Raw genomic sequence first — 71817 nt, 5'->3', positions numbered from 1 at the left:
AACCGCTTTTAAAACCTAATACGGCCACTTTAAGTATCTAGTAATGCCTTTTGGGCTAGCTAATACGCCTACAATATTCTAATCATACATTTATAAAGCCTTAGGGGGACTAGTTAACCGCATATATATCGTCTATTTAGATAACATCTTAATCTACTTAGAAGATAAAGATTAACACGAGTAATACGTCCGTGAAGTACTGGAACGTTTAAATAATTAGGGCCTCTATATTAAAGCGTTAAAGTATATCTTTAATACTAAGTAGGTTAAGTTCCTAGGTTATATTATAACGCCTATAGGTGTAGTTATAAACTTAGTATAAGTATAGATAATCTAGAAGTGGCCAGAGCCAAAGAGCTACTAGAATATTTAAGTATTTCTAGGCTTTACCAATTTCTATAGGCGCTTTATCTATAACTACTCAGACGTCGCCTAATATTTATTTAACTATATTATAAAAGCTTCCTAAGACCTAACCTAAGAAGCAAAAAGCTTAAAGGCGGCAAGAAAGAAAACTAAAAAGGGACTAACTAAATAGTATAAGCTATGGTTATAGCCTAGAAAGGTTTAGGAGGCCTTCTAGGAACTTCGCGCAAAGTTTATAAAAGCTCTATTACTGCGGCATTTTAACCTAGATTAGCCATTAATAATAATCACTAATATATTAAATTTTGCCCTTACTGGTATTTTACTATAACCTAATAGGTATCCGGACGCTACCCAGCTCTATTAAAAACCAGTAGCATTTTATAATAGAAAATTCTAGGGACCTAAAGTTAGGTATTATACCCATAATAAGGAACTGCTAGCTATAGTTAACTACTTTAAATAGTAGCGATATTACCTTAAGCACGCGAGCCATACCACTTATATACTCTTAGATTACTATAATCTACGCTACTTTATAACTATAAAGGAGCTTATACCTTAATAAGCTAGATAGGCAGAGGAGCTTACGCGATTTAATTTTAAGATTAAATACAAGCTAGGGGAAAATAAAAATAACCCTGCTAATAAACCGTTATAACGGCCAAACTATGCCAAAGGCTTTAAAACGGGAGAAGGAAAACAGATAATAGATATCTTACTCCCTATATTATAGAACAAGCTCCGGGTATAGGATGCTTAAGTACCTATAGCTTTATATACTAAGTCTTAGGCGGTATAAGCCCTATTAGTTTCTATTAACGTTCTAGCTAGTACTCGGTCCATTGCCGATAAGGGTCTAAATATACCTAGACAGGACGTCCCTAATACATTCTCAGAACCTAGTAATATACTATCCCTAATTACTAAGCTATCCCCTTAAACTAATAGTAAAGCTATAGAGCAATTGAAACTCGGAGCCCTATAATAACTAAAGGACTTTAACCTTATAGCGGCCTTCCTAATATATACGCATTAAAGAGTTACAAAATCTATGGTACTATCTAGTCTTATACTTAGAGCAGTATAGAACAAAATAGCTTTTACTTAGGAACTATCTAAAGGGTTAATGGATCTTATCCGTAAGGTACAACGGAGGGACACTTTCTATACTATTCTTAATACAAAAGTAGACCGGAAACGTAACAGAAAGGAAGCTGCTAGACGCTACCATTAGGAACTAGACCCGATGGGCCTACTACGTAAAGGTAGTAAGGTTTAGGTGCTATAAAAAGTAAATCTATAATAGAAGATTCTTATAAAGAATTACGATAATCCTCTAGGCGGCCACTATAGTTAAGCAAAGACAGTAGAATTACTTTAGTGTAAATACTATTAGCTAAGGCTTAATTAGAAAGTAAAGGAGTATATTAGCTATTATAAGAAGTATTAAGTATATAAGATCCGCAGGCATAAGCTATAGGGTCTACTTAAATTAGTTCCCCCTGCTAGTAAGCTATAGCAATATTACGCTATAGACTTTATTACGGATCTCCTGCTATCTAAAAATGGCTAAAGACAAACATACGATTTGGTCCTCGTACTTATTAATAGGTTTTTAAAGTACGTCTAATACTTTCCTATTAACAAGACGATTAATATATAAGAGCTCACTAACCTAATTAAGGAGAAATGCTTTCTTAAAGTAGATTAGCCGCACTCTATTATTATAAATAGGGGCAGCGTCTTTATAAGCCAGTACTAGTCAGATCTATGCTTCTATTTAAAGATAGACTATTATTATAGTACAGCTTTCTATTTGCAGACGGATAGGCAAACAAAACGCTAGAACTAAGAACTGGAGTCTTACCTGCGGATATATTTAAACTACTAGCAAGACAACTAATATAAGCTACTTCTATACGCGGAGTACGCTTACAATTTAAAGTAATATACATTGTATAAGTATACACTAATCTAGATTGCCTATGGCGTCCAACTATTTAGGTTTAATAGTATACCTAATAATTACTAGCTAAGGCCGTATAATTAGTTATAGGATCCTACCGGGAAGTCTAAGGACATCCACTAAAGAGTATAAGGATACCTCTAGAAATAGAAGGGGTAATAAAAGTATATAAAGCAGAGCCTATAAGATGCCTAAGAGTAGTAGAGACTTTAGTATAACCGTAAGTACTAAAACAAGCATTTTGGAGTAGGCGATAAGGTTCTATTACGTTTAATAAATATTAAAACCCGTTAACTATTAAAGAAGCTTAATATAAGATACCTAGGTCCCTTCTAAGTTAAGAAACGAATTAGTAAGCTAGCCTATTATCTCTAGCTACCCCTATTTATAGCCTATATATATTTAGTGTTTTATATAAACCTACTAAAGCTATAGTATAGACTACTATTAGAAAAGAACTTCCGTCTAGGCCTAATTAAACACCCTAAGGTNGTGGGCGAGCGGTATAAGGTTAAAGCTATACTACGCTATAAGTCTATTAAGAACAAGCTTTAATTTAAAGTTAAATAGCTAGGCTAGCCTACTAAGGACTCTATATAGGAACCAGAGAATTACCTTAATTATTATAAAGATATTTTAAAAGAATATTAGAACCAAAGTCCATAATTTATAAATTATAAAAAGCGCTCTAATACTATGGTGTTATCGCGACCTATAAAGAAAGCTTGCGAAAAGAGTAAATAGGTTAAATTAGATATAGAATGGATAAGCCCCAGAAACTATAAGGATTAGGGCTATATAGCCTAAGGTAGGATAGGTCCTTAGCCTTTTTATATATATAGCATAGAGTTAATAGGGCATTTTACTAGAATTGCATTCCCATTCATTAATTTATACTAGGAATATTGTTTCTAAGGCTCCTAAGCCCTTCCTAAAAGCCTTCTAAGGCCTTCCTAAGCACCTAATTGAGGTCCTTAATTGCTACTATATATAAGAATAAATCCTAAAAGTCTAAACTATAAATGCCCAATCTAAAAAGCCACTACGCCCTATTATTATTAGGAGTAGGATTAGTATCTATTAGGCTACTAAATAATGGCTAATAAAAATAGGATCTAGATGCCTTAGTAGGCGTATAAGTAGGCATAAAAATAGGGGTAAAATAATAAGGTGTAGCTAGAGCAGAGACTCTTAAACACTTAATACTAATATTAGGTCCAAACTAATACCAATAAAGCTCTTATAGCGTAAGCTTATAGTTAATAAAGACACGCTTAAGCCTAGAATAAACAGAGACGTTAGCTGGCTAGCACAGTTTAAAACCACCAAGACCTTACTACGGCAACCGTTAGTTACCTATCCGCTAGGTACCTAAAGGGTAACCTACTTAATACCGCATTATATTATACTCTTTTAAAACTTAACGCGTATACGCGAACTCCTTCCTATAGTAGATGGTAACCTTCTTCTTATTACCCTTATCCCTTACCCTATCCTTAGTATACTAATCTTGCTTTTATATTAGGCGTTACTAGCTAGCTTACTAGGAATTATAGGCAGTATAAATAGCCGTAGTATAGTCTTAAATTCGGCTAAGTTATTTAGTATTTATACTAGAATAAGAGAGAGCCTAGGCGATATAGTAGTTAAGGACATTAAAGAAACATCGCCACTTAGGCCTAGGCTATTATTAAAGCTTAAAGTTAGTAATGGAAATCTATTAAGGATAGAAAAACTTACCTTAATATAACTGCCGCTCTTAGTACGCATGTATTAATTATAAGGACTAAAGGTATTAGATCTAACGTAGTGCGTCTTATTATAAGCCTCTAGAATCCTATTATTAGATTTTAGGTCTTTTAAAGACGTATAGGCAAAATTATTTAGGTAGGACTAGCACTAGTTACGGGTTAGCGGGGGTTAGAGTTCTATATATAAAGGTAGGGCTAGGATACGCTATAGAATTTGCTTAAAAGAGCAGTTAGTAGGAGAATAAAGAGGTATATTAAATTATTAATAAAAAAGAAGAAAATCTTAATAATATATCGAAGATACGTCCAAAATTGGACGACGGTTAATAGTGAGAAGTAAGGTATTTAAGAAAAGGAGCAGCTTAATAAGCAAGGTGTCTTTATACTTTACCTTCCAATACCCTTCCAGTAAATAACCGCAACCTTACTAATATAACTCCGTTATAATAGCGCTATTTAAAAGAAAGGAAACACGCGTATAAGTTATTTAACTATTACTTTCTTATAAAAACTAACTATGCGGCCAGGGGAAGGCAATTAAAACGTTAAATTAAAGACGTATATAGGTTAAATTAGACCTAAAATAATACTATAATATTAAAGAACAACGTTATAGACGTTCTTAATAATCGTATAATAGCTATAATTGCTATTACGAAATATCCCTGTTTACTAGGCAGTAGAGCTACGCCAAATATATAGTATAGGACTACTAAATTTAAAACCACATGCACCAAATCTTAAAAGATAAGTCTTTTTAACTAACTAATTAATACCTTAACCGTATCTAATAACCTAAGGGCAAATATAGAAGTAATGCGTTAGTGATATAGGGGATTATAAGAAAAGGATTATAAGAAAAGATTATAAACTATATCTTAGTAATTAAAGATAACAGTAAGCTAAGGCTCCGTATGTTAAATCCTATACTAAAGGTTTTACGGAACTATACTAGAATACTAAATTACCTATAATACTTGTAATTAATTATAGACTAGCATAAAGGCTTAGAAGCAGAGTTGCATAAAAATCCCTATATCGGGAAAATATTCGCAGGATGAGATTTAAGTAGACTTTGGTTTTCGCGTTTCGCGTAATTGACATGCAATTTAACCAACTCNACACGCAATTAACTAACTTAACACGCAGTTGACCTACTTAACATGCAATTTAACTAACTTAATACGCAGTTGACCTACTTAATATGTAATTTAACTAACTCAACACGCAGTTGACCTACTTAATATGCAATTTAACTAACTTAATACGCAGTTGACCTACTTAATATGCAATTTAACTAACTTAACACGCACGCAGTTGACCTACTTAATATGCAATTTAACTAACTTAACACGCAGTTAACCTACTTAATATACAATTTAACTAACTTAACACGCAGTTAACCTACTTAACATATAATTTAACTAACTTAACACGCAGTTAACCTACTTAATATGCAATTTAACTAACTTAACACGCAGTTAACCTACTTAATATGTAATTTAATTAACTTAACACGCAGTTAACCTACTTAACATATAATTTAACTAACTCGATATGCAGTTAACCTACTTAACAACTTTAAAAGCTAACTGTATATTTCTTAACGTACGATTAAGGTAAAGTTATATACTATATATTTAACTATTATATATAATCTTATATAATCTTATATAATCTTATACAATCTTATATAATCTTATATAATCTTATACAATCTTATAGTCTTATTACTTAGAGGCTCTGTATAAGGCTCTATACAAAGCTCTACACAAAGCTCTGCGTATAGAGGCTCTGCATAAAGCTCTACGCATAGAGGCTCTGTATAAAGCTCTACACGAAGCTTCGCATAAGGCTCTATATAAGGCTCTATATAAAGCTCTACGTACAGAGGCTCTATATAAAGCTCTACACGAAGCTCTATACAAGGGTCTGCGCGAAGCTCTACGTATAGAGGCTCTGCACGAGGCTCTACGAGAAGCTCTACGTATAGAGGCTCTGTACAAGGCTCTGCGCGAAGCTTTACGTATAGAGGCTCTACATAAAGCTCTGTATCGGGTCCCCGCTATATTCCCAATAGCCTCTATACGTGCCTCTACCCTATATAGCCACCTTATTTTTTACCCTTTCTTCCTTCTTTATATCCTCCCTACCTAGGGAGGCACTAGAACGGCAGCCAGCAGAGGACCGTTACTAGAACTAGACGACTATCGCTAGCTAGACGACCGTCGCCAGAACTAGACGACCGTCGCCAGAACCAGACGACCGTTGCTAAAGCTAGACGATTGTCGCCAGAACCAGACGACCGTCGCTAGCTAGACGACCGTTACTAGAACCAGACGACCGTCGCCAGCTAGACGACCGTTACTAGAACCAGACGACCGTCGCCAGCCAGACGACCGTTACTAGAACTAGACGACCGTCGCCAGAACTAGACAACTGTCGCTAGTTAGACGACTGTTACTAGAACCAGACGACCGTTGCTAGAGCTAGACAACCGTCGCTAGAACTAGACGACTATTACTAGAACTAGACGACCGTCGCTAAAACTAGATAACTATTACTAGCTAGACGACCGTTACCAGAACTAGACAACCGTTGCTAGAGCTAGACGATCGTTGCTAGAACTAGATAACCGTTACTAGCTAGATAACTATTACTAGAACCAGACGACTGTCGCTAGCTAGACGACCGTTACTAGAACTAGACAACTATCGCCAGAATTAGACAACTATTGCTAGCTAAACAACCGTTACTAGAACTAGATAACCGTCGCCAGAACTAGATAACTATTACTAGAACTAGATAACCGTTGCCAGAGCCAGACAACTATTACTAGAACTAGATAACTGTTGCTAGAACTAGATAACCGTTGCTAAAGCTAGATAATAACGACTAGCCAGCCAACACTATAAACGATTTAATTAATTAATTAAATTAAGGTAGTATAAATAGGTAGGTATAAACAGGTAGATGCTAATAGGTAAGTAGATATAAATAGGTAGGTAGATATAGATAGGTAAGTAGATATAAATAGGTAGGTAGATATAGATAGGTAAGTAAATATAGATAGGCAAGCAGATATAGATAGGTAGGTAGATACTAATAGGTAGGTAGATATAGATAGGTAAGTAGATGCAGACAAGTAGATATAAATAGGTAGGTAGATGCAGATAGGTAAGTAGATATAGATAGGTAGGTAAATACTAATAGGTAGGTAAATATAGATAGGTAAGTAGATATAGATAGGTAGGTAAATATAGACAGGTAGATATAGATAGGTAGGCGATATAAATAGGTAGGCGATGCAGGCAGGTAGGTAAGTTAATAGGTAGATAGGTAGAAGAGAACCATCGCTATATTATATTAAATTATCTAAAATAATAATATTTATTTTGCTAGCCTTATAAATAGCTTTAAAATAGCTTTTATTTATTTAAAATATATTATTAGTATAAAAGAGGTAAATATAATTATGGTTACTAAATGCGCAAATTACTGGCAGGTTGCGCGCAGGCTGTGTATTAAAAAAACACAATATAGGCTAGTTGGTCAAGTTGCCAAATGCCCTTAACTGCGCGCCAATTGCGTTAACTACTAACCATTGAGGCCATTAAAAGGGTACCATATTTTGCCAATATATATTAGCCTAGGTAGTTACCAGTATACTTCTAGTAGGCTTTTAATAGGTCTTTTAGTAATCCTTACATCTTTTCTCTAGTTATATTTTTTCCTTATTAAGGTTTTTTAGGAGTTTAAAGCAAGGGTTAGATAGATAGATAATATACAGCGGTATACCAATACCTCTTTAATATCTCTCTAAACCTCTTCTAGGATAAGCCCTTATAATCTCCCTACCGTAAAGTAATAGCGATCGGGGGCCGACCGTAAGAAGGGGGGGGCAATATAAGGGATATTATTGCGGACACCTTAGGTTGCCCTTAGGATAACCCCCGGATGCCCCTTAGATAATTACCAGTTACGTGCCGGAGGCACGTGCCCGTAGTATATAGTCTCCACAATCCTAGAGGCCTTACCTCCTTAAGGATTTGTCTCTCTTACTAATCTATTCTGTTCCAATTGTGTCCTTATAGCCCCCTATCTACAAGATCCCCTTATAGATACCTAGACGCACCTACGTCCGTAATACGCTGCAGACTTAGCAGACCCTTTCGTCTTAGAAGAAGAAATAATTAATTACCTATCTTCTATTTATAAGGACCCCTTTAAGATATAAAATACCCGCCTTAATTATAAAAGCCTAAATATAAAAATAACGGAGACCTTTTTAGCCTTTTAGACCCGCTTTTTATACCTAGCCAGCTAAGCCTAAATCCCCTATAAAGACCTACTGCCAGACCTCTTTAATAAGCTTACCCTAGACCTACAGCGTGCTGTACTGCTAGTTTATACTACTATATAGACGCTAAAGGTACTTATAAACTACTATCTAGCTATTAACTAAGGCCTTTGTTAAATTAAGGCATAAGCTAAGCGGTATAAAGCCAGAAACTCTTTTAATTAGACTATAAGCACTATAAGAACGGCCCGTAGTGCCCTAGTATAATCTATAACTTCTATAGCACCAGCTATATAGCCCGCCGTTAATCTAGTAGCTAGTTATATAGCTAGCCCTACTATAGGCCTAGTATATACTCGGCCTACCTATAGCGACCCCTATAGATAGGCCCTTAGTAACTAAGGAGCTTACTTCTTATACGGCTAGAAAAACCATTTTATAAAAGACTGCCCGATAAAGGCAAGAGTAGATAAGGTTCTGTTAATTTAGGAGGATAATACGGAGTTGGAAAAAGAGGAACCCTAGAGAAAGACTCCTCTCTAGGGTTAAAAGGGATTAATATGTTACATATTAATCTAGGTCGGCTAATTAGTGGAAAAAGCTGCACTATCCCTTATACTTTATTTTATAATGGATATTAAGTTTTAACTTCTACTTTAGCTAACTCTAGAGCGAATGCCTTTACCTTAATAGACACCTAGTATACTATAAAGCTGGCTAACTTTTTAAACGCACCCCTTAAAGAACTACCTAAACTAATTTCTATTCGCGGGTATAATGGATGGATAGGGCTACCTATTACAACTATCTTACGGATTTACCTTCGTGTTAACAGATAAAGGTAGTATAATATCCCCTTTTTTATTATGGACCTAGGAAGCTATAATATAATCTTAAGGAGAAAATAGCTAGCCTATTTAGGCTTACAGCTTAATATACGGGGTAGATAGCTACTCTAGCCCAAAACCCTATCCCTAACCCCTTCCTTTATAAAAGAAATTAGTATTATAATAGAAAACCTTATACGGCCCTAGATTAATACTATTTACTAGGCCAATGCTATGCGTAGGGACTAGGCCTTTAAGAAAGATATATAGCTTAATCTGCAACGGATCCGTATACTACGCCGACCCTAGACTACTAATATTACGCCACCCGCACTAGAGACCTAGGAAGTTAATAGTAATCTACCTAAGTTCCCTATAGAGAACTTAAGCCCTATATAGCTATAAAGGAAGGCTAAGAATACTAGACGCTATACTAAACTAATAGACCGGAAGGATAACTTGTGGAAAATAGAACGTAAGCTGAGGAAGATTATAAACCTTATACCGCAAAATACGGCCTAATAAAAGTCCGTAAAGAAACCTGCGGACCTCCCACCAGTTAATATCTGCTATATTAGTGCTGTAGGATTCTACCAGAACTTAGTCTAACCTAATACCGTTGCTTTTATAACTAGCTTATATAAAATTGATTAAATAATTAAGGAAAAGGAAAGTAAGCTTAGTAGCTAGGAAAACGAGCTTATAGACAAAGAGCTAGTAGAATAAAAACTACCCTATTAACACTGGAAATTTAAGGACGTATTCTTTAAGGTAGCGTCCGATATACTCCCGCCTTACCAACCATATAACTATAAGATTGAGATTAAGCCAGACAAAGAAAATATGCTTAGCTTTAGCCCCCTTTACTAGTAGTCTACTGCCGAATTATAGGCTATAAAGTAGTACTTTATTAATAACCTAGATAAGGGCTTTATTAAGCCTAGCTAAGCCCCTTTTAACTTACCTATTCTCTTTACAAAGAAGCTAAATAGAGAACTCCGTTTCTATATCGACTACTATAAACTAAATAATATAACCCGCAAGGACCGCTATTTACTACCCCTACTTAATAAGACTCTAGCCCGAATAAATAGAGCTAAGGTCTTTATAAAGCTTAATATCCGTTAGGGCTTTTACTAAATTAGGATAAACCCTAGATCTAAGGATCTTACTATATTTTAGACTTATTATAAAACGTATAAATATAAGGTACTTCCTTTTAGACTAACTAACGGACCGGCTACGTACTAGCGGTATATAAACGATGTACTCTTTAACTACCTTAACGACTTCTATACGGCCTACCTAGACAATATTATAATCTACTTTAAGAATAAGCTAGAATATAAGGAGCACGTCTATAAAGTCCTATAACGGCTCCGTAAGACTAGCCTCTAGGCTAATATTAAGAAGTTAGAGTTTAGTATTAAGCGTATAAAGTACCTAGGGTTTATTATTAGTATAGATAGAATTAAGACCGACCTAGAGAAAACAGCTATAATTACCTAGTGGGCACCCCTACGGACTATAAAGGGAGTATAATTATTCCTAGGTTTCTATAACTTCTACTAACGCTTTATTAAGGACTATAGCAAGATTACTAGGCCTCTTAACCGCCTTACCTAAAAAAACTAGCCCTTTTACTTTAACACCGTATATAGGCAGGCCTTTAATAAGCTTAAGGAACGACTGGTCTCTACTCCTTTACTCGCCCACTTTAACCTAGAACGGCCCTTAATGCTAGAGACTAATGCCTTAAATAGCGTAATAGCTAGTGTTTTCTCCTAGAAGTAACCGGACGGAGAATAGCACCCTATTATCTATTCACTTGCTCGCAGAGGTAGAGATATATTCTGAATAATGTATTGATTGGGGGTGTAGGCCCGAGGAGAGGGTAATCATCTCAGCCTGCTGTATCGCATAGTAGGTTCCCTACTATCTCAAGCAGTGGTAGATAATTACACACTTATTGCCCCCCTCGGGCCTACCGCAAGCCTAAGAGGCTGCAAAATCTATCTATAGGGTGGAGGGTGGGAAAGCGAAAAGCCAAAAGGCTGATTATGATAGATATTGATGTTGCTGTTCGGAGGGAAGGCGTGACTTCGCTTTAAATAGACATTTTTATCTATTCACTTACTTATAGAGGTAGAGATATATTCTGAATAATGTATTAATTGGGGGTGTAGGCCCGAGGAGAGGGTAATTATCTCAGCCTACTGTATCGCATAGTAGGTTCCCTACTATCTTAAGCAGTGGTAGATAATTACACTTATTGCCCTAAACAACGTATACCGTTAGAAGCTAGCAGTACGAGGCCTGCCCTACAACCAATATAGAAGTAGGAATATATCTCATCTTTTTTTTTGCGCCCGTAGGGTATCGTTAAAAGACCATTCGGTAACCTAGAACCTAGGTAATATTAAAGGCTGTTAATAACGACGAACCTAGCGGTATAAGGCCTGCGCCTAATAACTAATATAGGAGTAGGAATATATGTCGTCTCTTTGCGCCCATAGAGTATTATTAAAAACCGTTCGGTAGGTAATATTGAAGGCTATTAACAACGACGATAACGTAGTAAGGAGGAAGCTGAAAAGCGTCAATTTAAAACCTGTTGAAAAAACCCTATGGGAAAAATTGTTAGGAAAGACTACTTATTAACAGCTGTGGAAAAACGCGACGCGTAACTCGTTCGCGATCCTCTAAGGGGTAAGACGTTTTATCGCGACAACAACACAACGCCGTACGGCACAGCATTATCAAGGCTATAAGACGAATAAATAACAAAATCTCTATTAAATAAGCCTTATTTTAAAGCGAAAAGCCAAAAGGCTGATTGTGATAGATATTGATGTTGCTGTTCGGAGGGAAGGCGTGACTTCGCTTTAAATAGACATTTTTATATACTATTTAAAAACTATAGTAGACGCTAAGCTAAACTACCCTATCTATGATAAAGAAATGCTAGCTATTATCTTTAGCTTTTAGTACTGGCGTGTATACCTAGAAGGGACCCCCAAACCTATTTAGGTAGTTTTAGATTACTAGGCCTTAGAATATTTTATAATAATAAAGGCCCTTACGGCCTAGCAGGCGCGATAGGCGGATATCCTATCCTAGTTTAACTTCTTAATTATATATAGGCTAGGCGCTATAAACCGTGCGGACGCCCTTATAAGGCGTAGATAGGACCTAGACGACTAAATAGCCGCGAAGATCTTATTATAGACCCAGACACTACTACGACCATAGCACCTTAACCCCTAGATATAGGCAGAACTAAATATAGACTCTTTAGACGTTAAGATATGCCCTATTAACTCTATGGAACTTAACCTTATTAATAAACTGCTGTAGGTAAACCGTATAGCCTCTTCTCTATAGGAGTACCGTGAAAAGACAAAGGACGCTATAAGCCTATAGTCCCTTAAAAATGGACTACTTAAGTACTATAAACAGCTAATAGTAGCTAAGGAATAGAACTTACGGACTTAACTTATTGCCAAAGCATATACCTAGGTCTCTACGGCCCACCCTAAAAAAAACAAGACCTGTAAGATTATTGGCGGCCGCTATTACTAGCCCGGAATAGTTATAGATATTAACTGCTATATACAGAACTATAACAACTGCTATAGGTCTATAATTCTACGAGATAAGACCCTAGGACTATTAAAACCACTCCTAATACTAGAACGCCCCTAGTAGTATATTTTAATAAACTTTTACGAGCTACCTCTAGACCATAACGGATATAATAGGGTTATAATTCTAGTTAACTGCTTTAGCAAGCGCCTATTCTTAATTCCCTGTTACAAGAATATTAATGCTAAAGAGGCGGCCCGATTATATATCTACTATGTCTACTAAATTTATAGACTACCAGATACTATCGTATTTAATTAAGGGCTATAGTTTGTATTAGCCTTCTAGAATGAGTTTACCTAGATCTTAGGCATTAGGTTAAGGCTTTTTATAGTATACTACCCCCAGATAGATAGTTAGATAGAGATTATAAATTAATACTTAGACCAGAGACTTTAGCCCTTTATTAACTACTTTTAAGATAACTAGGGTAAACTGCTACCCCTAATAGACTACGCCTAGGTAACTCTACCCCATAACTTTACGGGATTTGCACCTATCTAACTAGAAATGGGGTATTTACCCTAAATAAGCTTTAATTGGAATAGGCTAAAAGAACTACGGACTATACGCGAGAAACTATCTTATAAGGAAGCCTAGTAGTATGCTAAGCGCTTAGAGGGAGCCTAGATAGTAGCCCGTATAAATCTAAAAAAGGCCTAAAAATTAATAGAATAGTAGGTAAATAAGTATAGGCGCGAGCCTAACTTTACCGTAGGTAATATAGTTTAGGTTATAATAAAGAACTAGAAGATGGAATGGCCTAGCCGTAAGCTAGACTATTAGATAGCGGGACTATATAAGGTCCTTAAGAAGATAGGTAACTTGTATAAAGTAAAGCTCCTAGATTTAATTAAGGTTTACCCTATTTTCTTACTAAATAAGCTATAAAAAGCTGTAAATAACCTATTACCTAAATAAAAGAACGAACCTCCCCTGCCGATTTAAGTTAATGGCGATAACAAATAGGAAATTAAAGAAGTACTGGCCTGTAAACTAGTAAGGAAAACGCTAAAGTACTACGTTAGTTAGAAAGGCTATAACCTAGACCCTACCTAGTACCCTATATAGAACTTTATTAGCAGTCCCCATAAGCTTTAAAAATTCTATAGCCGTTACCCTAATAAACCAAGACCCCTAAAGTACCTAGATAAGTAGATAAAGTGCTAGTATAGTAAAGATGACAAGCTACTGGAAGAATATAAAGATAAAAACGCCTTATAGGTATAATACGGATATATAAAGCCTAAGGGCAGGCTTTTACGGGGGGGGGGTAATGTTACAGCACTAGCAGAACTTAGTTATAGAACTTGGTAGAACTTCGCAGTCACGTAACTAGAGGACCGTATAAAAAGAACCCTACTTCGACTGGCGCTACTCTTCTTCTCCTTTCCTTTCTCTAGCTTTAGATCCTCGTTTATAGATAATCCAATTATATAGGCTTACATGCATCCTTCTTACTATGCTCGTGCCTTGATTGACTAAGTCGCTAACACCGTGTAGCTTACTACATCGGCAAAATATTGTCCCTTGTAAATGACCTCAGCTGCTAAAAGTTGGCGTCGTTAGTAGGCCATTAAGGGCATTAACTAACTTAATAAACTAGCCTATGTTAAGTTCATTTAACACGCAGCCTGCGCGCAGCCTACGCATAGCCTATGTAACCTACGCAACCTACGCAACCTACGCAACCTATATAACTTATAATTTTAAATAATAAAGGCTACTTTAAAGCCGTTTATAAAGCTAGTAAGATAAATTATATATACTTCTTTATATAATCTATTATATCTATATCTACTACCTATCTGCATCGTCTACCTATCTATATTACTTACCTATCTGCATTACCTACCTATCTACATTACCTACCTGTCTATATCGCCTACCTATTTATATTATCTACCTCATCAGGAAAATGTTTATACCTCCTAACAGTACTGACAGGTTCCTGACAGCTCCTGTCAGGGCTGTCAGGAGCTCCAGGAGACACTCACACTCGGCTTCCTGTCAGGAGGTCGCTCGGACCGCCCGGACCACTAGGACCTCCAGGACCTCCAGGACCTCCAGGACCTCCAGGACCATCAGGACCTCCAGGACCTCCAGGACCATCAGGACTGTCAGGACCATCAGGACAATTAGGACAATTAGGACAATAATTAAATTTTAAATTTTAAAAATAAGGTATATTAATGCTCTAGTATTCACAGCCAGCTAATAAGTATAAAAACCAGTTTAATTTTAGGCGTTATTCTATATACAAGGAATCTAAATAGTCCAAATNAATCCTTCCTGCCTACTACCTGTGTCTGTGTCTGTGTCTGTCATAGGAGCCCTACGTCGTTCTAAGGGGACGATCGCTCGGGCGTCGAGCGATCGATCGAGGGGGAAGCCTTCGCAGAGGCTCCAAATCGTCGATTGGCGGTATTCCCGATGATCCGCCGGTCGTGTACTGATTTCCTAACTAGGCCTAGTGCCTGCCTGCCTACCTGCCTGCCTGCCTGCTTGCCTGCCTGCCTGCCTGCCTGCCTGCCTGCCTGCCTGCCTACCTGCCTGTCTACCTACCTACCTGCCTACCTGCCTGCCTACCTGCCTGTACCTGTCTATGCCTACCTATCTATGCCTACCTGTCTGTGCCTACCTGTCTGTGCCTACCTGTCTATGCCTGCCTGTCGTGCCTACTTGTCTATGCCTACCTGTCTGTATCTATTATTTAGGGGAGAAGTCGGCCCAATCAAAGGCTCTGCTTGATTTGATTGTGATTAATTATATTAATTCAAATCGTTCTCTATGGGCGTTTGCTGGCTGTACGTTTAAATAATGGTTATCTGGGGTGCCTCTCCAAGAGGCCCTGATTCGATTTAATTCGGTAATAGGGTAATATCGAGGCTCTGGTTCGATTCGATCGATCGATTAAATTAATCGTGGTGTTCGCTGGCTGGTCGTTCAAACGATTATCGTCTGGCGACGGCGACGGTCGTATGGTTCTGGCGACGGTCCTCTCCTACCTACCTACCTACCTACCTATCTGCCTACCTGCCTGCCTGCCTATATCAGTATCTAATTCAATTTGGGGGAGGGGTCGGCCCGATCGAAGGCTCTAATTGATTCAGATCGTTCTCTACGGCCATTCGCTAGCTGTACATTCAAACGGTGGTCGTCTAGGGTGCCTCCCTAGGAGGCCTTGGTTCGATTCGGTGATGGGCCAATATTGAAGCTCTGGTTTAATTCGATCGATCAATCAATTAAATCGTTCGTGGTATTCGCTGGCTGGTTGTTTCGAAAGGTCGTCGTCTAGTTCTGGTAACGGTCGTATGGTTCTGGTAACGGTCGTCTGGTTCTGGTAACGGTCGTCTGGTTCTAGTAACGGTCGTCTGGTTCTAGTAACGGTCGTCTGGTTCTGGTAACGGTCGTCTGGCTCTAGGACGGTCATCTAGTTCTAGCAACGGTCGTCTAGTTCTGGCGACGGTTATATAGTTCTGGCGACGGACGTCTAGTTCTAGCAACGGTCCTCTGCTGGCTGCCGTTCTAGTGCCTCCTAAGGTAGGGAGGATGCAAGGAAGGGTAAAAAATAAGGTAGCTACAAAGGGGGTAGCTTGGCAGAGGCACGTGTAGGGCTATCGGGAATATAGCGGGGACCCGATAGTAATGTGTGTCATGCGGAGCTTCGTGTAGAGCCTCCGTACGCAGAGCTTCGCGCAGAGCCTCGTGCAGAGCTTCGTGTAGAGCCTCCGTNCGCAGAGCTTCGCGCAGAGCCTCGTGCAGAGCCTCGTGCAGAGCCTTTATACGTAGAGCTTCGTATAGAGCTTCGTATAGAGCCTCGTGCAAAGCTTCGTGCAGAGCCTCGTGCAGAGCTTCGTGCAAGCTTCGTGTAGAGCTTCGTGCAAGTTTCGTGTAGAGCTTCGTATAGAGTTTCGTGTAGAGCTTCGTGCAGAGCTTCGTGCAGAGCTTCGTGTATGTAGAGCCTCGTGCAGAGCCCCAGTAGTGTTGCTTAAGGGGTGTGCATAGGGTGTTGCTTTGGGGGGTATCCTGCCAGGAACCTGACAGGACGATCAGGAAATACTAGTTTCCTGTCAGGAGCCTGTCAGGACAATCAGGAAATATTAGTTTCCTATCAGGAGCGCATCAGGATGGTAGGGTCCTGTCAGGAGCCTATCAGGACGACCAGGACGTTCAGGACATCAGGACATTCAGGACGTCCAGGACGTCCAGGACGATCAGGAAAATCAAAATCCTGCCAGGAGCCTGTCAGGAGCCTATCAGGACGATCAGGACCTCCAGGAAAATCAAAATCCTGTCAGGAGGCCTCCAGGATCTTGGCACCCCAACAAAATGCTGATGCTGTCTATATTACCTACCTATCTATATTACCTACCTATCTACATCGCCTACCTATCTGCATTGTCTACCTATTTATATTACCTACCTATCTATATTACCTACCTATCTATATTACCTACCTATCTATATTACCTACCTATCTATATTACCTACCTATCTATATTATCTACTGGTCTATATTATCTACCTATTTATATTACCTACCTATCTACATTACCTACCTGTCTACATCACCTACCTATCTACATCGCCTACCTGTCTATATTGTCTACCTATTTGCATTGTTTACCTATCTATATTGCCTACCTATTTGCATCTACCTATAGTGTCTAATTTAATTTAGGGGAGAGGTCGGCCCAATTAAAGGCTCTAATTAATTTAAATCGTTCTCTATAGCCGTTCGCTAGCTATATATTTAAACAGTAGTTATCTAGGGTGCCTCCCTAGGAGGCCTTAATTTAATTTAATTCGGTAATAGGCTCTAGATTAATTTAATTAATTAATTAAATTGTTTATAGTGTTCGCTGGCTGGTTATTTAAACGGTCGTCGTTTAGTTCTAGTAACGGTCGTCTACTAGTTCTAGTAACGGTTGTCTGGTTCTAGCAACAGTTATCTAGTTCTGGCGACGTTCGTCTAGTTCTAGTAACAGTCGTAGTTCTGGTGACGGTCGTCTAGTTCTAGCAACGGTCGTCTGGTTTTAGCAACGGTCGTCTAGTTCTGGCAACGGTCGTCTAGTTCTGGTAACGGTCATCTAGTTCTGGCGACGGTTATCTGGTTCTAGCGACGTTCGTCTAGTTCTAGCGACGGTCGTGGTTCTAACGACGGTCGTCTAGTTTTAGCAACGGTCGTGGTTCTAGCGACGGTTATCTAGTTCTAGCGACGGTCGTCTAGTTCTAGTAATAGTCGTCTAGTTCTGGTAATAGTCCTCTCCTACCTACCTACCTACCTGCCTACCTACTTATCTGCCTACCTACTTATTTATCTACCTACCTACTTACCTACCTACCTACTTACCTACCTACCTACCTACCTACCTACCTGCCTGCCTGCTTACCTACCTACATTAGTATCTAGTTTAATTTAGGGGAGGAGTTGGCCTAATTAAAGGCTCTTATTAATTCAAATCATTCTCTATAGCCGTTCGCTGGCTATATATTTAAACAGTAGTCGTCTAAGGTGCCTCCCTAAGAAGTTTTAATTTAATTCGGTAACGGGCCAATATTAAAGCTCTAGTTCAATTCAATCGATCAATTAATTAAATCGTTCGTGGTGTTTACTAGCTGGTTGTTTAAACGGTCGTCGTCTGGTTCTAGCGACGGTCATCTAGTCCTGGCGACGGTCGTCTAGTTCTAGCGACAGTTATCTGGTTCTAGCGACGGTCGTCTAGTTCTGGCGATGGTCATCTAGTTCTAGCGACGGTCGTTTAGTTCTGGCGATAGTTATCTAGTTCTAGCGACGGTCCTCTACTAGCTGCCGTTCCAGTACCTCCTAAGGTAGGGAGGATATAAGGAAGGGTAAAAAATAAGGTGGCTGCAAAGGGGGTAACTTGGCAGAGGTACGTGCGGGGACCCGATGTAGAGCTTCGTGTAGAGCCTCCGTACGCAGAGCTTCGTGTAAAGCCTCCATACGCAGAGCTTTGCGCAAAGCCTCGTACAAAGCCTCTATATATAGAGCTTCGTATAGAGCTTCGTATAGAGCTTCATACAGAGCCTCATGTAGAGTATCTGTACGCAGAGCTTCGTGCAGAGCCTCTGTCGCAGAGCTTCGTGCAAAGCTTCGTACAGAGCTTCATGCAGAGCCTTATACAGAGCCTCGTGCAGAGCCTTATACAGAGCCTCGTGCAAAGCCTCGTGCAGAGCCTCTTAAGCATATAACTTAAAAATAATATATTATATTACCTTAATTGTATATTAAGGAATATATAAGTTAGTTAACTGCGTGTTATTTAACTTTTAAATATATTAAGTTAGTTAATTGCAGGTTAATTGCAGGTTAATTACGTGTTATTTAACTTTTAAATATGTTAAGTTGGTTAACTACGTGTCATTTAACTTTTAAATGTGTTAAGTTGGTCAACTGCATATCAATTACGCGAAACGCGCTTAATAAAGTCGACTTAAAACCCAGCCTACGAATATTTTCCCAATGTAGGTAAGCTCTTTTACTTTATATTCTCTACATTCTCTAGCTTCTTATTAAATAAGGCTTAGCTCCTTAATTGGTTAATTAAGGCCTTAAATTTAGATAAAGCCTTAGTAAGCTTCTGCTCTACTAACTATATTTTTAAGTTATTTAGTTTTTAACCTAATGGTTAAATTAACTTAATAAGGTAGAAGCATTTCCTTTATAGGTATAGCAATCCGCATAGGTATGGCTTTATCCATTCCTTATCTAACCTTCTTAAAGATTTAGCTTCCGGTTTAGTTTCTAATTTAGGTTTATTAATTAGCTCTCCTTTAAAGCTTACTATATAGGAGCCCTATTAGCTCCTTACCTTCTAAGCTAAGTCTAATTAACAATAATTTTAATAGACCTTAATAATAACTTAAAGGGTAAGTAGTTTTTCCTTCTTCCTCTTAAGGTTCTGTAATTCGTTTTTCTAGTATTTTAACTATTCTAATAAGATAGATTTAATGGTATACATAAAGTCCTTAACTAGTCAATCGCCATCTACCTTAGGTAGTTTAATCTTCTTGTAATTATTATATACCTTCTTCCACTTATAGAGCTACTTCTTAATATTTTAACTCTTTAGGGCTTTCTTTATTTTTAAATATTAGGTAGCTAGGTTAACCTTCTAAGCATTATTAGTTAGGGCGATAGCCTACTTAAGTAATATAAGGATATTATAGACGGTATTCCCTTTAAAGGTATAGTTAATATAGTTATAAGAGATCGTGCTAATAATATAGGTACGTAAAGATCTAAGGGCTGCTTCCTCCTTCTTATACCGCTTATAAGTACGGTTATACTGTTTTTATAAAGCTTAAAGCCCTTCCTTTTTACCTTTATTAAGGGCTAAGAACGTAGTCTTTTAAGAATTAATAACTGATAGTAATGGCTCTAACGGTGCTCTATGTCTAGATAGATTATTTTTTTTAATATCCGGATCGATGTACTCCCATACACTCTTACCATCAGCTCTATACTTAATAACACTAATCTATTAGTCCTAATTATTTAGGCCTGCTAGGATTACAGTATACGTTATAATAAGGGTTTTGGATTATTAAGAGGACATTTTAAGGCTTCTACTATTTAGTTAATAATAGGGTAATCAGGGTTTCAAATCAAAGATAATGCAGTAAATGGCCCGGGCTTATAACTGTTAGACGGACAAGTCACTTATAAAAACTCTGTCGATTAAAGCTGGCTCTAAAAGCTCTCTATATACATAAGGTAGGGGCAAAGGACTGACGACGACACTAACGACGACACTGACGACGATTTGGAACTATTACTCAATCGCCACTAGGTCGACATTGCCACTCAGTCGGTGATAGGTAATGAATAGGTAATAGAAAATAGATAGTAAGACATACGATGGCAAGAAACAGGGTGTGAGTCATAAGGTGGTACTTGACAGTGACCTCAATGTTCGACAGCAGCAGCTTAACCACGGCCTCGTGCCCTCTCTCCACCGCCCACGATAGCGGCGTCCGACCGTACTTGTCCTTCGACTTGACGTCAACCTTGCCCGTCTCAAGCAGCAGCTTGACCACGGCCTCGCGCCCTTCCCTCGCCGCCCGCGATAGCGGCGTCCAACCGTACGTGTCCCTCGACTCGACGTCGACCTTGCCCGTCTCGAGCAGCAGCTTGACCACAGCCTCGTGCCCTCCCATCGCCGCCCACGATAGCGGCGTCCGACCGTACGTCTTGTCCTTCGACTCAACGTCCACCTTGCCCGTTTCGAGCAGCAGCTTAACCACGGCCTCGTGCCCTTCCCTCGCCGCCCACGATAGCAGCGTCCGACCGTACTCGTCCTTCGACTCGACGTCGGCCTTGCCCGTTTTAAGCAGCAGCTTGACCACGGCCTCGCGCCCTTCCCTCGCCGCCCACGATAGCGGCGTCCGACCGTACGTGTCCCACGACTCGACGTCGACCTTGCCCGTCTCGAGCAGCAGCTTGACCACAGCCTCGTGCCCTCCCATCGCCGCCCACGATAGCGGCGTCCGACCGTACTCCTTGTCCTTCGACTCAACGTCCACCTTGCCCGTTTCGAGCAGCAACTTAACCACGGCCTCGCACCTTCCCCTCGCCGCCCACGAGAGCGGCGTCCGACCGCCCGTGTCCTTTGACTCGACGTTGGCCTTGCCCGTCTCGAGCAGCAGCTTAACCACGGCCTCGCGCCCTCCCCTCGCCGCCCACGATAGCGGCGTCCGACCGTCCGTGTCCTTTGACTCGACGTTGACCTTGCCCGTCTCGAGCAGCAGCTTGACCACGGCCTCGCCCCTTCCCTCCGTCGCCCACGATAGCGGCGTCCGACCGTACTCCTTGTCCTTTGACTCGACATCGACCTTGCCCGTCTCGAGTAGTAGCTTAACCACGACCTCGCGCCCTCCCCTCGCCGCCCACGATAGCGGCGTCTGACCGTACTTGTCATCCTTCGACTCGACGTTGACCTTGCCCGTCTTAAGCAGCAGCTTAACCACGGCCTCGTGCCCTCCCCTCGCCGCCCACGATAGCGGCGTCCGACCGTACTTGTCCCTCGACTCGACGTCGATCTTGCCCGTTTCAAGCAGCAGCTTAACCACGGCCTCGCGCCCTCCCTCGGCCGCCCACGATAGCGGCGTCTGGCCGTACTTCGTGTCCTTCGACTCGACGTCAACCTTGCCCGTCTTAAGCAGCAGCTTGACTACGGCCTCGCGCCCTCCCTCGGCCGCCCACGATAGCGGCGTCCGACCGTACTTGTCCTTCGACTCGACGTCGACCTTGCCCGTCTCGAGCAGCAGCTTAACCACGGCCTCGCGCCCTTCCCTCGCCGCCCACGATAGCGGCGTCTGACCGTACCCCGTGTCCTTCGACTCGACGTTGACCTTGCCCGTCTTGAGCAGCAGCTTAACCACGGCCTCGCGCCCTCCCCTCGCCGCCCACGATAGCGGCGTCTGACCGTACTTGTCCCTCGACTCGACGTCGACCTTGCCCGTCTCAAGCAGTAGCTTAACCACGGCCTCGCGCCCTCCCTCGGCCGCCCACGATAGTGGCGTCCGACCGTACTTGTCCTTCGACTCGACGTCAACCTTGCCCGTCTCAAGCAGCAGCTTGACCACGGCCTCGTGCCCTCCCCTCGCCGCCCACGATAGCGGCGTCTGACCGTACTTCGTGTCCTTCGACTCGACGTTGACCTTGCCCGTCTCGAGCAGCAGCTTGGCCACGGCTTCGTGCCCAAAATATGACACTACTATTATACTACTCATGAACCCAGGAGTTGACTCGTAGCGATGAACCAGAGTCCAGTATACGTAGAACCAATTTCGGAATCGCTGACTTTGGGTGTCGCAAATATCGAGAATCGATTGCTGCATTCCGTGCTCTGCTCTTGCCTGCGCCTTTTGGTAGTGGATAGCCCATTGACTTGCGGCATAGCCTAGGTAATGATGTTTATCTGTGTGATTTTTAACTTTAGATTCTTTTTCGGCCTGTGATTTCCCTCCTATATCTAAACTACTGCTGAATTCAGCAAAGAGGAGATACGTAATGCATGTCTTGGCGACGATAAGCTCTGACACAGCCGGCTCAATGGAATATTTCCATACTCCGCTATACGCTTCGGTTTTTGCGAGGAGAAACTCTTTCGCTGTCTGGTGAATTAAATAGACCTTTTGATCTATAACGCTGATAAAGAGCCCGCAGAGATGTCGGACGGTGCCTTCGAATCGTATCTCGTCTTCGAGGTCGAGGTCTTTGGAGGATCTGTGGTGATCTTCGATAGCAAGTGCAATATTCATTTCATTTAACGTAAGTGGCCTGACTGCTGCAACGACAATGCAGAGAAGTTTCCGCGCAAGCATTTTGTCCGAGCTTTTCTCAAGTATCGCCTCGTACGCGGTTTCCACCGTGGTAGGTAAGTTGGAGACGATCTGTTGTATTCCCTTCTGGGTAACACTCGTTCGGCTGCGGATCACTTCAAGAATAAGTTTTAGCCACAGGTAGGTTCGGTGAGGCATGCTCGAAAGCTTGCGTTCTAGAAAGGATCTTTCCGAGTCGTTAAGCTTTAGCTCTAATCCAATTTTCTTGTGTGCTTCAAAGTGAATAACAAGGTTAATCTCCTCGCTGATCGCTCTAGATTCTTTTTCGCCTTGCAGATGCACAGAAGGCATGTCGTGCGTCAGCTCTGTAAATCGCCGTTCAATGTCAAGGTAAGGGCGGCTAGTGGCTAGGAATTTGAACTTGGATGGATTTCCTTCAGTGTTGTTGGCTTTCTTGTAGAAAGCACTGAGGGCTTTAATAATATCGTATCGACCAGATTCTTCGCATTCGTCGAGAGCATCTAAAATACAAACGACTTCGCCAGCTTTGGGATTGGTCGCGGCCTTGGTGAGGATCGTCCATAGTTTGTGAAATAACGTAGGTAGTAGGTTTCCTTCACTTTCGTAATCCGGGATAGCGTACTGGATGAGGAACCTCCTCTGCGAGAATAACTGATGTAATAGAGCGGAGAGCGCGTGGGTTACGCTTTTCTGTTTAACGTCGTCATCTTTAAAGAAGAAGTAACAAGTAGCGCGTGACTCGGTGCTTTTTAGCTCCTTCTCCACAAGGGATTTAGACAGAACTGATTTACCACAGCCGGGATCCGCCGATACCCAAAGTAGACTCGATGTATTGCTCTGATGCCATGTTTGGAAATTAGGGTGCTTTAGAAACCACTGACAAGTCCCTTTAACTCGATCGGGGTTTCTGTCTTTGTAGCTTTCATAGTCCGAAGTTCGGAGTAGTTGTTGGCATTTGCAATCCTCTTCACTCCATTCTACTTCCTGCTCTTTCGGTTGATCTTTTAATAATTAGATAATTAGCGGCTTTAAGAGCACTAAACTACGTACCAGATATAAGGTTGTGCACCGCTTTATCCGCCCTAGTAACTAGTTCCTTAATATCCTCCTTCACCATCTCATACGCTTTGTCATTTTCCCCATTGAATTTGACCATTCCTATATGGTCCGCCTCTATCGTTCGAGCGCGCTGGCCGGGATGGTCCAGGGTAGAGGAGTCGGAAGGCACAATCTATTAGACTGTTAGCTGCAAAACTTAAGGTAAGACACTATAGTACCAGCTGATTAAACCCTCCCCATTGTGTGCCCGTAACGCCCTTTGACTCCTGAAAAGTCCTTACGGTAAGATCATCCCCACGTTTTACCCATTGGGCTGTGAATGATTCCCGACAGATCTCAAGTTCAGGGCCAGAAGGCAACAGAGCATGGATGACCTGAGTATTTACGTCTACGCCCAATATACGGCTTGCAACGGCGGCGACACCTTCTCCAAATGAGGCCCAGTCCCTGCTGCCTCTATGGGGAGTGCCGAAGAAGAATACTCCAGTAGTTGACCCGAAGATTTTGGCGATCTTTTGGTCCGGATCGACTTCAGAGCGCCGAAGGACTTCCTTAACCAATATCCCGCCAAGCGAATGCGCAATAAAGACGAGGTCTCGGGTCGGCGTTTGCCTCCTCTTTACCTCTAATCCATACAGCAGATCCCTTGCATGGGAGAATATATTACCTTGATTCGCTGCTTTGTAACCTTGCGTGATATTGGTATTATATCCGAAAGTCATTATTCTGGCCGTGGGAAAGTCGTCCTTAAGCAGGTCTCTCGGCCAAAAGACGTCTTTCGCCTCCGCTTCCTGGTTTCTCTCTTCATCGACATGGTCTAAGGTTTCTTTAATAGGCCTTCCAGGCTCCGTCCGCGTGTGCTTCGAGAATAAGCGAAAAGGACTAAGCGCTCGAGTCTTGTCTCTTTTAGGGACTTTTAGTGGAGCTAGAGCCTGAGCTGATTTTGGGTTTGAGGTCCAAGTCCTGTGTGGATGCCCTTGAAGACCGTGGACGAACACTACGCTAATTTAGGTCAGTTTCCCATCAAGCAAATTTAACGTACTGGCGAGCTTTGGGATTTTTAGACTTACTCAACCACCGCGTCCTTGGGCTGACTTAATAGGGTCAGTCCGACCGGCGCGATTGGCGTATCCATCCACACTCGCCGTTGAAGTACCTCCGCAAAGGATTTTGAAGGAGAGAGCTGGGACCGCAATGTGAGGCTGAAGTGAGATTGCGGTGCAAGCTGTCGACCGAGCCCGTGCGAACTAGTCCTATACAGGCTTAGAATATTACCGGCGAGCAGGGAGGTGCCGAACCGCTCAGCCACATCCTTGTGCTCCCTGTTATGCCCGCTTGGCTTTTTGCGAGTTAGCGTGAATAATATAGTATAGTAAGCGCCTGATGAGATTTTAGCAGGGTCCCTGCCTAAAGCGATAGATCTGGGGTATTTTAGGTTTTAACCATACTAAGACTAAAGCGCTTGGCAAGAGGTGGGGTAAAATTTCTGTGACTACTTTGGGCGGAAGCCGATTTTACTAGCGACTGTAAGACTGCAATCTCTAGTGCAAACGAGGGGACACGCGATACGAGAGCAACAGCCAATGACCGACCCAGCGGAGGGGCAGCCGGGGGTCTCCCTGGTGGATCCCAATAGAACGGGACGGAGGCCACGCAACAGGGAACACCACCACTATCGGAGTTCAGAAGACAGTCATATTCACAGGAACCAACAAAACCCCTAGCTTCGAGTTCTCAAGCGGGGGCGAAGGAAGAGCACAAACCCCGATGAGGTTGCGTGGCTCATTGCGAACCTAAAGGAGACCATAACACAACAAAACGACGTCATCAAGAATGCCAGAACCGACATCGCCGAGATCAAGTCAGAAGAGCAAAACCTGAAGAACCAGAACTCCGAACTCCGAGAAGAAACTCAATCCCTGCGAACAGAGCTAAGTGCCTATTCAGCATCGCTCCTACCAACGCGATCATGGGCGTCAGTGGCAGAGTCAGGCGCGAGCCGCCCCCCCAAACAACGAGCAACCAATTTCCAAACAGAGAACCCAGACACCTTCGAATTAGCACGCAAGCGAGACCCGACGATGCAAATACCACAGACACCACCTTTACTAGTTATCTTCCAACGGCCGCAGCCAACACCTACATCTGAAACGCCCTCCTGAACACGAGCGAAACTAATGACACATAGATAATGGGAGTTGGAACAACCAAGACTAGATACATGATACGATTTGGGGATGAATAATTTACAAAACAAGCGCAGATCAACACAGGATGGCTTGAAAAACTGGGTAATGGCACGAGGCTAGTAAAAGCTAGGTTCAGGGTGGTGGTGATTATGATTCTGTAGTTATTGCCCTCACTAAGCAGGACCTGGTAGAGCTGGACGACGCGGACGATTCTAAGGACAAGAAAGCCACCAAGGCCCTGCCAGCCACAGAACTAGAGATCGACCAGCCATGTTTTCGACTACATGGGATACGGTCCGGCAGCGTGCTAGACGCCAGGCAAAGACAACCCAGTACCGAGTCGTACGGGGTGAACATCCAAACAGGTCTAATCCTTGGGCCAACGAAGACGATATACAGACATCAACGCTACTACCTGGTAAAAAGTCCTGATAAGACTTGGTCCTACAAGCACAAAGGGACATTTTCCGAGTTCGCCAAATACGCTCTAGCTGGCGCAAGGGCAGGAAAGTTTTCGAGTACCTGGTCGATATGTTCGATCTCTATGAGCCCTCTACCTGGATCACTGAGGATCAATTGAGAATTTCACGCAGCCCTACGCTCTCTGAGCTTGGAGGTAAGTAGCTAATTAAAGAGAATCTTAGTTTGGAAGAACTTAAGGAACATGTTGCTAACGGAATCTGTCTCAAGTAGCCTCTTCTCCTCCTTCCTTGAGCTAAGCACAGTCTTAAGTCTATCTCAAGCATCTGACGACTTCAATCAACGAGAAGCATCGCTATACTTCACGAACCTCCCGAAGTTCCAGTCCTCTGCTCTATCCGGCCCGGCACCGGGCGGCGAGCCTGGGCCGGGGCAACGGGCGGAGAAACGGGCAGAGAAGCAGGGGCGCCATGGCGTGAATCGAGAGACCAGCAGCGACATACACCACTCCGAAGACAGCGATCGTAGCCATGAAACGAATGAGGAGGTCGAGGACGACGGGACCCACAGCCAGAAAAGCAGCGGAAGCTGGCCTCGAATTTCGGCCACTGTTACCCATCGTTTGCTTCTTATAGCCCAAAACACCATCTCAAACAACCTCACAGCCTCTCGCCATCCTCGACCACACGACCTGAAATGGACGAGGCGCGGTCCCAAGCCGACTACGGGCATCTACCAACTCCGCAAACCTCTCGAAGTCCTTCGGCTAGAGCAGAGCCGGCATCAATCGCGGAGTATCAAGAATGGCCTTTCCAGGGTCTCCTTAAACGCACCAAGATTGGGAAGGAGACGGTTTATAATCTCGAGTTCCAGCTGTCACATATCCCGGAGCACCTCCATCTTCCGGTCCCTTCCGAAGCGTTGGGTATACATACTAATGAGACATCTGCAGAGGCTGCAAAGAGAAAACGCGTCCCATGGAAACCAAAAGAGAACAAGACGGTACTCAAGATGAAGGAGAGGGGTTGCTCATGGAACGAGATCCATAATGCTCTCCCGCACCGGGCTCTAGGAGCCATCCAGATGCAGTACTCTACGAAACTCAAAAAGTAGCCAGTGGAAGTGATACGCCAACCTGGCAGTTCCCATCGACTAGCCAACGCCTTGAGCGAGGTCTCTGCTACACTCGACGGTAGTGTCGGCCTGGCGTCGACCACTACACCATATCAAGCTTAGATCAGGGGTACCTTTGACCCACCCAATTCGTGTATTTAATGAGGGCGAGGCGCCTGCTAGAAAACGGGCGTTGTTGATCATGCCCTCGGACGGGTCGAAGCCGATGGCGTAGGCGAAGTGCGGTGCGAGCGCGCGGGCAGCCGTGCCCGGACCGCAACCAACGTCGAGGAGGGTGTTGAGCTGGCCGCCGGTGGAAGTATGCTGTCGATGATGGTTTTATACAGGTTAGGGTGGTAGTCGGTGCGATTCTGGGCGTAATTCGCGCCTTGGTCCTGGGTGTAGGAGCTAAACGTCTTTTCGGCCGAGACGAGGACAAAAGCTGGAGTAGGATTCGACATGGCGATGGCAGCTTGATCACCAGGAACTGTGGCCTTCTCTGCGATGTGGTTTGGACGTTGACTTTGAGGAAAGAAGATTGACGAGGGCAAAGCTGGCGATTGTCCGTTTCTACTTCCTCAACCTACCTTATCTTCCAGTTGCTTTGAGAATGGTGGAGTAGCTTAAAACATGAAGGAGGACTAGATGCTTGGTAGCAATACGGCGATGTATTTATCTGCCTTTGTAGCTGGCCGGATAGAACCATTAGATTAGCTGCTTAAAATACTATTACTTAGTACTTGGTAATATTAGTGTCTGTACGAGTAGAGGATATAAATAGTGTTATTAGATGAATGACGCAGAGCGTATGCGGTAGGGCCGCATGGTGTATGCGGTAGGGGCTGTATGGCGTAGCGTAGGTCACCTGACTGCCTACGGCCCGATAGATAGCCCGACCTTTACTACCCCTTTCTTTCTCTTTTAGTAGACAGAAGAGAGACACGTATGAATTAAGAACCAGTTACCTTATATTGCAATTGCAGTACCCCCGGGTGATACCGACAATTAGTAATCGCCAGAGCCTTTCGAGAAGTTATTTGATGTTTTTAATACATCTTCGAACGTAAACCATAACACTAGTACCCCATATAAAATAATTTGGGTAATGAGAGAAAGGTGCACTCATTGATAGTTCGCATACTCTCTACACTTCGGCCGCCTTGGCACAAATCCTTGGAATTTTCCAAAGTCTAGCTTAGCGGAATCTGTTGTCGAGTCCAATAATTGTATCAACTGTAGCGTAAAGGCTTTCGTGGAATTTAATAATCCAAATCCGTGCAGCTTTTCTATCGCCGTGATGGTGCTAGGAAAGGCGGCTCTCTTCAACAACAATCACACATTCAACAATCTTTGCAGCGACGGTCGAGTCCCATTGACCTTATCTACGATGGCAGGGTGGGGTAGGCGTGGTTAATGGGTCGATGGGGTCGACGGGGATAAGGTCAATAGTGTCTATAGGTGAGATGGGCGAGATAGATGTAACCGACAGGGTGGAGTTAGTGCTTAAAAGGGATTAGAGCGGGACGCAGATTAAGTCAGGAATTGGCTGGCAAACCCCCCCCCCCCAAAATTATGGTCATTACCGCCAGATTTGGCATACATTTTGCCACCAGGTCGTTTTATTTTATAAAAAGCTTGATTTACTATTTGATAAATTATATTTGAAATTTTATATAAATAGCTATTATAATTATTAAGTTATAAGAATTTTAAAAAGGTATGTTGATACTAAGACCGTGGACGACATAGCCCAAACCTCTATAGTGGGGGTTTGTGACACATAGTAGATTGATATGCATGTTACGAGATGCGCAAGTATATTGTAGCGCGAACACATCGCCAACGGAGTTTGGTCGACTTTACTGAACGGCGCGTAGATAGGAAGCTAACCGGAATAAGCCCTTAGGAAAACGAACAAATCTATGGTTTCATCAGTGCACTTTTCGAGTATGCTCATTATGAGGCCACAACTGAGTAGAAGGACGTGCTGCTTGAGCGACATTTGAAGCGCTAACCTGATTACTTTACTTGAGTGTAGCGGCTGCGAAGGTTTCTAGGCCAGGCCACTGCGGAAGAGATTGGACTTTTGACATCTAAAGCTCAAAAAGCATACTCTCCCTAGACATATTGTAATGATTTCGTTTATTCGTATATTATTAACAGGGAACATCAGTCTCCAGCAGCGCCGTCCATACCAGCATCGTGAAAGTCTAGTGCCAGAGTAAGCCGAAGAGACAAAAATAAATCCGAGTCCATAGACCAGCAAAGGAACGTAAGAAAATGCAAGACTACACGCTCGTTGGGAGAGCCTTAAGAAATGCGCAGCTCTCGACCCAAAACAAGTAAACAAATCTATAAATAACTCTAGCTTCCTTTAAATGATCAACAGAAAATGCTCGCGCGAGTCCTCTCGTTCTCCTGTGTGCTATTGTGCAAATGCTGCGTCACGTCCAGCACAGTCATAACATGGTCGTAGCTCAATTTCGCTTCTTTCCTGCTAGCAAGCAATTGAGCTGTCTTCAGGACATTCTTGATCTGTCGGCCGTTCATGTTCATAAGTGCTAGCTGGTCGAGCTGGCGGCTGGAGATGGTGTTCGGCTGCTGCGAGCCGGCGAGGAAGTTCTTCCAGACGAGGCGACGGGAGTCAATGGAGAGCTCCGGGTAGTCGAGAGAGATGTGGATACGAGACTGGAAGGCAGGATCGAAGGTGTTTACGCGATTTGTGGTCAAGAACATGATACCCTCGTAGTATTCTAGGATTCGTAGGAAGATGGAAACAAGCTTGTTACGCTCCAACTCGTGAAGTGACCGCTGCTCAAGGAAAACATCCGCCTCATCCAGGAGGAGAATGGCGTTCCATTTTGTACACATTTCTAGGATGTTTTGCAGTTTAGTTTCGACGTTCCGCGGATCGAGACCCAGGTCTCCGGCACTCATCATGTACAAGGGGACACGCATCTCCTCTGCGACCGACTCGGCAGTCAGCGTTTTGCCAACGCCTGGAGGTCCACATAGCAGAAGGATAATACCCTTGCCCTTGCCTTCAATGACGTCATCGAATGACTCCTTGTACTTGCGCTGAGACTCAGTGAAGCCTAGAATCAGATCCTTCTGATTGGAAGGCAGTACAAGGCTATCGAAGGCACCCGTCTGCCACTCAATTTCTTTCACACAGTTTACGAAGAAATTGAGCCACAGCTTGTTCTTGAGAGAGTAGCCGCGGAGAAGTGGAGTGCAGATGAGCTTCTGGTCAGTGGTCAACGGAATGCGTCGAGACTCGTCATCTTCGTCCGCAAATTGGCCGTCGATAGGCATTCCGCCATCGTTGTCTTCGCCATCATCATAGTTGTCTTCATCCTCGCCATCATCTCCATCCCCCCCACTAGTACCTCCAACAACTGGGTCTCTTTGATTGAGAGGGGTGACGAAAATGGCGAAGCTAGGATTGAACCGGTTCCATCCGTAAGTGTCAATAACAATGCGGCTCTTAATGTTGTACTTGTCTTTCGTCCCGAAAGTACCCCGTTTCCAGCCGATCCCGTGATATGACTTGTAGTGTGAGCCAGCAAGCGATTCCGCCTTGGCTCCCCGCTCAATCAAACGCGTCCGGAGAGCATCCTTATCGTGATGATAGTTGATAGGATAGACAGCAAGTTGAGTGATAGAGCGAGTACCTGAGTAAATAGGGATGGATAAATTCAGCTTGTTAGTGCCAAATTTAGCACCATCCCAGTCTATGTATTTGCAAGTGAGCCAGAAGCAAGGGTTGCCGTTTCGGTCCTGGCCGTACTTGGTCTCGTGAAGCTTCATAGCAGTTTCCTGACCGTCTTGCCGAGCATAGACCGTTGCACCAGGCTGGAATAAAGTCCAGAGATACTCGTATGTCATGACGCCCTTCGACATCATATCTTGCGAGGCATCGATTAGGTTTTTGAATTCTGATTTGAGAAGATTATGGAAGAGCTCGGCATGTTCCTTAGTCTTTCGCTGATCTTCTGTCTCATCACCAATTTGCGAAATAGCTTCCTTCAGTTGAGACCATCGGTGGATGATGGGTTCGAACTTGCCGGAAAACTCAAGTCGCTGAAGTCCAACAGTCACACCTGGATAATCTTTGAGGACGCTTTCGAGAAGCTTCTTCAGTAGAGGGCTCTGGACAACGATTGAATGAATGGCAAGAACTTTCCGAGGATCATTGTAAACCTTGACGTTTCGAACGAGAAGTGCCCATTTAGCAGTCTCAGCATCCTCGGCGGGTTTGCCGACATCTTCGGGGATTTTGTCTTGCCACTGGAAGCGGCCTCGCTTGTCCTCTTTGCCAGAGTAGAGATTCTTCAAACCGCACTGCATTCCAATCTCAATTGGCTCTTCGGATGTTTCTTTTTCTTTTCCATCACCCTCGGCTTCCTCATTTGAGACACCATTAGTGATAGCAGTATTCTTAATGCCATTGGTGACGGTAGTGACCTCTTCCTCTTCGGATGAGGAGTACTCCTCAACTCGCTCTGAAACCATTCTGCGGCCGCGGAGACGTCTATTGAGAGAATTGAGACCCCTGCCTCTGTAACCAGTGGTGCTCCTGGCAGTCTGGGTGGTGCGAGCCACGACTGCGGATGTGATGAGGGAGGGAAGAGTGAGTTGATAGAGTGTCAGATTGGTGTTGGATGAGCAAACTGATACCCTTTGGCTGGGGAGATTGCAATACAGAGTGGTATGAGGAACTGGAGTTGTCTGCAGATGGTCGCCCTTTTTAAGGCCGTCGTGTTGTTGCCTGTTCGATATGCAAATTGCACAGGCCTGTGAATTCAGAGAAAGGCTGACTCAAAGACGGAGTAAAGCCTTAGACACTAGAGAGCCATCGCTTGACCGTACAGCTGGTGCCTAAGTCCCGTACCCCCAAATTCTCTGGGAGGACGGGGCTGGGCTCCCGTGAACGCTGTGAGTGGTCAGTGGTCGTCGAAACGCCCACCCCGTGACTCAGGTACATAAGACAGGTGGACGTGTTCTATTGGCACGAGGGCAATCTGCTCACTGCCATATGCTGATAAGTGCACCATTCTTGTCGGACTTTCCACCGACTTGCATCTAAAGCCCTCAAGAGGAGAAATATCGCGAGAAAAAGTGGGAAGTTGGATGGAGAGCACTTTTAGGCAGCCAGTGCATGTGTGAGTAAGCCACAACCATCGCCACAGAGCCCTAATAGCGGCGCAGCACCACCGCTAAACTTTCTACGCGGATATCGGTGATAGCCATTTGCACGACCGCTTCGCCCCCTTTGGCGGGCTGCAGATTCGGTACACGTTCAATTCGCTTGGATGCCACCAACTGTAGATAGCAATCGTAGCGAACGCCTCTATCGGCCTCCCTCCGCAGTGCTGTGGTCTTTGTCGAATGTTGTAAGGTTTCCACCCGTACGGTACCGCCAAATTTCATCGACCTCTCTGCAGAGCGTTGAATTCGCGTTTTGGCGGCCACAAAGGAGGCGTAGTCAAGGGGGAGATGAGGAAGCGTACGTCTTTAATTTGATTCTCCTAGCCAACCAAAGCGATTCTCCGGGGCAACCAAAAAGGTCCTTACGTGCAGCCACAGCCGTTCGCTACAATTACTATGCACAGTTGGTGGCGATTGAGCGAAATTGCCTTTATAGGAAACAATTTCGACCTTCATGCTTTGCAACTACTCAATCTGAATGATAAATTATAGAACTAGATTTTATTTACCTTTAGCTACACATGCAATAACCCTATTTAGGCCCTCTTGCGCGCGACTACTTGGGTTTTGGCAAGAAATAGAGCTTTGCCAAGGGTGTAACCAACTCATTTTCTACTCGGCCCCACTACCACATTTTTCGCGGGGACGATATCAGCGCAAGACCTCACGACGTGGGCCCAATTGAGCAAGGTAAAGCCCCAGCCGCAGATATGACCACCACTATCAAAGTCCCTTGCTCCTCAGCCAACATTGGCCCCGGCTTCGATGTGATCGGTCTTGCGCTCAACATCTTCCTCGAGGTCCAAGTTACAGTCACCAGCAAGCCATCCTCGGACCATCTACTGCACTGCAGCCTCACCTACGAGGGTGTGGACGCAGAATCGGTGCCGCTCAATGCGGAACAGAATCTCGTCACTCGAACCGCAATATACGTCCTACGATGCCACGGCATACGCAATTTCCCCGTCGAGACGCATATACATATAATCAACCCTATTCCGCTGGGGAGAGGGCTTGGGTCTTCAGGAGCTGCTATTGTCGCTGGCGTCAACATAGCAAACGAAGTCGGCAATCTGGGCCTCTCAAAAGCCAGGATGTTGGATTACTGCCTGATGGAGGAGCGACATCCGGACAACGTGGCCGCAGCGTTGTACGGAGGTTTCGTTGGGACATATTTGAACGAGCTGGCTGCTGAAGATCTTGCAAGGCTCGAGATTCCCCTCAGCGAAGTGCTACCCGAATCCGCTGGTGGGGTGGATACCGGACTTCAGCCACCAGAACCGCCACACAATATTGGACATTTCAAGAAGTTCAAATGGGCACCAGAAATAAAATGCATTTGTGTAATACCAAACTTTGAGGTCTCGACGGCCAAAGCACGAGACGTGTTACCCACAGCGTATTCGAGGAAGGACATCGTATTCAACATGCAGAGGCTAGCCCTACTAACAACCGCACTGGGAGAGTCACCACCCGATTCAGACATGATTTACCGAGCTATGCAGGACAAGCTGCATCAACGTTACCGCAAGACCCTCATCCCAGGGCTCACTGAGATTTTACAGTCGGTCACCCCACAGTCACACCCCGGACTTCTAGGTATTTGCCTGTCTGGAGCTGGCCCGACTATCCTAGCTCTCGCAACCCATAATTTTGACACCATTGCGAACCATCTAATCGAGCAATTCAAGAAAGAGAACATCGCATGCGCTTGGCGTCTGCTGCAACCGGCCGAAGAGGGCACAACCGTGACCCGCACCACACCCACATCCAGAGAAACCCAAGAATCTCTTACCTACGCCGCTGCGGGTGTTAGCATTGATGCTGGCAATGCTCTTGTCAAGCGCATTAAGGCTGCAGTAGCTAGCACCAAGCGGCCCGGCGCAGACGCCGAGATTGGGGGATTTGGTGGCATGGTTGATTTACAGCAAGCAGGGTATACCGAGTCTCCGATCATTGTCGGCGCAATTGACGGCATAGGAACGAAAGTCAAGATTGCGTTCGAGATAGGTAAACATGACACCGTAGGCATTGATCTAGTCGCGATGAACGTGAACGATTTGGTGGTGCAAGGCGCCGAACCGATCATGTTCCTAGACTACTACGCATGCAGCACGTTAGACGTGGACAGTGCGGCGAACTTCGTTGGAGGCGTCGCGGACGGCTGCCGAGAAGCAGGCTGCGCGCTTGTGGGCGGCGAGACTGCGGAGATGCCAGGGTTGTACAAGGAAGGGGAGTATGATGCGGGCGGTGCTGCAATTGGAGCGATCAAGAGGGGTCGGACTATATTGCCTGACAAAAACGCGATGGTCGAGGGAGACGTGCTGTTGGGCTTGGCATCGAACGGACCGCATTCGAATGGTTATTCACTTATACGGAAAATTGTCGAACGGGCAGGCCTTTCGTTCCATGATGCCGCACCGTGGCGTAAGGCCGAGACCGTTGGTGCCAGCCTTTTAACGCCTACGAGAATTTATGTAAAGCCTCTGCTAGCAGTTGTGGAGAAAGGCTTAGTCAAAGGCATGGCACACATCACAGGCGGCGGCCTTTTAGAGAACATCCCACGAATGCTGCCGGACCACCTTTCCGCAGACGTGGATGCTCAAACATGGCCAGTGCCGGAGGTCTTCAAATGGTTAAAATCTTCTGGAAAGATTGAAGACCTTGAGTTCGCGCGCGTGTGGAATACAGGTCTTGGCATGATCGTCGTAGTCGAGCGAAATAAAGCTAGCGAGGCAATTAAGGTACTCAAGGATACTGGTGAGTTAGTTTACGAAGTTGGATCGTTGGTAAAGAGGACCGGTGAGGGATGTGTGGTGAAGAATATGACTGTATGGAGTTAGAGCGACACAGACGGGAAGCATATGACGTGGAGGCATTATATGGCGTTATGGACGGGAAAAACATGTGGGAAAGTCTAGATATCGGGTTACGCCATGACTTTGTGGATAGAAGTGGCTTAGAATACTGTGATAGAAGTCAGCACGGTCCCACCTCGTGCACAGTACCTTTAAGGGTACATATACTGGATCCCGCAACAGTCGCGATAGATTCGCGAGCACCGTCCGCCTTTTTGGCCATATGGCGACGTGAAGCGGGACACATTACAGTACTAATATACCCCTTTAAAATACTTATAACTTAATAAGCTTTTCATAAAAAATTTTAAAGCTAATTTATATATAGTTTTAATTTTTTTATATATAATATTAAAAAATATTTTTAAAGGCCAGCGGTAAATTGACATCCTCTCCCCAATTGGTTTAGTTCTTCCCTAATCAAGTTAGGATATCACGTGTGCTTGACTTGTGTACATCTGGCGAAAATCAAATTATGAAAATGTAACTTTTATGACTATAATACCACGATCAAGTCTTGATTTTAGTTATAGTACAAGTAGTAGAGTCCAAATTAGATTTGGAACGCGCCAAAGGAACCCTCAGCAAAATTCTCCTGAAAGGACAAGTCGCCTAGGCCTTTGTAAGCCTGTTGAATATTGCCGCCGACACCACTACTCTCACCACCCAAGATATTACCACCCGCTCCTGTGTCGATTGATCGGATTGCGCAGTGCTTTGTGAGGCGTCGCGCGAACTAATTTGGGTGCTGGCACCTCTGCTTGATGTCTGTAAGCTGCCTCCGGGGGCACACCGGCGCCCTCGCCCGCGCATAGTATATCCAGTATTTCGCTCGAATGTTGATGGCTCGCGGCGAGTCGATGTATTAACCCGATTAGGAGTTGCAGAGCCAGCTGGGTGGTGGGTTGAGAGCCATGGTAAAGGTAGGGATAGGTAAGCCAAATGCGAGGTTTTGGATATGGGCACGCGACAATTATTCGCGATGCAGATGGAAACTTTAGTTCACCAGCTACTCGATCAAGTAATTCGAGTTCAGCTTTGTCCCTCATAGATATCTGGAACAAGGCACCCTAGAGGCAACGATTCTCGGAATTGCTCAATTAGTGCTCGCAGGCAAATACATCCTTCGTCTCGAAAAGAGGGTGTCGATCAAAACAGCTCAACGTTCTAGAGCCGCGAATCAGCATTCCAGAAGCGAGCACAGTCAGGCATGTCAGCAGCAGGGAGCCAGGTACCCAAGTACCCAACAGTCACGGCTTCTCCAATTAGAGGCCTGAATAGCTGAGATGCTTCCAGACTTCATATCGTGAGCGAGCACCTTGATAGCACTGGAATCATCCGAAGTAAATGGCTTGGGCGCCTAGATGCAGGAGGCAGGATGGCGTGCTTTTATGTGGAGAAAACACACTCGTTGCAAGACGCGTTTCAAGAACCTGAAAGCGCTGATATCATGTCATAATATTATTATGGGATTTCGTTGACGTGAAGATTCCATCATCCAGGTCGTCCCCACGCATAGTCCTTGCTTTCGCAGCGTTCGGGCCTGGAGAAGAATTTTCTTATTCCCTGCTCTCATCAACAGCCTGTTGCTTTGGGCTCTATGGGATCGATTGAGAGGCGTTGCTGCCTATTGATATAAATCGATATCAGCACCACCTTGGCTTGATAAAGCAGGCGTTTGACGAGCTGAAGCAGCGCCCCTGGCTGGCAATAAAGATCCCTCCAGCACATCAATAAGTAGGTAGTACGTACCTCCATGGTGGGATGCCTTGCTCTCGTGTAGAAAAAGTAACCCAAAAGTACCACAGCCTTGCGATGAAAGCCGCTGGTGCCCGACACCGGTATCTCTCCGTCTTATCAGAGCGCACGGCTGAGGCCGCAGTAGACCATCCTCGTCGACTTTGGTGGGTGAAAAGCTTCTTTTCTAGGCTTTGACGATTCAAAGCAAGAGGCGCGTTAGCCACAAGTGCAAGCCGTGCAGCGCTGAGCTGAGCATGCCCTGTACTTGTCCCACAAAAATGTGCTAAATGTGCTAAATGTGTGCTGCAGGGAATCTGGTCTGCGTCCGCTGTGACTCTTCAGTCTGCCACTCGGCCGGCGGTGCTTGGGAGGTTTTGCAGGCCAGTCGTACGGGGCTGTCGGGGCACGCCATTAATATTCCCATCCCACGGTTCTTGCCCGTTCGCGCAGTTCGCTGTTAGCCGGTGCGTCTCACAGACCGCCAACCTAACAAACGAGAATCTTCTCAGCTCTTTGTGGTACTTCTGCTACTTCCCACCCTCCCTTCCTCTCTCTATCATGTCTGCCCTTCCCGTCTCCTCCACCGACCACCCGCCCCACGGCCACCCAGAGAATACCACCACTGCTTCCACCCAGACTACTGATAAACCTGCCACCTCCTCGCACCCTCCTGCTTCGAAACCAGATCCCACCCTCTCCTCCAATGCCTCCCAAAGAGGACTCTCCGCCGCCACCACCGCCGGCTCCGCCGAACTCTCCGGTCTTATGATAAGACTGCGGCAAGCGCTCCGCCAGTTCCCAGACTTCCCCTCGCCGGGCGTTCTGTTTGAAGATATCCTCCCGATATTCGCCAACCCGTCTCTCCATGAGGCTCTGCTACGCGCCCTCGAGCTACATGTGACACAGGTGTTCCCAGACGCACAGAAGCCCGACGTGATAGTCGGATTGGAAGCACGAGGGTTCCTGTTCGGCTCAAGCCTCGCGCTGCGGCTGGGCGCGAGCTTTGTACCCGCTAGGAAGAAGGGAAAGCTGCCCGGTCCATGTGAGACGGCGGCGTACCAGAAAGAGTATGGGGAGGATTTTTTTCAGATGCAGAGTGATGCTGTCAAGCCGGGGCAGAAGGTGCTGGTCGTGGACGATATAATTGCTACTGGTATGTTTTAATCGCTTCAATACACAATCTAAGCAGTGGACTGACGGATGGGTGAACAGGCGGTTCAGCTGCGGCTGCTGGATCGCTGGTAAAGAGGCTCGGAGGCACGCTTATGGGCTATAGCTTCATTCTTGAGCTTGACTTCTTGAAAGGGCGAGCGAAACTGGATGCTCCAGTATACACACTGCTGTCGAGCCAGGAGGAGAAGTCGTAGGGCCCAGTCAGTTTGATGAGAAGGTACCAAACTCCTCGATAGCGGCCTCTACATGTCTCGGATTCGAGACGGAATATTGCATTGGGGAAGGCGTTCTCTATTCTCTGTGTTTCTTCATCTACACTGCATAATAATATCCACAGCGCAGATAGAGAGTGGATGCCCACGATGCACGCTTGGCATCCTCACTCTCGGGGATCTAATGAGGAGCTGCATCTTCCCGTTTCTTTTCTCCTACATACTCAGATAGACTGGGCGTGTCTTGGTCTATCGCCCAGCAAAATATCACATTTTCCTGCCTGCGCCGCATAATCTCGCAGTCAAGTAACACGCGTTGCGCAAAGTCCTGCAGGCGGAGCGATCGGCAGAAATTATTTTTTTTGCTCGAGTACCCCTCGATTTTGGCCCCGCCCTGGCGAAGACGACCCAGACGCGAGAGCCCCCCACCTTACCAATCTGACGAAGCCACGCAACCGAAATCCTTCTCCAGAGTCCAGCCTGCGATGCTCTGTCGCGCAACCACCATCGCTCGATACCTGACCCCCGTATTCTCTCACTCGCCAAGTTTCAGCTCTCGCAACCAATTACACGCCCGGGAAATGTCTGACATGAAGAAAGTCTTCACCGCTAAAGCTTGCCCCCGTACGTAACACTCCCACTCCATGCGCCGCGATAGCAGAGCGACTTAGCTGACACGCGGGACGCAGCCGCTGGCCCCTACGTATGTGCTCCCACCCAGTCTGCCACCCCCCTTTCCACTCAGGAGCACGCGCGGAGTGCATGGAGCACCCGCGACATGGCATCCGGGACGCGCTCCCCGCCGCGCGCCACCTCCCCCGCAGCGCCTCCCCCCGGCCGAGCTATCGAATGCACGGCAGGCATACGCCGGAGGATATAATCTCAATCCCGACCTCGGATTGGGGATCGCGGATTGCAGACTTGAAATTAGGCGTTTAGGTGCAGTGCTGATGATGTTGCTAGACGCAAGCTATCGCAGCCGGCCCGCATATCTTTGTCTCAGGCCAGATTCCCGCGGATGCGCAAGGCAATTTGATCGAGGGCAGTATTGCGGAGAAGACGGAGAGCTGCTGCGAGAATGTGATAGCGATACTTGAGGAGGCGGGCAGTGACATCAGCAGGGTTGTTAAGGTGGGTTAAGATTCCTCTCCCTGCCCCTGGCAGTGAGGTCGTGGAATGGGATGGCAGTCAAACAGCTTCATGGCAATTAGCTTGGGTGTTTTGCGTGGCTTGGTTTCACGCAAAATGTTGCTGGATACTCTTACTAGGGTTTGCGGGCTCTTGCTAACTATTTGGGAAACTAGACAACTGTTTTCTTGGACGACATGGCCAATTTCAGCGAGATGAACGGCGTCTACGAGAAATTCTTTGCGCATAAACCTGCCAGGAGCTGTGTCGCCGTCAAGCAATTGCCTAAGGGAGTCCCTGTTGAGATTGAGTGCATTGCCCTTGCTGGGGGTTCAAGCAAGCTATGAGCATCGTGAAAATAAAGCCGTATGCCATCGACTCGGAAGACAAAGACGGCCACACATCATTGGTAGATTGAACAACAAAATGCATAAGCTGGAAAAGTGTCAGTTCCATAAATAGATAATATTTATCGAATCCGTTCTACTAGCTAGAGCCAAATCCGTCTGCTCCCTATAAGTCGAGGTGATTCTATTCTAACTTCATCCCTTGAGTGTTGGTTCCCTTACTTCGCCTCCAATCACCTTTCGCGTTGGGAACCGGCCGGTCGGCAGTGGCTGCTCAACACTTCCGTCCCCTCCACCTTACTCCCTGCCTTTCACATTCGCTATCTGGATGCAGCGGAAGTGTTTCTTTCTATCCCCGCAGCTATTATCAATGCAGGCTTGAACTTCTGTGGTAATAGTGTCTTTACCATGAGCCAGTTTGGCTAATTCTCTCTCTGATCATTTGATGATACATCTCAGAATGCGAGAAAACAGTTGTTAGCCGCAAAGTTGCATACACCAGTTTGCTAGATGTTGCATGCATGGTGGTTGCCTCGGAGGGATCTCCAAATGGCTTCCGGTCATTACCTCAGGAACCGTCATCGTAAACAGTATCCGAGGGCCACGCGGAGCGGCTGAGAAGATTTCCCCACCACAGCATTGACTCCGATTCCTTGCGATGTTTAAGAATTGTTTCAAAATACTCTCTCACACTACTTCAAGTCAGCTGACGAAGTGATCTAGGTTCGGGGTCCTTACGGCTCGAAAATGTTGCGGACGTAATGGTCAATAAATGGAGCCCGAAAGTCTTCCATATTTGCAACCGATTCATTATCCAAGCAGTACGCAACTGCCTCCGTAAATCTATCCGAGCCAGACCTTTTTCTTATTTTCTGCAAGACCCTATCCCGAGATATTGTCTCATGCCCCTTTCCTCTATTCATAATGAATTGGATATTAGATTCGTTTGCTGAAGCTCCTTTGGTCTTATCAATTTGTAGTGAGCAAGCCATTGTGAGCTCTGCCAGAGTCATACCCAGTAGCAATAGCTTTTTCTTGATTCCAAGGTCTCCATGACAGTCATCCTTCTCAACGGCAGTGAGTGTATGTTGTCTATCATTAAGAGACATCTGCTCAAACCGAAGGCCGCAGCAGCAAGGGTGGGTAGTCCAATTCGTCTCCCAGAGTAAGATGGTCCAATTTACAAATCCGAATATTAGATTAGCGCGATCGCCCTCCCAAGCTTTGTATACTCCCTTGTCCCGCAAGATCCCATCCTGGAGAAGCTTCCTATACGAATGCGAACGTTGTCCAGCCGAGGGATCGAGAACTCCAAAGCTTTGCTTTGCCTTGCCCTTAGAGCCAGGTGTTGCGTCAAGCAGACCTTCAGTGATCGCTTTGGTCAAAGATGCGACATCCGGATCAGAGTGGCGATGGTATATTCGAATCCTTCTCGAGGCCCACTGGGACTGTTGGTCCTTCACGTGCAATGCGAAGTCTATATCAATTTCACCCATTGTATCCCATTTCAAAGCGTCACCTTTATTGTCAGGCAGCCTGAGCTCCAGAGCCCATGATCGTGTCTTTTCCTCCGAGTCAAGACCCTTTTGCGCTNCATGTACGCGTCCTGCAAAGCTTGTAAGGCCTTCTACAAACTTCATTAGACGCTCCGCCCTCCTCAATTCCTCTCTAGTTGGGGGGTCGGTTGAGTTACTAAGTTGCTGCCGTCTAAACTGTATCTCGGAGAACTTGTCCAAGTTATCAATAGCCTTGTTCAGGTCATCCAGCTGCTGCCTTAATTTCCCGCTTTTATATAATGCGAAAGCAATTTTTTGGGTGGGAGCTATTTGCTTCGAGCCTGCAGTAGGTTGGCCGTTCGCTACAGCCGATGCTTTTCCATTAGCTTTTAGTCGTGCTCTCGCGTTTTTGGAGGAACCTCTCATCGTCAACAAGGACCAGGCGCGCTTGACGACGGCCTTCGCTTTCCCAGAATTTCCCTTGCTCCCCTCGTCACGGAGTTCTCTCCCAATCTCACCACATAACTTTCCAGTATCTGCGCACCAGTTCTTGATCTCCTCATAGTTGTCTCCCCAGAATGCTTTGTAGGTTTTGTCCGAGAAGCCATCCCACCTCGTCTTCCAGTCCTCCAGTTGGGCCTCGCACTGCCACAACTGTCGCTTGAAGTCGCTAAGACGCCCTGGACAATTCCGATAATCGCGACCGGCCTGCTCGAGTAAGGTAATAGTTTGTAGTAAAAATCCAAGAGTGCCCAATGCTAATCCGGTTGCTGCACTAACTATAGACAATGGATCCGTCATTGCGTGGACAGGAGAAGTCACAGGAACCTTAAGTTGAACGGGCTGGGGACCTCTCGAGAAGACCTTCCTGAAACATGCGGCTGAGCAAACCTACTGGCCTTTGCTCCGCCACCCAGGTTCGCCCTCTCAGCATGGTTATCAGCCAGAAGGCAACGAGGCTTTGCCCTGTTAGAGCAGCTCAAAAGTTGCGGTATCGAGAGGCATTGGCAGGCCGGCTTCAAGTCCTTTAGCGAAGTATTGGCAAGCCACTGTCTCACAGCCCCATCAGAACCCGCAACCTGAAGCAAGATAGGGAATACGGTCAGCAGGAGGCTTTTGACAGAGGATGAATTCAAGAAAGGCTGCCGCTGCCTAAATACTCACCACCTATGTCCCGTATCAACGAGAACTTGATCGGCGTCTCAATTCATCGACTTTACCGCTCCATCAAGTCACGGCAGCACTATGGACAATGCAACCCCCGGTGGCTCGCAAGGCCACGCACCTCTTGGCCTTTCGGAGCTCTTTCAGCAGATTGTTAGACGATTTCAAGCCTTGTTGGACAACAATCCACATGCCGTGAAGGATTCAGATCTCGCCCGCATGCTGGACGATATGCTGTTGAAGCTGAGACATTGGAGCAATGAAATTAAATTCGACCAAGGAGTACTCGATCTGCTTGAAATGAAATCGACCAATCTTACACAAGCAACGCGGTTTTTCTTAGGAGATATTGACTTCAATCTGAGCAAGGTAGAGCAGGCTTGTAGTAATGCAGAACATTCTTCCAAAATGTATGTAATGACAATATTCACACACTTTCAAAAAACAGAGAACTGAAATCAGCGCTACTCGGGGTTTCAGAGTCGATCAACTAGACCAGCTTAAGAAATCTGTTAACTGCCTCAACGGCCAAGTTGCGCCGTTTTTGTCTTTTTGGTCGGTCGAGACCGGCGAGGGCGCTGTCTGGAGGCTTCGAGAGGAGCTTGCAAACACTCAAAATGCGCAAAATTTTCGCATAACGGAACCGGTTTCAGGACCCTCAGCATCGAAGGATCCTACACTGCGGTTTCGAAACACCAGCCCACCATTACCTCACAGCGCATTTCCGCGAACTTCTGTTGTTGATAATTCCGACTCTCATCCTCTTAGCCCGTGGTCTAGAAAAGTTATCCTCTCACTCGGTATATTAGATCGAAGGAATTCAGTTTGCGTCAGAGCGCTAATATATTATGTAGATGGCGGTGGAATCAGAGTATACACGTCCTTACTTATCCTGAGAAATATCATGGATCTCGTTGCGTCGATTGAGAGTAATTCACAACCTGAAGAGGACGTGAGTATTTTACAAGCCTCGCTTCCTAACCGTCTTGTAACAATACGTAGTTGAAAGTTACCACCTATATGCATCCACTTCATACGAATGAAACAAGCACAGACTACCCCTGGCTTGGCCATTCTCTGACAAAAGCAGCGAAACAACGTTTTGAAACGGACAATACACCACCAGACCCCCGGAGCTTCTCTAAAAGGCCTTCGGTCCCGCTAAAGTCCGATTTCCATCCTAGCCATTACTTTGACTACATCTTTGGAGCCGGGACCGGTGGGTATGTGTTCGGTAATCATTCTCACAATCCCGATGTCATTTTGCTAACCTTCCCTAACAGCCTAGCTGCTATTGCACTGGGACGGATGCATGTTTCTATCAACGAAGCTCTTGAGCAGCTTGACATCTTAGGTAATGAAGTCTTCGGTAAAAGGTCAGCCGTCAAAGAGGTCCCCCGGGCTATGATCCAGCCGTATGTAGGCGCATGGAAAGGCGCAGTAGCTGACATATCACTATTCGGCGCTGATATGATGCATGAGTATACCCTAAACACGCTTGAAAAAGCATTGGAGAACATCATAGGAGATCATAAAGATATTGGAACGAATCATTTATGCCTCGACGTGAAGGAACAGTCATTTCGAAGTGATTCGAAAAAATGCCGAACGTAAGCTGGGTACCTATTTCATCCCGGAATAATGTAGCGTGAGCGCAGCTGACATTCTATGAAGTGTTGTAGTAGCTCAAAACCTACGGAAAACGGAGGATACTAACTTCTCAGGAACGGCATGCCTATTTCATAGCTTCGATACTCTGCCTTCTATGCGACCATCTTGTAGATTGGCGCCGATATTGCCACCCCTCTTTGACGTTGCAAAAATTACTCTCGCAACCCAAAACCTATTTCTACCTGTCAATATTGGATCTCTCGTCTTCCGAGACGCTACAAAGTTAGCAAATAACCCGTCTGTAATAGCTGTCGAAGAAGTTGAACTCCTCCACGAACAGAATCCACAGTTGCTGCTTTCGATCGGTAGCGGTGCACCGGACCCACAGGACGATATGCACGAGCTGCAACAAACCATTGACTGGCAACGGCGTCGATCGGTCGCCCCAGGCTCATCACTTGAGTGGGTCCAATCAGACAGTTTCAACAAGATTAAAATCCAGAGACGTCGACGTCGTACAGAAGCAGGCCCATTCAATGACATGGCGAGAGACCTCACTGTAAGGTCAGAGAAAACCCACCAGCATCTTCTATCAACATATGGTAGAAAAATCCCCATTCACCGTTTCAACGTCCCGGGTTTAAAGGATGAGCCGCTTGATGAATGGCAGCCCAGGAAAGACGGGAGCCGAACAAAAGCCTTCTTAGAGCAAGAAACCAAAACATATATGCAAAAGCCAGAGGTCCACGCACAGTTGTTAAGAGTGGCATGGGATCTGGTAACCATACGCCGCCGAAGAGCTGAAACCGAACGGTGGGAGCAATTCGCCACCGACTTCATCTACACCTGCCCCGAAGAGGCGTGTCCCTCCAACGCCCTCTCCAGAATCTATGCCACCCGCGCAGACCTACGCACGCATGGCATCGAGCAGCATTCCATAGAGCTCATCGCCGACGCCCAAGCCGGGCCCGGCAAGCCAGCCGAGCTCTTCTGCGGCCACGAGCCGTGCTGTACACGCCGTGACGATGTTTTTAGCAGCCTCGCAGAGGTGGGCGCTCATCTCAAGAGAGAGCATGGGGTTGCGGGGGCACGGCTGATGCGTCGGCATGAGCTGGAGCACTGGCTGGATCAGGGGCGAGCGCTGAAGAGTGAGACGGAGGCGTTCAATGTGAGGCCGAAGCTGGAGCAGGATTTGAAGGGCAGGCCGTCGTATCCGGCGCGTAATGCGAATTTTCGGGGGTTAGGCGATGTTATGAGGCGGGGGAAGAAGAAGAAGGGAAGGAAGGGGTCGGGGGAACGGCAAAAAGGTTGAAAGCCCATTTACTATGTTCCTTCGGTATGGTATGTAGGCCGGAAACACGACACCTAATATTGAGTTAAAATTATCACGGAGCATGGGCAATCTAGTCCCGATTATTGGTATGCGAGAAAGGAAGCTTTGCAACTTGTATAATACTGCTACTCCAGCCTATGAAAATGTCTTCCGCCAATTCATGAATTAGGTTTCGTGATTTTAGAGGACCAGAGAATCGAAAATCTAGCCATCGATGAGTGCCAAACTTCAATAACTCTCCTTTAGGCGGGAACCAAAATTGGAAAAGTTGAATTAGGATTCTCCGACTTCTGTTTCACTCCGAAGCTAGATTGCGGAGATAATGCGGGGCATTAAATCAAAACGCTTCTGCTTGTAATCATTCCTGCATCTAGGCGATGTCCAAGATCTTTGTTCGTGATAACTAGCGGGTTGGACATGTTGTACGCAGACTTGAGATGGTACTCAAACGCTCTCTCCTCTTCGAAAATATGAATTCCCTCACTTCGGCAATATCCCCAAATGCAAACGTACTTATATCTGGGATCGTTCTTAATATTTATCTTCTAGAAGGCTGCATGTTGATCAATATAATGATCACGGACCTCATCACGAGTAAGGAATATCTGTTGGGTCTTGCAGAGACTCTCCGAACAGCGATAAGCGTAATTAAGGGTGAATTACTCCCATTCATCGGTCTTTGCCTAAGCCCGCCGGATATGGATCAGCTCTCTTGCGTATTCAAGCATGCTTTGATTTACCTCAAGACAGCTATGGGCTTGCACTAGCTTTGAGACCAAAAGGAGCAGGCTTGCAAATCATTCAATTCAATTCAATTGACACCTCGAGTTGATTGAATTGGAAGCTTTGTAAGCAGAGGGCTTAATTAATTGAATTGATCGAATCAATATTGCAACGGTTGCAACTATATTCAACTGGTGTAGTAGTTAATAACTATCACGAGTCTTGGCATGGTGTTAATGCAGGAGGACCTACCTAACGACGCCTAGATCGTTTTCTACCGGCGTTCCTTTCGCCCCTGCCCTCCATATAGGCCTATTGCGAGTCTTGGCATGATGTTAAGTCACCTTCCTGCCGTGTATGTCCTGTTCCTTCCTTCTGCGGGCGCTTTAACTGCTGTAAGCTTTGCAGTGTGTGGGTATTGAACGAGCGACTTGATTGTAAATCTATGGAAATCAAGTAATATAAATACATGAAAGTAGACCCCTAACTCCGAAGCCTATGACTCATTTCAAACGTATCCGAGGCATACGAGGGTAGTGCTGACGCAGGTGAAACAGGGTAATATGCAAGGTCCGGTAGTCGGTTACAACTGCCCATCTACTGTATCAATTATGCCTTCCTTACCCCACAATCCTTCCGCCATTAAAACTCCAATCATATTAGGTTATAGTTATGCGTAATTGGCAGTAAGCAAGCCCGTAAGGCTAAATATATATTTAACATTAGTGGAGCCATGCGAGCGAGTCGTTAATAGTGAGTTCCTTTTAGTCTAGCTTGCTAATAAGCAATCGGATTAGTACAGTGAACGTCCTTAGGGTAACCTGCTCGTGCAAGCCAATCGTTATACTTATCGCGATTATTTATAGATGTCGTCTAAGCAAAGCCACTGCCAATTTAATAGTGTAAATAATAGGTAATTCTCGGATAAACTTTTTTAGTAAGGAACACTAACACATAGGTAAGGTTTGTAAGTTCGGTTAAGGCAGCAACGCTAAAAAATTTGCCACCAACCACCTAAGTCTCCTTAATAGCTAGATTACATATAAATTACTATAGAGACGATCTAATACGCGCCCCTTAATGCTTTCTAAGTTGTTTATAACGCCACAGAAGCTCACAAATCCGTAGACGAACGTGGTGTTTCCATCGCCGACGAATCCGTGCCCACTCCTCTAAGATAACCCGTTTAAAACTCTTAAGATCTTGCCAATTATTATATCTTAATCAAACTCGTTGCTTTAGGATATTCCATATACCTTCTATTAGATTAAGATTGGGCGATTACGTAGGATGTAGCAAGACGTTAATCTAGTTCAATTTCTTTAACTTCTAAGCCTTATTATCCTGCGATCTCGTACTATATAAAGGATTATTATCCTCTTGTAAAATACCGTCGCGATTATAATATATTTATTACCTTTGGATTTCTTTAATATAGAGAGGAAGAAGACGCTCAGTATAATACTACTACGTCATTAAATTGCCCTTTGGTTGCACGTCGGCGTCGTATAGTAGATAGGCCTGCCACTCTACTACTCGCTTATTATATGTTAGAATATAAGGTTATATGTAACCGACTACCGAGGTTCGCATTACCTTATGACTCACCGCCCGTTTCTTGACATCGTATGTCTCACTACCTATGTCTCACTACCTATTTCCATTACCCATTGCCGACTGTAAGCGCTGTCTACCTCGGCAATTGTGCATCATTGTCATCATCTTCTTGTTACCCACTTCGTGTATATATAGACGCTTTAGAGCTACATTTATAATCAAGTCGCTCGTTCAATTCCCACACTGCAAAAGCTTACAGTTATAAGTCCGGCCTGCCTACCGTACTGCATCTAATCTGTATATTTAGCGCTTACTAAGCAATTAATCTATTACCTTATTTAAGAAGTCACTACTTCTACCTTTGCTGTGTCTTAAGCTTCTTCACCTATTAAACAAACGGACGATTAACCTTAACTAATATACGTACCCAACCGACAAACGAACTATCCGCCCCACGGACTATTCGCTTACGCTTATAGTCCTACGCAGCTTAACGGAACACCGAGCTCAACGGAACGTGTTGTAACGGCGCTATCGCACGTTACCTGCCAAATTCTGCCATATTCTGCCGACCCGCGATTAGCTCGCCTGGAGCTAGCGCCTTGGCGGCTCACCCTACATATTTGTTTACATCGGTCCTAGCGACCCCTTTTTCCCTTCTCCTTAGCTTAGTATCTTCGTAATACAGCATTTTATAAGCTTTGGTTTAGAGGCATTTATACAAGCCGTAACATTATACTAAGCTTACCCTACCCTGCCTAGGAAGGCCTTAATAATATCCCACCCCAAAAGAAACTTTATCTGTAACAACGCGTTAACGCGCTATACTTAGACACTAAAACAACTCTATACTACCTAGGAAGGCCTAGATAATATCCCACCTTATAAACTAGATAGGACTAAACCTATACCCCTAGAATTAAAACTAAAGTATATAATACTAATAAACCCTAAGAAGCTAATAATGGTACCTAAAGTAAGCTTATTTAAGAAAGCTGCCTCTACCTAAGAGAAACCTAAGATTTAATTAGGATCAGAAATTGAAGATAATAATAATATTATAGACGTACGCGAGTAGATTTGCGCCCTTACGGCCAGCTAGAAGGCCGATTGTCTTAAAATAAGAAATATATAAGAGACCCTATAAAAGATCTTAGAAAGCCTTACGGCCTTATAAAATAGCTTAGCTTTTTTTTTCTAAAGCCCTAGCTAACCTATTTACTCTACTAAATATAACATATTAGGGAGTATAGATATAATAATAAAGTAATTAAAGTCCGTTAAGCTTCCTAACCCCTAACCCCTATCTAATAGGATAAATCCTACCTTTAAAAATTAGAGAATCTAAGTACGAGGAAAACTCCGCGTTAACTATAACTATTTTCCCTCTAAAAAAGCTAAAATGCTTTACCTCTTTAGTTAAACTATAGGAGATACCTAATGTTACCTTTAAGCTAAATTTAAGGACGACTTTTCTGTCCGCTTTATATCTGTTAATAAGATACTATAGTATTTAGCTACTATATATATAAACCCAAATAAAGTATAGGACGCGCGTTATAACTATAATAGCTTAATAATAAAGTTAAACTAATTCTTTACTAAGTTTTAGACTTAATTCTTATACCTAGTAGGCAAAGGCTAGGTTCCCCTTAAAAACTACTATTTAGACCTATATAACAAGCTAACGGTTTAACTATAAGAGAAGATTATAATAGCCTTAGATAACCTATTAACCTACTAAAAACTCGCAGCCTAATATCTATTACTTAACTTAGAACTAAAGTAAATTAACGCCCATTCTAATTAACAAAAAAGGGCTTATAGTAGTTAAAACTTATTAACTATACCTATAGGAGCTAGAGTAGGAAGATAAGCTATAATAGCCCTTATACCAAAAGCGGTTACATCTACATACTAGCGAGCCTTGCCCGACTAACTATGTACCACACTATTAACTAGTACTTGTCGCAATACCCTAATTAACCCTGCCTTAGCTACGTGCTATAACTATAATAAAAAGGGTTACTTTATCTTATCTTGCCTAGAGCTAAAGGATATAGGTAATATTAAAGAAATAAAGGAAGGAGAAACGTCTAATAAGTTAGGAAAAAAAGAGCCCTAGGGAAAAACTCCCCCTTAGGGTACCCTATTAATCTTAAAGAGATTAATTTTAGTTAGTTAATGGGTAGAAAGTATTTTACCGTTCTATATATAGTATCTTAAAATAAATATAAAGTAAATATAACCGCCCTTATTAACACTAGAGCAAATAGCTTTACCTTTATAAATACTGCCTATATAAATAATATTGCCAAATTTCTAAATATAAAAGCTATCTAATTAGAGAAGCCTATTTAGGTAAAAGGCTATAACGGCTAAGCCGGTCGGCCGATTACCTATATCTTAAATTTATATATTGCTTTTAACGGATAATGCTAATATAGTATCCCTTTCTGCATCCTAGACCTAGGGTCCTATAGTATAATCCTTAGCCGAAAATGGATGTTCTATTTTAATATTTAGCTAAATATATAATAAAGATAATTTGTTTAGCCAGAGGATAGACCAAAACTACCCTTATTTATTAGGGAAATCCGAACTAATTATAAGACACTAGCCGTAAAGGCTAACCCTACCTACTAGTAGGATGCCTAGGCCCGTAACCTAGCCTTTGCCTAAAAAGACGCTTGCCGCAAAGCTAGAAAAAACTCTATACTAACAAAGATACTCTCTTAAAGCGCTATGTCTAAAGAGGACTCTATATATAGAAGCGGGATAGAGAGTAATATAGATAATATTTAAGTCGCGCAGATTTAACCGGTATAGAAAAGAATATATTAATAGAATATAAGGGATAACCTTTAAAAGATATAATAGGAGCTAAAAGGAGTAATAATAACGCTAGTACCTTAAAAGCCCCTAAAGTTATATATACCCCCTATAGTAAACATCGCCGTAATTAGCGCTATAGCGTTTTACTTTAATATATACCGGAAGGATAATAAGGTCTTTATAATAAGCCTATATAAGATTAACCAAATTATTAATAATAGGGAGGAAAAGCTGGCTAAGGAAACTAATAAGGAACTAGTTAAACGCCTCCTTTTTACTATTTATATAGATTATAAGGATATATTCTTAAAAGCGGCCTTAGATAAATTACCCCCTTACTAGATATATAATTATAAGATTTAATTAGAAGCCAATAACTCGCTAGGCTATAGCCCCCTCTACTAATAATTAATGGATAAGCTAAAAGCAATAAAGTAGTACTTAATTGATAACTTAGATAAAGGGTTTATTAAGCTAAGTTAAGCCCCTTTTACTTCCCCTATTTTATTTATAAAAAAGCCTAATAAAGGCCTTAATTTTTATATTAACTATTAAAAGCTAAATGCTATTACTTAAAAGGACCAGTACCCTATTTCTTTAATTAACGAGACCCTTATACGTCTAAGCTAGGTAAAGATCTTTACTAAACTTAATATCCGCTAAGCTTTCTACTAAATTAGGATAAACCCTATATCTAAAGATTTAACAACATTTTATACCTGTTGGTACCAATTTAATGGTATAAGTGAGTCGTGTCTAGGGGCACGAAATACGTATAGTATCGTATGCTCATTTAGACGGTGGTGACTTGTTCTTCTAATCGTACATGAAGTGGTAGAATTTAAGGGGTTTCCTGAGCTCGCTTAGCTCACGTGACTGCGACCACAAATTCCTCTTCGAACTCGTTCAGACAATACCTATTATAGTTCCTATAAATATAAAGTTCTTCCTTTTAGACTAATAAACGGACCGGCTATATACTAAAGGTATATAAATAACGTTCTTTTTAATTACCTTAATGAGTTCTATACGGTATACCTAGACAACATTTTTATATACTTAGACGACAAACTTAAATATTAAGTTTATATTAAGAAGGTTCTAGAGAGACTATAAAACACAGGCTTATAAGTTAATATTAAGAAATGCGAGTTTAGGGTAAAACGTATAAAATACCTTAGGTTTATTATAACTATAGAAGGAATTAAGGTCGACCCTAAAAAGGTAAAGGTAATCCATAACTAGAAGCCCCCTTATATAGTAAAAGGAATCTAATCCTTTCTTAGTTTTTATAACTTCTACTATTAGTTTATCCGCGACTATAGAATTGTAGTAAAACCTCTTATACGACTAACTAGGAAGGACACACCTTTTGTCTTTAATAATAACTATATAAAAGCCTTTAAAGAGATAAAGGATTAGCTTATCTCTTCCTTAATCCTTTATTACTATAACCTAGACCTTAAATTAATGCTAGAAACGGATGCCTCTAATAGGGTTATAGCGGGAATCCTATTATAGTTATATTTAGACGGCGAATAATACCCTATTGCCTTCTTTTTAAAAATAATAAACCTGGCTAAGTATAATTATAAAGTATATAATAAAGAGATACTAGCTATTATTTAATTACTCTCCTAACAGCGCGCAGAGCTTAAAGGTATAAATTTCTAGATTAAGATATATATAAACTACAAAGCCCTAGAGTACTTTATAACTATAAAGCAGCTTACTAAATAATAAGCCTAGTAGGCTAAAACACTCTTCTAATTCTTCTTTATAATTATATATTATTCTAGTAAGTAAAACTCTAAGGCTAATACCCTAACCTAAAGAGAATAAGATGTAGGACCCTAGGATAAGCTAAAGACCTAATATTGGACGTACGCCCTTTTCTATCCCAAATAGCTTAACCCGTAGATTCTTAAGGAGCTAGACTCTTAGCTAAACAAGCTAGCATTAATAAAGGAGACCTTAGATAAACTAATAGGGCTAATTAACCGCCTCCTAACTGTAAACCGCACGGCTAACGCCCTAAAGGCCCTCCGTGATTAAGCCGCAAAGAAAAACCCCGATTTTAAAGCGGAGGAAGGGTTACTCCTATACTAGAAGCGGCTTATAGTCCCTAACATTAATAATCTACGGACTAAACTAATCCGCGAAGCTTATTACTAAGTTTTTATAGTATACCCTAGCAAGAACAAAACCTATAAAATTATTAACTGCCGCTACTACTAGCTAAGAATGGTTATAAATATTAATTAATATATATAGAACTGCGAAGACTATAGGAGAGCTATAATTCTATAGGATAAGACACTAGGATTACTTAAGCTACTCCTAATACTAAAGCGCCCTTAGTAGTATATCTCTATAGACTTTTATAAACTACCTAGGGACCGTAATAAATATAATATAGTTATAATTATAGTCAACCACTTTGGTAAACGCCCGTTTTTAATTCCCTATTATAAGAACATTAATGCTAAAGATGCAGCCCGGTTATATATTTATTACATTTACCAAATCTATAAACTACTAGATACTATTATATCTAATTATAGGCTATAGTTTATATCGGCCTTCTAGAATAAGTTTACTTAAATTTTAGGTATTAAGCTAAAGCTTTCTATAGCTTACTACCCCTAGATAAACAGTTAGACAGAGATTATAAATTAGTACCTAGACTAGAGGCTTAGGCCCTTTATTAACTATTTCTAAAATAACTAGTCTAAACTACTACCCTTAATAGACTACGCCTAAGCAACCCTACTCTATAACTCTATAGAGGTTGCCCCAATTTAGCTAGAAATGGGATACTTACCCTATATAAGCTTTAACTAGAAAAGGCTAGAAGAACCTTAGACTGTATAAAAGAAGCTATCCTATACTAAGGCCTAATAGTACGCTAAATGTTTAGAAGAAGCTTAGACGGTAGCCTATAAGAACCTAGAAAAAGCTTAAAGGTTAATAAAATAGTAGGTAAATAAACACTATTAAGACCCTAACTTTACCCCTAGTAATATAGTCTAGGTTATAATAAGGAATTAAAAGACTAAACGACCTAGCCGTAAGCTAGGCTACTAAATAGTAGGACTATATAAGGTTCTTAAGAAGATAGGTAACTTGTATAAGGTAAAGCTTCTAGATTTAATTAGGGTTTACCCTATTTTCTCGCTAGATAAGTTACGGAAAGCTATAAACAACCTATTACCTAGATAAAAGAACGAGCCTTCCCTACTAGTTTAAGTAAACGGTAATAATAAATAGGAAGTTAATAAAATACTAGCCTATAAGATAGTATAGGGAACGCTAAAATACTGTATCTAATAGAAGGGCTATAATTTAGACCTAACCTAGTACCCTATATAGAACTTTATAGGCTACCCCTAAAAGCTTAAAGAGTTTTATAATTAATACCCTAATACGCCTAAACCCCTAAAGTACCTAGATAAATAGATGGAATACTAGTATAATAAGGATAATAAGTTACTAGAGGAATATAGGAACAAAAACGCCCCAAAGCCTTAATATAGCTATTTACCAAATTCTGCCATATTCTGCCAAATTCTGCTAGTACCGTAAAATTTCAGATATCTAGGAACTTTAACCGCCGGTTAAAGTTACCTAATTGGTTAGATCCGTGCTAAGACTTTTTAACGGCTATTCTTTCTAGCCTAGTGCTTCTACTTAGCCTATAATCGCCTTTTATACTTAATCTGGGCGTACTTATATCCCCTTTATCTCCTTATCTTATATTTTATAATCCTACGTTTATAAGCCTAGTGCTACCCTATTTCTAACTAAGCCTAAAGGCAGGCTTTCTTTTAAAGAGGGGGGTGATATAATAGCGCTATTGTACGTTACCTGCTAAATTCTGCCATATTTTACTAACCTATAATTGGCTCGCCTGGAGCTAGCGCCTTAGCGGCTTACCCTATATATTTATTTACATCGGTCCTAGTAACCCCTTTTTCCCTTCTTCTTAGCTTCGTATCTTTGTAATATAGCATTCTATAAGCTTCGGTTTAGAGGTATTTATATAAGCCGTAACACGTATACCTAAGATTAAGCCTTACCTATTTCCTTATATAATTAAATCACCACAACTATGCCTATAGAATCCGAAATTATTGGGATACGCGTATAAGATGCACTTCGTAAGTTATTACGCATAAAAACACCCAATATTTAATTGGCAGCCTACCTATATAATACGCCGTTTAAACGTGTCTATAACCGCGTTAATAGTATTAAGAGCAAGATGCAGAGGCCTGGTAGTAATAAAATGCTTAATTAACACTAGGAGGCCATACTCCTATCCTATATTAATTAAATGGACCGCCTTAGAGTCGGCGCGCTGTTCCACTAAGTCCATAATTGCGCGCAGCGTATCCTTAAGCTTTATGCGCCTAACGGCACCAAACCACCTACTCTTAGACGCGACTAGACTAAGAGATTCCTTAAATAAAATATAACTACATTTAAATCCTTATCTATCCTATTAGGATAAGTAAAGACTAGCCTTATTCTATACAATCCTAAAGTTATATTAACTAGATTGCGACGTTAAATAGCTATAGTGCGTCTATCTACGCCACTACTAATAACACTATAACTACCGCGGCTATAACCTACAGTGCCATAAACCTAATATACTGTATAGCTTACAAATAACGATAAACCAGGTTCGCAGCTTTATTATTAAGCAGCCTAATAGGGTAAGGAATCCTTTGTTAATACTTTATAAGAGCGCTAAGAAGAATACCGTGCTTTACTTATTAGTAGAGGAGGACCTATATTTAATGTAGGTAGTGGTACGCGCCCGCGTAAAGCGTTAAAGGACTAATTAACGGGTTATTTAAAGGGGAGGCTTAATATCTGCAGTAGATGGACGGCTTAAAGTATTATAATAAGTTCAAAAGGAAGCAGAGAAGGCAGGTAGGGTAGCTGCACGTACAGTAAAGAAGTAGGTAAAGGAGGACGCTACACAACGTGCAGAGGCCTTAGACTCGTAATATTTGGCAGGATTGTAGCTAGGCTATTGCTTAAGGTGCTCTACTAAGGATTTCTGTATATATGTAGCCTACGTAGAAATCTACGGCTTTAAAATCATATAGTGGGGCTCGTGTTCCGTTAAGCTCGGTGTTCCGTTAAGCTATGTAGGACTATACGCGTAAGCGAATAGTCCGTGGGGCGGATAACGAATTAAACCGTTAAAATAAGGTTTCGCTAAGACGCTAACTTAGACCCTACCTAACCTATTAAATTCTAAAAATAATAACTAATATAAACAAATCTTTATTTAAAATTAACCTTATCCTTAATAAGCCATCTAATTAGACTTAATGGTTCTTTATTATTTAATGTAACGGCACTATCGCACGTTACCTGCCAAATTCTACCATATTCTGCCGACCTGTGATTAGCTCGCCTAGAGCTAGCGCCTTAGCGGCTCACCCTATATATTTATTTACATTAGTCCTAGTAACCCCTTTTTCCCTTCTCCTTAGCTTAGTATCTTCGTAATATAATATTCTACAAGCTTTAGTTTAGAGGCATTTATATAAGCCGTAATATTATACTAAGCTTACCCTACCCTACCTAGGAAGGCCTTAATAATATCCTACCCTAAAAGAAACTTTGTCTATAATAACGCGTTAACGCGCTATACTTAGACACTAAAATAACTCTATACTGCCTAGGAAGGCCTAGATAATATTCTACCTTATAAGCTAAATAGGACTAGACCTATACCCCTAGAATTAAAACTAAAGCGTATAATACTAACAAACCCTAAGAAGCTAACGATAGCACCTAAAGTAAGCTTATTTAAGAGAGCTGCCTCTACCTAAGAGGAACCTAAGATCTAATTAGGATTAGAAATTAAAGATAATAATANTATTATAGACGTANNNNAGNAGATTNNCGCCCTTANAGCTAGCNAGAANGCTAATTATCTTAAAGTAAGAAATATATAAGAGACCCTATAAGAGATTCTAGAAAGCCTTACAGCCCTATAAAATAGCCTAGCTTTTCTTCCTAAAGCCCTAGCTAACCTATTTACTCTACTAAATATAATATACTAGGGAGTACGGATATAATAATAAAGTAATTAAAGTTTATTAAGCTTCCTAACCCCTAACCCCTATCTAATAGGATAAACCCTACCTTTAAAAATTAGAGGATCTAAGTATAAGGAAAACTCCGCGTTAACTATAACTATTTTCCCTCTAAAGAAGCTAAGATGCTTTACCTCTTTAGTTAAACTATAGGAGATGCCTAACGTTACCTTTAAGCTAAATTTAAGGACGACTTCCCTATCTGCTTTATATCTATTAGTAAAATACTATAGTATTTAGCCACTATATATATAAACCCAAACAAAGCACAGGACGCGCGTTATAACTATAATGGCTTAATAATAAAGTTAAACTAATCCTTTACTAAGTTTTAGACTTAATTCTTATACCTAGTAAGCGAAGGCTAGGTTCCCCTTAAGAACTACTATTTAGACCTATATAATAAGCTAATAGTTTAACTATAAAAAAAGATTATAGTAGCCTTAGATAACCTACTAACCTACTAAAAACTTGCAGCTTAATATCTGTTACTTAACTTAGAATTAAAGCGAATTAACGCCCGTTCTAATTAATAAAAAAGGGCTTATAGTAGTTAAAACTTATTAACTATACCTATAGGAGCTAGAGTAGAAAGATAAGCTATAACGGCCCTTATACTAAAAGCGGTTATATCTATATACTAGCGAGCCTCGCCTAACTAACTACGTACTACACTATTAACTAGTACTCGTCGCAATACCCTAATTAACCCTACCTCGGCTATATACTATAACTATAATAAAGAGGATTACTTTACCTTATCTTACCTAGAGCTAAAGAATATAGGCAATATTAAGGAAATAAAGGAAGGAAAAATATCCGACAAGTTAGGAAAAAAAGAGCCCTAGGGAAAGACTCCCCCCTAGGGTACCCTATTAATCTTAAAGAGATTAATCTTAGTTAGTTAATAGGTAGGAAGTATTTTACTATTCTATATATAGTATCTTAAAATAGATATAGAGTAAATATAACCGCCCTTATTAATACTAGAGTAAATAGCTTTACCTTTATAAATACTGCCTATATAAATAATATTGCCAAATTTCTAAATATAAAAGCTACCTAATTAGAGAAGCCTATTTAAATAAAAGGCTATAACGGCTAAGCCGGTTAGCTAGTTACCTACATCTTAAAGTTATATATTACTCTTAACGGATAACGCTAATATAGTATCCCTTTCTATATCCTAGACCTAGGGTTCTATAATATAATCCTTAGCTAAAAATAGATATCCTATTTTAATATTTGGCTAAATATATAATAAAGACAATTTATCTGGCTAGAGGATAGACTAAAACTACCCTTATTTATTAGGGAAATCTAAACTAATTATAAAACACTAGCTGTAAAGGCTAACCCTACCTACTAGTAGGATATTTGGGCCCGTGACCTAGCTTTTACCTAAAAAGACGCTTTCCGCGAAGCTAGAAAGAACTCTATACTAATAAAGATACTCTCCTAAAGCGCTACGTCTAAAGAGGACTTTACATACGGAAGCAGAATAAAGAGTAACGTAGATAATGTCTAAGTCGCGTAGATCTAACTAGTATAGAAAAGAACGTATTAATAGGATATAAGGGATAACCTCTAAAAGATACGACAGAAGCTAAAAGGAGTAATAATAACGCTAGTACCCTAAAAGCCCCTAAAGTTATATATACCCCTATTATTATATAAACCCCCTATAGTAGATATTACCGTAATTAGCGCTATAGCGTTCCACTTTAATATATACTAGAAGAATAATAAGTTCTTTATAATAAGCCTATATAAGATTAACCAAATTATTAATAATAGGGAGAAAAAGCTGGCTAAAAAAACTAATAAGGAACTAGTTAAACGCCTCCTTTTTACTATTTATATAGATTATAAGGATACATTCTTAAAAGCGGCCTTAGGTAAGTTACCCCCTTACTAGATATACAATTATAAGATTTAATTAAAAGCCAATAACTCGCTAGGCTATAGCCCCCTCTATTAATAATTAATAGATAAGCTAAAAGTAATAAAGTAGTACTTAATTAATAACCTAGATAAAGGGTTTATNNAGCTAAGTTAAGCCCCTTTTACTTCCCTTATTCTATTTATAAAAAAGCTTAATAGAGGCCTTTATTTTTATATTAACTATTAAAAGCTAAATACTATTACTTAAAAGAACTGGTACCCTATTCCTTTAATTAACGAGACCCTTATACATCTAAGCTAGGTAAAGATCTTTACTAAACTTAATATCCGCTAAGCTTTCTACTAAATTAGGATAAACCCTATATTTAAAGATTTAATAACGTTCCGTACCTATTATAGTTCCTATAAATATAAAGTTCTTCCTTTTAGACTAATAAACGGACTGGCTATATACGAAAGGTATATAAATGACGTTCTTTTTAATTACCTTAATAAGTTCTATATAGTATACCTAGATAATATTCTTATATACTTAGACAATAAACTTAAGTATTAAGTTTATATTAAAAAGGTCCTAGAGAGACTACGGAACGTAGGCTTATAAGTTAATATTAAGAAATACGAGTTTAGGGTAAAATATATAAAATACCTTAGGTTTATTATAACTATAAAAGGAATTAAGGTTAACCCTAAGAAGGTAAAGGCAATTCGTAACTAGAAGCCCCTTTATATAGTAAAAGGAATCTAATCCTTTCTTAGTTTTTATAACTTTTACTATTAGTTTATCCGCGACTATGGAATTATAGTAAAACCTCTTATATAACTAACTAGAAAGAACACGCCTTTTATTTTTAATAATAACTATATAAAAGCCTTTAAAGAGATAAAGAATCGGCTTATCTCTTCCTTAATTCTTTATTACTATAACCTAGACCTTAAATTAATGCTAGAAATGGATGCCTCTAATAGGGTTATAGTAAGAATCCTATTACAGTTATATTTAGATAGTAAATAGTACTTTATTACCTTCTTCTTAAAAATAATAAACCTAGCTAAGTATAACTATAAAGTATATAATAAAGAGATACTAGCTATTATTTAATTACTCTCCTAATAGCGCGTAGAGCTTAAAGGTATAAACTTCTGGATTAAGATATATATAGACTATAAAGCCCTAAAGTACTTTATAACTATAAAGCAGCTTACTAAATAATAAGCTTAGTAGGTTAAAATACTTTCCTAATTCTTCTTTATAATTATATATCGTTCTAGTAAGTAAAACTCTAAGGCTAATACCTTAACCTAAAAAGAATAAGACGTAGGACCCTAGAATAAAGCTAAAGACCTAATATTAGACGCGCGCCCTCTTTTATCCTAAATAGCTTAACCTATAAATCCTTAAGGAGCTAAACTCCTAGCTAAACGAGCTAGTATTAATAGAGGAGACTTTAGATAAACTAATAGGGCTAATTAACTACCTCCTAACTATAAACCGCACGGCTAACGCCCTAAAGGCCCTCTGCAATTAAGCTATAAAAAAAGACCCCAATTTTAAAGCGGAGGGAGGGTTGCTCCTATACTAGGAGCAGCTTATAGTCCCTAACGTTAATAATCTATAAACTAAACTAATCCGCGAAGCTTATTACTAAGTTTCTACGGTATACCCTAATAAGAATAAAACCTATAAAATTATTAACTGCCGCTACTACTAGCCGAGAATAGTTGCGGATATTAATTAATATATATAGAACTGCGAAAACTATAGGAGAGCTATAATCCTATAGGATAAGACACTAGAACTACTTAAGTTACTCCTAATACTAAAGCGCCCTTAGTAGTATATTTTTATAAACTTTTATAAACTACCTAGGGACCGTAACGGATATAATATAGTTATAGTTATAGTTAACCGCTTTAATAAACACCTATTCTTAATTCCCTATTATAAGAACATTAATACTAAAGAGGTAGCCTAGCTATATATCTATTATATCTACCAAATCTATAAACTACTAGATACTATTATATCTAATTATAGGCTATAGTTTATATCGGCCTTTTAGAATAAGTTTACCTAAATCCTAGGTATTAAGCTAAAGCTTTTTATAACTTACTACCCCTAAATAGACACATCGGGAAAATATTCGCAGGATAAGATTTAAGTTGACTTTGGTGTTCGCGTTTCGCGTAATTAACATGCAATTTAATTAACTCGACACGCAATTGACTAACTTAACACGTAATTAACTAACTTAACACACAATTTAACTAACTCGACATATAGTTAACTTACTTAACATACAATTTAACTAACTTAACACGCAGTTAACCTACTTAATATATAATTTAACTAACTTAATACGCAGTTAACCTACTTAACATGCAATTTAACTAACTTAACACGCAGTTGACCTACTTAACATACAATTTAACTAACTTAATACGCAGTTAACCTACTTAATATGCAATTTAACTAACTTAACACGTAGTTAACCTACTTAACATGCAATTTAACTAACTTAATACGCAGTTGACCTACTTATATATATAATTTAACTAACTTAATACGCAGTTAACCTACTTAATATATTTAAAAGTTAAATAACACGCAGTTAACCTACTTAAAACTTTAAAAGCTAACTGTATATTCCTTAACATGCAATTAAGGTAAAGTTATATGCTAATTACGCAAATAAATTTTTACACAGTTTTATTACTTAGAGGCTCTGCATAAGGCTCTACACGAAGCTCTACACGAAGCTCTGCGTACAGAGGCTCTGCACGAAGCTCTGCACGAAGCTCTGCACGAAGCTCTGCACGAAGCTCTGCACGAAGCTCTGCACGAAGCTCTGCACGAAGCTCTTGCACGACACGAGCTCTGCACGAAGCTCTGCACGACGAGCTCTGCACGAAGCTCTGCACGAAGCTCTGCACGAAGCTCTGCACGAAGCTCTGCACGAAGCTCTGCCACGGAAGCTCTGCACGAAGCTCTGCACGAAGCTCTGCCACGAAAGCTCTGCACGAAAGCTCTGCACGAAGCTCTGCAGGCTCTACACGAGGCTCTACACGAAGCTCTGCGTACAGAGGCTCTGCACGAAGCTCTGCGTACAGAGGCTCTGCCCGAAGCTCTGCGTACAGAGGCTCTGCCCGAAGCTCTACGTACAGAGGCTCTGCGCGAAGCTCTGCGTACGGAGGCTCTGCACGAGGCTCTGCACGAAGCTCTGCACGAGGCTCTGCGCGAAGCTCTGCGTACAGAGGCTCTACACGAAGCTCTGCATCGGGTCCCCGCTATATTCCCGATAGCCTCTCCTATGTAGCCACCTTATTTTTTTTATCCATCCATCCTTCCTTACATCCTCCCTACCTAGGGAGGCACCAGAACGGCAGCTAGCAGAGGACCGTCGCCAGAACTAGACGACCGTTACCAGAACCAGACGACCGTCGCCGTTGCCAGAACTAGAACACCGTTACCAGAACCAGACGACTGTTGCTAGAACGAGACGACCGTCGCCAGAACCAGACGACTATTGCTAGAACTAGACGACCGTTACCAGAACCAGACGACCGTTGCCGTTGCCAGACGACCGTTACTAGAACCACACAACCGTTGCCAGACGACCGTCGCCAGAGCTAGACGACCGTCGCCAGAACTAGACGANCGTTGCTAGAACCAGACGACCGTTACCAGAACTAGACGACCGTTGCCAGAACCAGACGACCGTCGCCAGAGCCAGACGATAACGACTAGCCAGCGAACACTATAAACGATTTAATCGATCGATTGAATCAAGGTAGCATAGACAGGTAGGCACAAATAGGGAGATGCTGACGGGTAGGCAGATGCTGATAGGTAGGTAGATGTAGACTAGTAATCAGATATAGACAGGCAAGCAGATGTAGATAGGTAAGTAAATGCTAACGGGTAGGCAGATATAGATAGGTAGGCAGATGTAAATAGGTAGGCGATGCAGATAGGTAGGCAATGCAGACAGGTAGGCAATGCAGATAGGTAGGCGATGTAGATAGGTAGGCAATGTAAACAGGTAGGCGATGCAGATAGGTAGACGATGTAGACAGGTAGGCGATGTAGACAGGTAGGTAATGCAGATAGGTAGGCGATGCAGACAGGTAGGCAATGTAGACAGGTAGGCGATGTAGGTAGGTAGGTAGATAGGTAGGTAGGTAAGTCAATAGGTAGATAGGTAGAAGAGAACCATTGCTATATTATATTAAATTATCTAAAATAATATTTATTTTGCTAGCCTTATAAATAGCCTTAAAGTAGCTTTTATTTATTTAAAATATGCTATTAGTATAAAAGAGGTAAATATAATTGTGGTTGCNAAATNCGNAGATTNCTNGNAGGTTTCGCGTAGGTTACGCGNAGNCTNCGCGCAGGCTGCGTGTNAAAAAAACACGATATAGGCTAGTCGGTCGAGTTGCCAAATGCCCTTAACTGCGCGCCAATTGCGTCAACCACTAACCATTGAGGCCATTAGTAGGGTACCATATTTTGCCGATGCAGTTAGATAAAGATTATAAATTAGTACCTAGACTAGAGGCTTAGGCCCTTTATTAACTATTTTTAAAACAACTAGTCTAAACTACTACTCTTAATAGACTACGCCCAAGCAACCCTACCCTATAACTTTATAGGGTTTGCCCTAATTTAGCTAAAAATAGGATACTTACCCCGTATAAGCTTTAACTAAAAAAGGCTAAAAGAACCCTAAACTATATAAGAGAAGCTATCCTATATTAAGGCCTAATAGTATACTAAACACTTAGAGGAAGCCTAGATAGTAGCCTATAAGAACCTAAAAAAAAGCTTAAAGGTTAATAAAATAGTAGGTAAATAAACACCATTAAGAGCCTAACTTTACCCCTAGTAATATAGTCTAGGTTATAATAAGGAATTAGAAAACCAAACGACCTAGCCGTAAGCTAGACTACTAGATAGTAGGACTATATAAGGTTCTTAAAAAGATAGGCAACTTATATAAGGTAAAGCTCCCAGATTTAATTAGGGTTTACCCTATTTTCTTATTAGATAAGTTATGGAAAGCTATAAACAACCTATTGCCTAGATAAAAGAATAAGCCTCTTTTACTAGTTTAAGTAAACGGTACCAATAAATAGGAAGTTAACGAAATACTAGCCTATAAGATAGTATAGGGAACGCTAAAATACCGTATTTAATAGAAGGGCTATAATCTAGACCTAACCTAGTACCCTATATAAAACTTTATAGGCTGCCCCTAGAAGCTTAAAGAGTTTTATAACTAATACCCTAATATACCTAAACCCCTAAAGTACCTAGATAAATAGATAGAATATTAATATAATAAAGATAATAAGTTACCGGAGAAATACAGGGATAAAAACGCCCTAAAGCCCTAATATAGCTATCTACTAAATTCTGCCATATTCTGCTAAATTCTACTAGTACTATAAAATTTTAAATATCTAGAAACTTTAACCGCCGGTTAAAGTTATCTAATTGGTTAGATCCGTGCTAAGACTTTTTAGCAGCTACTATTTTTAGCCTAGTGCTTCTACTTAGCCCATAATTGCCTTTTATACTTAGTCTAGGCGCACTTATATCCCCTTTATCTCCTTATCTTATATTTTATAATCCTATATTTATAAGCCTAGTACTACCCTATTTCTAACTAAGCCTAAGGGCAGGCTTTCTTTTAAAGAGGGAGGTAATATAACAGCGCTATCGCACGTTACCTGCCAAATTCTGCTATATTCTGCCGATTTATAATTAGCTCGCCTAGAGCTAGCGCCTTAGCGGCTTACCCTATATATTTATTTACATCGGTCCTAGCAACCCCTTTTTCCCTTCTTCTTAGCTTAGTATCTTCGTAATATAGCATTCTACAAGCTTTGGTTTAGAGGCATTTATATAAGCTGTAACATTTAAGATACTATAAAAACCAATAAGGTATAGGAGTATATTAACCTATCTAAGAAGAAAGACAAGCTTTTAAAGCTAAAACTACTAAATTAGCCTATACTAGCGGACGTACTTCCTAATGCTATATCAATAGCTTAGCTAGACTAAATTAAGCTTACAGCCTATAATTAGCTCTACGCCGAATATAAAGACAACTTACGCGTATATTAAAAGCGAGAGTAGGCTATAAGCGATATTAGCAACTACATTATTCGCTTAATATCGGTAGCCTACCTTCCCCTTATTAACGGCCTTAATACGATACATAAGCGGCTATAGGCACTAAAGACTGCACTTGCCTCTACTACCTTAGGTTAAAAGCATAACGTCCTTAATTAATACACGGCTCTAAAAGCCTATAATAAAAAGCAGAGTATTAACAAATAGCTAAATAACTAGCGAAACGTCTATAAGCTTATAGAATAATTAGAGCTATTAGATATATAGGGATTTAGGCCATACTACGATTTTATTTAAGCTATTAAGCCTATCTCTTCTAGCTTCGCAGAAGCCCTAGAAGTAAATCTTATTTATAAAGAATAGAAGGACAAAGAAGCCCTATCTATTATTAATCTAATTAAGGAATTTAAGGAGCACTACTATATATAGTAAGTATCCTCTACCTCTACTACTAATAACTCTACCTTTATAACCCTTTAAAATAACTTAAATTCTAATTCTAATTTAGATTCTAATGGTAATCCTAATTCTAATAGCAATTTAAATTTAAATTTAAAATAGAATAAGGAATATATATATATAGCTTTAAACATTAATTTAATAGCTGCTACTTATTATGGGACACCCCCGTAATACCTTACACATATCCACCTATTTCTACCAACTTAGCAATTAGAGACCAACTACAAAATAGCAATCTAACGGCAATCTACGGCATTCTACTATATTCTGCTAAGTTCTGCCAGGACTATAACCTAAACCCTATTCTGCCCTATGTACGTATTAACTAAGCAACTAAGTTAACAATATATACCCTTTCTTCCCGTTTTCCTACCTTCTTTCCTTATATAACGTCTTAATCTTATTACACAGTTTATGTATATAGCTTAATAATATCTACTTTGCTATATATTATCGTCGCTTATGCTTACTCCGTGATACTACGTTGCGTTAAACCTATTCCCTATACCGTCCCAATCAGCATAAATAACCTAAAAGCCCCTATATCTATAAAAGACCTATACGCTATATTTACTAAACAAATAGAGACTCTGTAATAGGCTTTTACGGACACCCTTGCTTATTAAGAAGCCCGATATTATAAGTCAATTAAATCTCTAAAAAAAGAAATTAAAGAAATCCGCCGAAACCCACCGCCTGCCCCACCATCATCCCTACTCGCCGCTACCGGTATTAACCTATAAACACTAGGTAGAGAGAACGTGTTTAGAACTAGCTCCTTAACCCTAAATTCGCCGACCAGTGCCCCTAGAAAGAAGTTAACTAAACGTCTCCCTAATCCTCCCGCCTATTTAGGTAAAAGGAGTAAACTACGCTCCTTCCTTAACTAACTTAAGAGTAAGCTAAACAGTAATATTAATTGTTACCTAACTCCTAATAGCTAGTTGCGTTACGCTATAAGCCGCCTAACAGGAGACGCCGCAGAAACTATATACCCGTTTTAGCCAAGCACTATAAAAGAACTAGTTACTATACTAGAAGCATTTTATAGCAACCCTAACCAAATTTCTATAGTATAAAGAAAACTAAATAAGATAATATAAGGCTCTAAGAGCTTTCCATTATACTTTACCAAATTCCACCGCTATGTAAAGAGACTAGATAGAATAAACCTGCCTTAATTAATTGCCTAGTGGAGTCCCTAAACTCTAAACTAAAGGCTTCCCTTATAGGAGTTAAGCTGCTAAATACCCTTACTGCCTATATTAATGTTATTAATGGCTTATATAACGATATACTACGCCTTACCCTAAAATATATACCCTAATATACTGCCCCTTAGCTACCTAAGACCCGTAAGGACCTAGATACCATAAACATTAACACTAGGACCCTCTTCTACGCCCTAAAAGGATCTGCCAAATGAGAATAATATATTAAGCTTAGCCTTTGCTTTAAATATAGAAGTAACGCTTATATCTTAAGTTACTACTCTATCCTAATGCCTAAGATATATATATAAATAACTGGTATAGATAACCGATCGCCTTAATCTAGCTCCAGTTACTAACCCCAATCTTTACTAGGTCTTAGCCCCGTATTTAGTAAGCACTACTTATTGACCCGAGGTACGAGTGGTCTATATTTTCGGGTCCTGGAATTCAAACCCCGCCAAGCTAGCCTCTGATTGGTTGGAAAGTAGACTTTTAATTGGTTAGAAAAAAAGCGCGCGCGGTAAGTTGTGGCAGAATCCACGTGACGAACTTCAAAACCAAAAGCTCTGCACGAAGTATCTATACGAAGCTCTACCAAAGCTGTACCAAAAGCTCTACTAAATGCTTTGTAAAACTTCTACCTACCTATTATACTGGCCACGCAGTGAAATAGAGCACGCAGTGCGTAGGGGGTCCAAGGGGGTCTCCCCCTCGAAGCTCTGCTCGAAGCTCTGCTCGAAGCTCTGCTCGAAGCCTATATGGAGCTCCAAAGCTCTACTAACACGCAGCACTAATATACTAGGAAGTCTTACAATCGTCTCTACGAACGTCTCCATAAACACCTCTACAACGGCTCTATAATTGCCTGTATAATCGTCCGTACAAACGGCTCTATAAACGNCTCTANAAACGGCTCTACAAACGGCTCTACAAACGGCTCTACAAACGTCTACACGATCGCCCGTACGAACACCCATACGATCGATTAATTAAACGTCTATACGATTTATCGATTAGACGCCTATATAATTAATCAGACGCCCGTATAAACGTCTNTACGAGCGTCTATAAACGTCTCTACGAACGTCATAATCGCCTATACAATCGTCCGTACGAACATCTGTGCGAACGCCTACACGAACGTCTACACGGACGTCTACACGAACGTCTACACGAACGTCTACACGAACGTCTACACGAACGTCTACACGAACGTCTACACGAACGCCTGCACGAACGCCTGCACGAACGCCTGCACGAACGCCTCCACGAACGCCTGTACGAACGCCTATACAAAGCTGCTTAAAGCTCTATATAAAGTCGTTAATAAGGCCTTTAAAAACAAGCCTAAATATAAGCTCTATCAAAGCTCTACTTAGGGCTCTATTAAAGCTCTATATGGAGCTCTACTAAAGCCTACAAAAGCTCTGCATAAACCTCCGTACGAAGCTCTGCAAAAGCTCTACTAAAAGCTCTACTAGAGCCTCTACTAAAGCCTCTGCAAGAGCTCTGCCCACGCAGTAAATAGAGCACGTAGTGCGCAGGGGGGTCTAAGGGGGTCTCCCCCTTAAGCTTAATGTTCTACTTGGAGCTCTACTTAAAGCTTAATATAAGGCTCTAAAGCTCTACTAATACATAGTATTAATATACTAGGAACATTCTATAATTGGCTGTATAAACGCCTATACGATCGACTAATTAAACGTCCATATAATTAACCAATTAAACGTCTATACGATTGCCTATACGATTGTCTCTATAAACGTCTCTACGATTAACCGCCCGTACGAACGTCTGCACGCCTATATGTGGCTCTACACGAAGCTCTACACGAAGCTCTACACGAAGCTCTACACGAAGCTCTACATAAAGCTCTACACGAAGCTCTACACGAAGCTCTACCAAAAGCTCTACCAAAACGCTCTACTAAAGCCTCTGCAAGAGCTCTACCTATGCAGTAAATGGAGCACGTAGTGCGTAGGGGGGGTCCAAGGGGGTCTCCCCCTTGAGCTTAAAGCTCTACTTAAAGCTTAATATGGAGCTCTAAAGCTCTACTAATATGCAGCACTAATATACTAGGAAGGCTCTATAACCGTCTATATAAACGGCTCTATAAACGGCTCTATAAACGTCTATATAATCGCCTAAATAAACGCCCATTTAATTAATTAATTAAATACTTATACAATCGATTAATTGAACGCCCGTATAAACGGTCAGTTAAATGTCTATATAATTGCCTATATAATCGTCTCTATAAATATCTGCAATTAATCGCCGGAATTGTCTATACGTCTGCACGTCTATACGCCTGCACGCTTTATATAAGGCTCTATACGTAGCTCTATATAAAACTCTATACGTAGCTCTACTAAAGCTCTATATAAGGCTCTACTAAAGCTCTATATAAGCCTCTGCCTAAAGCTTACCCCCTACTATAAAGCAGCCCCTATAGCGTAGCACAATGGAGGTATATATATATTACTTCTAAATTAAACAAAAGCTCTATATAGGGGGGGGGTCTAGGGGGTCTCCCCCTGGAAAACCTCTTATCTATATATATTAATTAATCTCTATATAATAAAGCTTTAAATTAAAGCTTTAGATTAACTAATTGGCTTATCCCTTTGTATAGTAAAACGGACTTTTTATATTAGGCGCTTTAGGCGCTCCTACCTAGGTTAGCATACTATAGGCATACTAGCTAATATAATTTTATTAGTAAGCCTTACTAAAACGGGTTAATATTATAATGCTGATAAAATGCTATAGAAGGCTACTACTAAAAACACCTATATATATATATTTTAAGAAAGTTAGGTAAAAAGCCGTAATATATAATGTTATAACTATAGGTTTCTACCCTTTCTCTATTAATTAGCTACTAATTATATAAGAAAATCTCCATTAGAGCCCTCTCTTAAATTACTACTACTTATCCGCTTATATATGTTCTTAATAATAATAATAATAAGCTAGTAAAGGACTAGCTTAAGGTTATAAATAAGGACGTGCTATATACGTTAAATAAGGTATATTAAGTGTAATAAGTAGTTAAATAGTTTAACTAGCGGTTATTTAATATCTAAGCGTTAATAAGGCGCTAGCGCCCTTACTACTAAGCAACCGCACTGACTAGAGGCTTTAATACCAAGCTCTATACGGTATAGAGCCTCTAGATTGGCTTATAAGGCGTGCATATACGAAAAGTCTATGAAAAACTTGCTATATAAAGGGATTATAAACTCGGGTCAAAATTTTCATTAGGGGGCTAACGATCCGCATGTTAAGGATAAAGCTACAACCAATATACTATAAGAACTCCACCCTAATTACCTGTAAAAGGAAGGTTTTAGAGCTAAGTCGCTCTCCGGGATAACTCTATCTTAGGATCTCGTTAAATACTTTAGATGTTACGAACTCTGACTTTTAGGATTATAGCATAACCGTTAACTGCCGCCTTTAGCAGAATAGTTAATAGGCTAATGCCTAAGTCCTAATTAATACAAGAGCTAGTAGCATAGGATTTATTAACAAGATCTTTATATAAGATAATGGTTTTACCCTAACCCCCCTTAACTGGCATATTAACGTATTTGGATTTAATAATAAACGCATAGTCTTAGGCTGAATTACCCACGTAGTATACCTAAGACTCTAATACCTAAACCATGAAGAACTAATTAGGCTTTTTATTACCACTCTAGGTTACTTAGTAATTCTTAGATAACCCTAAATAAAGCTATATAAGGTAACTATTAATTAGGATAACCTTAAGCTTTTATTTACTGCCCCGCGTTATAAGTAAGAATACTCTATAATATACCGCTCTAACCCTAAACTAAAATCTAGGAAATCCACTAAGATTTATTAGCCTAAGATTCCCACTAATATTTACTCTACGCCTAAGGAATCCACCAGATTCCACTAGCATAGGAATTTTACCAAATTCTACCGATATAAGAATTCCACTAACATCCACTAAGGACCCGAAAATTCCACTAAATTCTATAAGTTATTACTAAGTATTATACCGCCCTAGACTAAGTAGAAGCTTAAGCTTAGTATATAAAACTACTAGAAGAACTAGTATCCTATAATAAAAAGAATACTTAAAGAACCTAAACCTAAATCTAATACTAACTTTGCACCTAATACTAAACCTAAAGCCGAATAAGAATCTATATAAGAAATTACGGATAACCTAAGTAAGCTTAATACCCTAGATATCCGTATAATTAGAGCTACCCCGCTAGCGTAACTTGCTAAGAAACCCGAACATATAATCTTCGCTATTATAATAGCCAACATTAAAAAGGCCTTGGCACTAAAGAAGTACACTAACCCTACTATAAAGGTACTAGTAGAGTATTATTACCGCCTAGATGTATTCTTATAGAAGGAAGCTAATAAGCTACCGGAATACCAACTATATAACTATAAAATTATACTTAAAGAAGGAAAGCAGCCTAGATTTAGACCTCTATATAGGATGTCCTAAAATAAACTCTAAGTGCTATAAAAGTATTTAGACGAGAACCTAAGTAAAGGATTTATTAGAGCAAGCTTATCGCCTATAAACGTACTAGTAATCTTCGTTAAGAAACCCAGCG

General features: G+C 41.8%; 10 protein-coding genes across 10 annotated transcripts; 5 read left to right on the top strand and 5 right to left on the bottom strand.

The window, feature by feature from the left end:
- Positions 1–20805: 20805 nt before the first annotated feature.
- On the bottom strand, positions 20806–21153 carry K441DRAFT_430177 (ankyrin; the record flags this gene model as incomplete). The annotated part of the gene is made up of 1 exon (XM_067641631.1): positions 20806–21153. A coding segment is annotated over one exon (348 nt), but the record flags the coding sequence as incomplete, so codon positions are not given.
- A 417-nt stretch (positions 21154–21570) lies between these two features.
- K441DRAFT_427999 (ankyrin) lies at positions 21571–21915 on the bottom strand (the record flags this gene model as incomplete). Its single annotated transcript, XM_067641601.1, has 1 exon — positions 21571–21915. A coding segment is annotated over one exon (345 nt), but the record flags the coding sequence as incomplete, so codon positions are not given.
- Positions 21916–22338: 423 nt separating this feature from the next.
- On the bottom strand, positions 22339–25370 carry K441DRAFT_601302 (ankyrin; the record flags this gene model as incomplete). Its single annotated transcript, XM_067645223.1, has 4 exons — positions 25320–25370; positions 24468–25251; positions 24241–24421; positions 22339–24191 (listed from the first exon to the last, which is right to left on the bottom strand). Coding segments are annotated over exons 2-4 (2538 nt in total), but the record flags the coding sequence as incomplete, so codon positions are not given.
- Positions 25371–27002: 1632 nt separating this feature from the next.
- Positions 27003–28022, top strand: K441DRAFT_105910 (uncharacterized protein). The gene has a single exon (XM_067639928.1). It carries the CDS (start codon positions 27103–27105, stop codon positions 27871–27873), a length of 771 nt encoding a protein of 256 aa, XP_067510100.1. The 5' UTR covers positions 27003–27102; the 3' UTR covers positions 27874–28022.
- A 2331-nt stretch (positions 28023–30353) lies between these two features.
- On the bottom strand, positions 30354–32486 carry K441DRAFT_534914 (P-loop containing nucleoside triphosphate hydrolase protein; the record flags this gene model as incomplete). The annotated part of the gene is made up of 1 exon (XM_067642349.1): positions 30354–32486. One exon carries the CDS (start codon positions 32484–32486, stop codon positions 30354–30356), a length of 2133 nt encoding a protein of 710 aa, XP_067510099.1.
- Positions 32487–33811: 1325 nt separating this feature from the next.
- On the top strand, positions 33812–36305 carry K441DRAFT_651603 (phosphoribosylformylglycinamidine cyclo-ligase-like protein). Its single transcript, XM_067647224.1, has one exon. It carries the CDS (start codon positions 33893–33895, stop codon positions 36023–36025), a length of 2133 nt encoding a protein of 710 aa, XP_067510098.1. The 5' UTR covers positions 33812–33892; the 3' UTR covers positions 36026–36305.
- A 2033-nt stretch (positions 36306–38338) lies between these two features.
- Positions 38339–39147, top strand: K441DRAFT_534979 (adenine phosphoribosyltransferase; the record flags this gene model as incomplete). The annotated part of the gene is made up of 2 exons (XM_067642352.1): positions 38339–38933; positions 38993–39147. 2 exons carry the CDS (start codon positions 38339–38341, stop codon positions 39145–39147), a joined length of 750 nt encoding a protein of 249 aa, XP_067510097.1.
- Positions 39148–39746: 599 nt separating this feature from the next.
- Positions 39747–40640, top strand: K441DRAFT_533438 (YjgF-like protein; the record flags this gene model as incomplete). The annotated part of the gene is made up of 4 exons (XM_067642283.1): positions 39747–39789; positions 39855–39868; positions 40129–40296; positions 40470–40640. 4 exons carry the CDS (start codon positions 39747–39749, stop codon positions 40638–40640), a joined length of 396 nt encoding a protein of 131 aa, XP_067510096.1.
- Positions 40641–41374: 734 nt separating this feature from the next.
- K441DRAFT_692392 (uncharacterized protein) lies at positions 41375–42937 on the bottom strand (the record flags this gene model as incomplete). Its single annotated transcript, XM_067652569.1, has 1 exon — positions 41375–42937. One exon carries the CDS (start codon positions 42935–42937, stop codon positions 41375–41377), a length of 1563 nt encoding a protein of 520 aa, XP_067510095.1.
- A 2035-nt stretch (positions 42938–44972) lies between these two features.
- On the top strand, positions 44973–46452 carry K441DRAFT_105817 (uncharacterized protein). The gene has a single exon (XM_067639927.1). The coding sequence runs from the start codon at positions 45066–45068 to the stop codon at positions 46221–46223; it is 1158 nt and encodes a 385-aa protein (XP_067510094.1). The 5' UTR covers positions 44973–45065; the 3' UTR covers positions 46224–46452.
- Positions 46453–71817: the final 25365 nt, after the last annotated feature.

This window comes from Cenococcum geophilum, assembly GCF_001692895.1.
Source record: "Cenococcum geophilum 1.58 unplaced genomic scaffold K441scaffold_2, whole genome shotgun sequence".
NCBI classification, from domain to species: domain Eukaryota; kingdom Fungi; phylum Ascomycota; class Dothideomycetes; order Gloniales; family Gloniaceae; genus Cenococcum; species Cenococcum geophilum.
Note: the sequence above shows the minus strand (reverse complement) of the source record. Positions and strands in the feature narration are given on the sequence as shown.

Coding starts and splice junctions, on each gene's coding strand:
- K441DRAFT_105910 (XM_067639928.1), top strand. CDS start 27,103: ATGTTGCTAACGGAATCTGTCTCAAGTAGCCTCTTCTCCTCCTTCCTT.
- K441DRAFT_651603 (XM_067647224.1), top strand. CDS start 33,893: ATGACCACCACTATCAAAGTCCCTTGCTCCTCAGCCAACATTGGCCCC.
- K441DRAFT_105817 (XM_067639927.1), top strand. CDS start 45,066: ATGCGACCATCTTGTAGATTGGCGCCGATATTGCCACCCCTCTTTGAC.